The 60,948-nt window shown below is 44.9% G+C and overlaps 1 long non-coding RNA gene across 2 annotated transcripts; it reads right to left on the bottom strand.

Annotated features, from left to right (window-relative positions):
• Positions 1-14,731: 14,731 nt before the first annotated feature.
• On the bottom strand, positions 14,732-51,173 carry LOC135191868 (uncharacterized). Of its 2 annotated transcripts, none has more exons than XR_010308874.1 (5): positions 51,068-51,173; positions 19,504-19,752; positions 16,997-17,085; positions 16,716-16,837; positions 14,732-14,977 (listed from the first exon to the last, which is right to left on the bottom strand). It is a non-coding gene; the product is annotated as an uncharacterized LOC135191868 (long non-coding RNA). The 2 variants fall into 2 exon arrangements; XR_010308875.1 differs by lacking the exon at positions 51,068-51,173 and adding an exon at positions 47,013-47,044.
• Between the last annotated feature and the right edge of the window lie 9,775 nt (positions 51,174-60,948).

Here is a 60,948-nt window from a genome sequence, read left to right on the forward strand (position 1 = left end):
GGCCAAAAAAAAACCCCATGTCTCTGGCTCTTGCATCAGTCACAAGTTGCATGCTGTGGTTGTGGAGCACATAGGCATAAGCATTGAAATCACTCCAGAGGCACTCCAACCTGATTTTCAGTCATCTTTGATTCTGTGTTAGAAGCAGCACCAGTACAGAGACTACAGCAAGCAGGAGCTCTAGGGAAAGAAACTATCTACTGTAACCTTCAGAACAGGATTCCCAAGGGTGAGATGCATGTGCCAAGAAGTCCAGAAACAGGATTTATTTGACCGGGTCTAGAGATCTGCCACAGATGTCTCAGCAATTGAACTAAGGCTTCTGTTGCAGTCAATGAAGTTAAAGATATTTTCAGGGTGTGGTAGTTTGGAAAGTTTGGTACTTTGGACAGTCATTTCTGTCTTTCAGTCCTGGGTAGCTCATGGCCTCAAACTGGAACACAGAAGGAACTTCTGAGCTCACAACAAAAAGCAGACATTTCATGCTCAAGTCAGTGGCAGGCATCTAGTGCCATTTCAGGTGTCCTAGGGTACCAGTAGTATTTGTGTGGCATTGCCAGATACAACAAAAGACCTATGCCTGCCTGGAATATAAGCTAGTAGCCAAGTGGGAGACCAAAAGCATCTCATAGAATCATAGAATCAACCAGGTTGGAAGAGACCTCCAAGATCAGCCAGTCCAACCTAGCACCCAGCCCTAGCCACTCAACTAGACCATGGCACTAAGTGCCTCAGCCAGGCTTTGCTTCAACACCTCCAGAGACAGTGCCTCCACCACCTCCCTGGGCAGCCCATTCCAATGCCAATCACTCTCTCTGCCAACAACTTCCTCCTAACATCCAGGCTAGACTTTCCCTGGCACAACTTGCGACTGTGTCCCCTTGTTCTATTGCTGGTTGTCTGGCAGAAGAGCCCAACCCCCAGTTGGTCAAACTGCAGTAGGTACCACATTAACATGAATTGGACTTTTATATAGGAAGGACAGAATTCAGGTCCAGAGCACAGAGGCATATTAGACAGCTGGAATCAGCTGGTCACACATAGGTGTTTCTTTCAGAACAAGACTATCAGACTCCACTGCATTGACTAGATATTCATCAGCCACAATGGACACTCAGACACTTTGCTTGCATGCAGACAAATAGATTTCCACATCTGAACATGCATTAAATGTCATTCAGCTGCCTAAAAAGTGCCATTAAAGTTGCTATAGGACCTCCAGCTGCTCCAAAAGAACATGTACCTTCCCTAAACTATTAATCCTGTCCCATATGATTCCTTTGGGTGCCTCAGATTACATTACCTGCTGCTGTTTTGACAATTGATCTGAACTTGTTGCAAGCTAATAGGATGGTCTCCAACCAGGAGGTTCACACAAGGAGAATGCTAGTACTGTTTTACATTCCTCAGCAAGTGATACATGCAGACAAACAGCCTGGCACTTCCTCCTGCACATGCAGACAGGTGAGCTGCTGCTATGATGAGCTGCAGTAGCAACAGGCACTGTCCACTGGCAAAAATACCTTAGGTCTCTGCACTAGGTGTTCTCCACCCTTTCACATGCAGTGTAATCTGGCAAAGGAAGGATTTGTCTCCTCTCATTTCAGAAAAGATCAGTATCCATTTGATGCAAGTATGAGCTGGCCTCTGGAGAGAAATGGAGTTCTATTAAGACATGGTTCACCTGGCCTGCATTAAGTATATCTTTTAAAGTGGCATCTTTCTTGCTCTGTAAGTGCCAGCTTCCCTCTGCTGACTGCCAAGGCAGTCTATGTGACCAGTTCAAATGTTGATATCTCCACTGTGAACATCAAGGTCTGGTCACATAGAATCACAGAATCAACCAGGTTGGAAGAGACCTCCAAGATCCTCCAGTCCAACCTAGCACCCAGTCCTGTCCACTCAACTAGACAAAGGCACTAAGTGCCTCAGCCAGGCTTTGCTTGAACACCTCCAGGGATGGTGACTCCACCACCTCCCTGGGCAGCCCATTCCAATGCCAGTCACTCTCTCTGCCAACAACTGCCTCCTAACATCCAGCCTAGACTTCCCCTGGCACAACTTGAGATGGTGGCCTCTTGTTCTATTGCTGGTTGTCTGGCAGAAGAGACCAACCCCCACCTGACTACAACCTCCCTTCAAGTAGTTGTAGACAGCAATGAGGTCCCCCCTGAGCCTCCTCTTCCCCAGGCTGCACACCCCCAGCTCCCTCAGCCTCTCCTCGTAGGCTTTGTGTTCTTTCTGTGAGAACTGAAAATGTATCAAAACCCAACAGTAAAAAGGAGGAGAAAGAAAGAAAAAAGAAGGGAAAATGAGTAGAGGCATACAAGAAATAAAGAGCTTCTGGCATATGCATGAGCTTAAAACTTCAAGAAAAAGTGAAATTAATGAAAGGTAGTTCACAGTTTAAAACTAATTATTTTTGCACTTCTTTTTCTCAGAGGTTCCTCTTCCATATTCAAATCTAAACGGTGGTGGGATTATTTAGAAACCAAGTACATTATAACTAAGGCCTATAGCAACCTCACTCAGCAGTGAAATTTGTTGTCTCCCTCTGATCCTCAGATTATGGAGATGAGGGGATGAATGTACATCAGGAAGATTCCCTACCGAGATAGCTTTTCACTCTTTTCAGTAAGAAAAAAGATCAAAGGGAAAAGAGCTAATTAACATACCAAAGGAGACAAAACCCCTAGAGCTTTATCGTTGTTGCAATCCAATAATAAACAGCCAAGTACAAAAAAGATTATTTGATAGTGACACACAGCATTGAAAGCCTTTGAAATGTCAGCTTCTTCCCCCTCCCCTCCCCCCCAAAAATATATATTTTTGGAAGGAAAGAAAAAATATTCATAATTATACAGAATAATGCTTCAGCTTTGGGGAGCAACTGCAGTCCTGTGAGAGCTTGCTTCTAAAACTACTGTGCTTAAGAACAACAGCTTGGTTTGCCTTTATCTAACATAAAATGCAGTCCAAAAATAATACTAAAAGGCACAGAGGCTTCAAACCCTTTCTTGAGTAAACAGGCAGAGTTCTTTTGTAAATTAAAAATTAAATACAGCTGTTCTTATCCTCTTTACAAATGTCAGCAATCTCCATTCCCACCCTGGCTTCCAGTTTGTGCAGACCCCAGGGCAGTGGGACACCGAGGTTTCAAAAGAGGGTTGTCTAGGCTGGCTAACTGCTATGCTGTGCTGTCATTTCTGTGTGCTCTTATAAAGCCACAGGCGAAAGAGACAAGTTCATGGAGCGACAAATGATGTGAAACTTTTTTCCCTGGGGAAAGCCACTGCTCAGGGTGCATGGATACATCGATACCAGGGAAAGAGAGGACCAGGGCATGGGGCCAAGCATGTTAAATTGTTAGCGGTTTCTCTGGCACGCTTTTGGCTCAGGGCAGCTTTCTTTATGCAGCACACCTTGAGTACTGTGTTCAGTTCTGGGCCCCCCAGTTTAGGAGGGACATTGAGATGCTTGAGCGTGTCCAGAGAAGGGCGACGAGGCTGGGGAGAGGCCTTGAGCACAGCCCTACGAGGAGAGGCTGAGGGAGCTGGGATTGGTTAGCCTGGAGAAGAGGAGGCTCAGGGGAGACCTTATTGCTGTCTACAACTACCTGAGGGGAGGTTGTGGCCAGGAGGAGGTTGCTCTCTTCTCCCAGGTGGCCAGCACCAGAACAAGAGGACACAGCCTCAAGCTGCACCAGGGGAAATTTAGGCTGGAGGTGAGGAGAAAGTTCTTCACTGAGAGAGTCATTGGACACTGGAATGGGCTGCCCGGGGAGGTGGTGGAGTTGCCGTCCCTGGAGCTGTTCAAGGCAGGATTGGACGTGGCACTTGGTGCCATGGTCTGGCCTTGAGCTCTGTGGTAAAGGGTTGGACTTGATGATCTATGAGGCCTCTTCCAACCTTGGTGATACTGTGATAGAATTAGGAAATGAGCACTACTTTGAGGTGGTTCCCAACAGATAGCTGGATGGGGTCAGTCTAGTTGGGATAGTTTTAGCTGCGTGGTGTGAACCATTACATTCACAGGGCCAAAGGGTGATCACTTCTCTGGTCAAAATACAGATGCAGATGTAGCAAATCATAGAATCAAGCAGGTTGGAAGAGACCTCCAAGATCATCCAGTCCAACCCAGCACCCAGCCCTAATCAGTCAACTAGACCATGGCACTAAGTGCCTCATATATATAGAATCATAGAATCAACCAGCTTGGAAGAGACCTCCAAGATCATCCAGTCCAACCTAGCACCCAGCCCTAGCCAGTCAACTAGACCATGGCACTAAGTGCCTCATCCAGGCTTTTCTTCAACACCTCCAGGGATGGTGACTCCACCACCTCCCTGGGCAGCCCATTCCAATGGCAAATCACTCTTTCTGTGTAGAACTTCCTCCTAACATCCAGCCTATACTTCCCTCAGCACAACTTGAGACTGTTTTAGAGGAAAGGTTAGCTTCTGTGTGGATACTAGCAAAGAATATTGAGGAGTCTGCTTAAAAGGCTCCCATGGGATAAGATCTTGAAGGGAAAAGGGATCCAAGAAAGGTGATAGATATTTAAACATCCTCCAGTATTGAGATGTTGGATATCCTCCAATATCAAAAGAAATCCATTCTAACAAGTCCTGCATGGATGTCCAGGGGAACTCCTGCAAAAACTCAAACACAAAAATAAGTATGTATAAGGTGGAAGTAAGGACAGGCAACTCAAAAGGAATGCAGAAACACTTCCTGAGCATGCAGAGGTGCAGTTAGGTAAGCCAAAGTCCAACTTCAATTTAATCTAGCCAGAGATGTCAAAGGCAAAAAGAAGGGCTTCTTTAAGTACATAAGTAGCAAAAGGACATGGGAAACATGGGCCTGCTGATGAAGAGAGTCCTAGTGACACAGGACAATGAAAAGGTTGAAGTACTGAATGCCTTCTTTGCTGGCAAGACCAGCCATTAGGAGCCCCAGACTGCAGAGAGCAGAGGAAAAGCCTGGAATGAGGTAGAGGTACCCTTGGTGGAAGAGCATCAGGTCAGAAAACACCTGAGTAAAACTGGCAAACATAAATCCATGGAATGCACCTTCAAGTGCCAAGTGCCCTGGTCAATGTCATTATGAGACCATTTGATTACCTCTGAAAAATTGAAAAAAATAAAACCGAATTGCCTTTGCTTTTACTCCACCTACTCTGTGAATAAAGATAAGTTCCAGTCTCCTCTGGAAGTAGTCATTACAATAAAGAAGAATATTCTTAATTTCACACTGCAGTTTGTCATTTTATTTCTCATATTCATTACTGGATACTGAAATGCTAATCTGTACTCCTCATATGAACACAAAAGCAAGACACTCAGTTCTTGAACCCTGTTTGTGCAAGGCAGAGGTGCAAAGGAGAGGCAACACTCAGGCCCTGCTGCCTGACTCAGTGTTTGAAAGCATTATCCGTGGGTGTTAACATATAGTATTTGTTGTCTTTTACCTGTTAGGTCCTAAAACAAGATCACTCATAGTGCTAGTACTATAAGATCAGAAACTAAATGTGAATGGATGACCTTGACTTCACAATGCAGCCTTACTTAGCTTGGGCTGTTCCAAACCCAGATCTTCTAGTGAAGGGCTAGCCCTCACCCTCTGTGAAGATTAGCCACTTTGTGCTGTGCACATTTTGAACCATGGACTGACTTCTGACCATCTTTCCATAGCATGGTGACAATGGTCCTCTTCCTTAAAAATAGTGTCTTTCTTCTTAATTAAAACACAACAGTAACCAATTTCACTCAGAAGATACTCTGAATTAAACCAGCTGAGTCCAAAACCAAACAAAAAAGGCTTTTTTCACTTGCCCAGTCTTTCACTTCAACTGTGCCAAGCTTAATGCATCAGCTAATATATGTATAAACAGCTTTCCATTACAAAGACACGATTATGGCAAAGAAATCCCTGGAGAATGCTTACATTATGACATTTCCAGGGCTAAATGTGAATACATAGTGGTTTAGAAGTACATATCTGTTCCTAAGTGCAGGGCACAGTGACCTGAAGAGCCTGCAATAACCTGCTGTAGATACAGTCAGCAGGGCTGCCACTGTTAATATCCTGATGTACAGATCAAAAGCATTGTATTGCATTTAGCTGAGCTGGAGTTCATTTCCCTCAGAGCATCTTTTGATCCTGTCTGGGATCTAGATGCCCACTAAATCCACTCTATTACTCCACTTCTTACATGAACAGGGGAAAAGGAAAATACAACCAAAGGCCTGTGAGTCAAGACAGAAGTAATTTAATAGCATGAAACACAAAAGCAAAGGCAGAGCAAAAATAAACAAAGATGTTGTTCTCTACTTCATATCAGCAGATGATGTCCAGCCACTTCCTAGGAAGCAGAGCTTCAATGCTCATAGCGGTGGCTCCAAATGACAGATGCCATCAATTAATCCCCCTGCTTCCCTCTTTCACTTAGCTTTTGTATCTGAAACAGCATCATATAGTATGGAATATTCCTTTAATCAGTTTGGGTCAGCTGGCCCAGCTGTGTCCCCTCCCAAGATCTTGCACATCCCTCAGCCTACTGCTGGGGGTGGAAAACATTGGAAAAGCACAGCCTCAGTGTTTGGTTCTTTGCTGTCTACAACTACCTGAAGGGAGATTGTAGCCAGGTGGGGAGTGGCCTCTTCTCCCAGGCAACCAGCAACAGAACAAGGGGACACAGTCTCAAGCTGTGCTGGGGGAAGTCTAGGCTGGATGTTAGGAGGAAGTGATTGGCATTGGAATGGGCTGCCCAGGGAGGTGGTGGAGGCACCGTCCCTGGAGGTGTTCAAGCAAAGACTCGATGAGACACTTGGTGCCATGGTCTAGATGACTGGATAGGGCTGGGTGCTAGGTTGGACTGGATGATCTTGGAGGTCTCTTCCAACCTGCTTGATTCTATGATTCTGTGATTCAGCAGTAGGCACAACACTGGTGTGTTATCAACACTCAACTACATCACTGCATAACACAGCACTAGGAGACATGCTCTGGAGAGAATTAACCTCAGCTCAGACAAACCAAATACAAGCATCCAAAGCCCACACCTCTGAACCTTCTCTGACAAGCCTGGCAGCAAAAGGCTTCACTGCCCTTTTACCTGGTGTGTAACTATACAAGCCAGATCTCAGCAACTCCCTTCTAGTTATGGCTTCACAAAGTCAGTCTAGAAAGAACTGAGAAGAAACTTAGTACTCGACAGCTAATAAGCAAAATATGTCTACAGGTTCTTTGTAGGCTGTATGCCTTGGACAGGTTGTAAACCCATCTCTGCTCTTCCAGAGTAAGTCATTTCAGTGTAAGCAAGATAAAACAAGTACCCAGTTTTAGACTCTATCAGTCTTCCACTTTGAAAAGTCTCTGGTGAGGCTCAGAACTCCTGCAGGACAGCAAACATTCTAAAAGATATTTTGTTGGGTGTCTCAATTCACCCAAATGTCACATTTTAAAGTGCTTCTCCTAACACAAAAACCAGTGTACATTACAGACTGAAAGAAATACTGTGCCACAGTGACTCTTTGGCAAGCTACCAAAAGACAAAAAGCTTCCAAAAAATCAATATAAGAAGTGTTTTATATGGCCTAATATTTCCTTTAGCTATCTACAAGGCACAGTTTTTATATGTCCATTATCTTTTCACTATGAAACCATTAGAGAATTTAGTAATGTCATGGGGAGGGGGGTTTGTCTGACTATTCTCATGTGGTTTAATAAATGCAATCCTTTCCTTATCATTCATCACTAATACTACACAGATACTCTTATTGCTGTCTACAACTACCTGAAGGGAGGTTGTAGTCAGGTGGAGGTTGGTCTATTCTGCCAGGCAACCAGCAACAGAACAAGGGGACACAGTCTCAAGTTGTGCTGGGGGAAGTCTATGCTGGATGTTAGGAGGAAGTTCTTCACAGAGAGAGTGATTGGCATTGGAATGGGCTGCCCAGGGAGGTGGTGGAGTCACCATCCCTGGAGGTGTTCAAGAAAAGCCTGGATGAGGCACTTAGTGCCATGGTCTGGTTGACTGGATAGGTCTGGGTGCTAGGTTGGAGTGGATGATCTTGGAGGTCTCTTCCAACCTGGTTGATTCTATGATTCTGTGATTCCCTGCTGTTGCCCTCCAAATAAAAAATCATACATATTCTTTCAGGTGGTAAAATTAATTCACTTCAACTCTTATTGTGTTGATTATTTTAAGGAAAATATTTTCAGATGGGAAGGTGGAAGCTGTTGAGAAGGGCACCTTCCTATGAATAGCAGAAAACAATCACAGAGATTAAATTATAGCAGAATATTTGTGCTAGAAGCCTAGTTCAGTGTCTTGTGACACACTGTAACATGCCACATTACTTACAAGATCAGGCAAAACCATTCACATTCTGAATGACAAACACACACAAAGAGTTGCTTATGAAATGGAGAATTATTCCCATAAATTAATTGGGAACAGATTTCCTCAAGTCTATTCGCACACAGCAGCAGCTTGTTCCATAGGCAGGTTTTTCTTGCTTCAATATGAGTAACCAGGAAAAAATCTGACCCCTGACAAATGATTTTGAATAATTAGTATGTTTTTTTAAAGTATTCCAATCTGCTCATGGGCAAATCCATCAGAGCAGGCTGAGTTTGCCATCTTCTTTGCTTTTGATTATTCAGGCATTTGTTCTAACTGTCTCTTTGAAACCTCACCCTTTAAATACTCCTGCCCTCTCCCCTCTTTAACTTCAGCTAAAGCAGCAGAGGGTTTGTTTTTTTTTTTGTTAAAACCTCCTGTTGGTAGCATTCATGACATGTTAGCCTGCAAAGTTATGAAGTAGAGAATTCTTGGAATGAAAATGAGGAAAATTAATCCTACAGAGGGAACGCAGTGCTAATAATTATCTCCTATACTAAGTTGTCACTGTTTGTGATTCTCAGCCAGCTACTATAATTTCTCATTCAGAAGCTATTGTGGCAGAGGAAAAAGAAAAAAAAAAAAGAATAGTCCTTTTAAGGCTTTGTGAGGCTCCCTCAGTTCCTTTTTTTTTGTGCCAAGCATATCTATCCACACAAAAAAAGATACACTAAAAGAATATTGCTCAGATTGCAAAGTCGAGCACTCCAGTGCTAGTAAATGCCAAAATTAAGATTTCCTGAAAACATTAATTCAGTCCCTTATACATATGCATTGTACCACAGTCTTTAATTACTTGATGACATACTATTTTTTTCCACACAGCTTTTGCCTCGTTCTGTACTCAGGCTGGATGGTGTTCACTAAATGAGTAAGCTATTCAACATCTTCTTTTATCCTCCCGGATTTGGTGTGTGGTCCCAGTGCTTTATTTACAGCATACTATTCAAACCCTGTTATGAAGACAGAATTCATTTTCTCAAGGGCTTTTCTATGGTTGTCATCACTATCATATCTTAAATATTCATTAGAGAGATCATAGAATCATAGAATCAACCAGGTTGGAAGAGACCTCCAAGATCATCCAGTCCAACCTAGCATCCAGCCCTATTCAGTCAACTAGACCATGGTACTAAGTGTCTCATATATATAGAATCATAGAATCAACCAGGTTGGAGGAGACCTCCAAGATCATCCAGTCCAACCTAGCACCCAGCCCTATCCAATCAACTAGACCATGGTACTAAGTGCCTCATATATATAGAATCATAGAATCAACCAGGTTGGAGGAGACCTCCAAGATCATCCACTCCAACCTAGCACCCAGTCCTGTCCAGTCATCTAGACCATGGCACTAAGTGTCTTATATATATAGAATCATAGAATCAACCAGGTTGGAAGAGACCTCCAAGATCATCCAGTCCAACCTAGCACCCAGTCCTGTCCAGTCATCTAGACCATGGAACTAAGTGCCTCATATACACACACATATATATTTTACACTATGGTCTTTATGAGAGGAAAAGGGCATGAGCTGAGTGCTGGGCACAAGTACTCTCTCACTTGTGAAGAGCAAGTATGTGTAATTTGTATAGTTACAGGTATCCTGTGGGAAGCTACCCCCAGACCACAGATTAGTGATGCAATGCAAAGTGTAAATCAAGAGACAGAAATGGTGTTGGCCACTTTGAATAGCTGCTATAGATGATCTGTTTGTTGGCCTGCAAATTACTCGAGTGTCTCTAAGGGAAGTCATCTACACCATGGCACTAAGTGCCTCAATCCAGGCTTTTCTTGAACACCTCCAGGGATGGTGACTCCACCACCTTCCTGGGCAGCCCATTCCAATGCCAATCACTCTCTCTGCCAACAACTTCCTCCTAACATCCAGCCTGTACTTCCCCCAGCACAATCTACTGCTGTGAAGCACATAAGGCTCTGAATCAAAACCAGATCCAAGATTAGTCCCAACAAAGGTTCTAAGGGAAGGATCTAAGCAGTCCTTCTAGTCCATAAGGAACCTAGAATAGGCCAATTCTTCTTTAGCGTCACCCTTACCAGTATTCAGTGTAGATGGTGCTACACAGTTGCATGCAGCACAGAGGCTCTCCTCCAAGCAACTTGGCACTTCTCTTTCTCCATTAAGTATTTAACAAACAAGTGCTTAATGTGTTAAATATCTTTATAGTGTGGACAGAAGCTGGAGGTTGAAACTCACTGCTCTCTTCATAAGGGAAGGAACCGTATGAGGTTTCAGCACCTCAATGTTCTCCTCCTCCATTGCTCAACCACATCCCTGCTGAATCAGTAGAAGTTGCAAAAGCAGGGGAGAAAAACACTACACTGAAACATTTACAGCCTCTTGACTAAAATAACTTTCTACTAAGTGTAGTACTGGCTAAAATAGAATCATAGAATCAACCAGGTTGGAAGAGACCTCCAAGATCATCCAGTCTAACCTAGCACCCAGCCCTATCCAATCAACTAGACCATGGCACCGAGTGTCTCATCCAGTCTTTTCTTGAACATAAGCAGCTTTATAGCTGGGAGATATATTAGCAGCCTGTTAGGCTGATTGGAGTTGAATGCAGCTGTCTTTTGATTTTGAAATTTATTCTCAGCTCTGACAGCAGTAAACATCAGTGTTTGCAAAGTGAGAGTCAACATTTACCCACTTTAATTTGCTTTTTCTTTCTAACTTAGATAAAACTTGATAGTGTAATGCCTGCCTCCTTCACAATTTCTTTGTTCAAGGGCTTGGTTTTTTCTTTCAATTACTGAGAGTTCAAATATTTCAAGTATTTTTCTTCTGTTGCCAAAGATTTCTTACAAGCAGGTTTCAGTTTTTCTTTTACACTTCCATGTTTGTCTGTGCTCCATACAAAACATTCATGTGGATTTCAGATAGGCTTTATGGGTTGTTTGGTTTGGTTTTGTTTCTTCATTTCCCCTGAATTCCATTTTGGAATCTGAATTTCTGTTTTAATCCTAAAAAACACATATATAATTTGTCATGGAACCACAAGCTTTCCCACGGCTATCACAACACAATTTAGATATAAATGGAGACTGATGGAGACAAAATTTTTGTCTTTCTGCTGAGGACCTATTGCAAAGATTAGAAGAATCTGAAAAACTCTTCTCTAAAACTACCCTTGAACACAAAAGCAATCCCTTATGCATTTCACTTCAGTCTCCAGGGTAGCAGTCAGCTGGTAGCAATATCTAATCACCATTAACAAGAGTCAGATTTTAACTGGTGTCCTTAACCCTTCAGTCTTTTATCTGAAGATAAGTAATTCTTTGAACTGCCCAGATGGTTTCATAAGCCTTTTCATTTTCTCACATCTAATTACTTGTCTCTTGTAAATATTTGGTTCTGCTTCATTGGAACACTTGCTGTGCACTCGTGAAGCACTAGTCAGTTCATAAACCCTTACTGAAGATTGCAATCATTAGACAGCCTATGGCAACCTCACTCTGTTTTTCATTCATGGGCCCAGATTCCCATAGCAAGCCAAGTGGCAGCATCATTGAAGGGTAAAATCATAGACCAGACAGACCTGAAAACCAGTAAGCCCAGTACTTGCAACTCAGCCACTAAAGGGTACCTGAGAATTGCAACTGGTTAGCAGCTAGACAATAATTTAACAAGCAGTATGTCTGCATTGCATCAAATGGCTCCACAAAATGTGTGTCACATTGTATAAATAGTGCATAAGCAACAGAAAACAACCAAACATAGCACTCAGATATATAGAATTATAGAATCAACCAGGTTCGAAGAGGCCTCCAAGATCATCCACTCCAACCTAGCACCCAGCCCTAGCCACTCAACTAGACCATGGCACTAAGTGCCTCAGCCAGGCTTTGCTTGAACACCTCCAGGAATGGTGACTCCACCACCTCCCTGGGCAGCCCATTCCAATGCAAATCACTCTCTCTGCCAACAACTTCCTCCTAACATCCAGCCCAGACTTCCCCCAGCACAACTTGAGACTGTGTCCCCTTGTTCCGTTGCTGGTTGCCTGGGAGAAGACACCAACCCCCACCTGGCTACAACCTCCCTTCAGGTAGTTGTAGACAGCATTGAGGTCCCCCCTGAGCCTCCTCTTCTCCAGGCTGTGAACATCAAGGTCTGGTCACACAGAATCATAGAATAAACCAGGTTGGAAGAGACCTCCAAGATCCTCCAGTCCAACCTAGCACCCAGCCCTAGCCACTCAACTAGACCATGGCACTAAGTGCCTCATCCAGGCCTTTCTTGAAAACCTCCAGGGATGGTGACTCCACCACCTCCCTGGGCAGCCCATTCCAATGCCAATCACTCTCTCTGGCAAGAACTTCAGTTTGAACTGAATGTGTGGTGCTGGTAATGATTGGCATTCACGTGCATGGTGAGAACAGGGCTGAAGCGAAGGAGCAATTACACAATTGAAGCATGAGAGAAGAACATTAGGAGAACACATGACACAAAGTAATTACTTCCCTAGGAAGGTGAGTCGTGTCTGACTCTGTGGAACCCACTGTGTTCACCAAAAGGAGACAATGCCATGTCTCTTACTTGCCCTGTGGCCTAAATAAAGGAACCTACTTACCATTCTAGTGCTAAGTTGAGATGTGACAGAATCCTCACAACATCTGCAGGAGAAAACCAAGCTTGGAGCAGGTGAATGTGGCCACTGTGAATGTGGCATTTGCTCTAGAAAGCTTCACTGGCCAGGAAGTCCTTGGATTTGAATGTTTGAGGCACTGGAGAGCCTGCACAAAAAACAAAGGAGATGTCCTAAATCCAGAATATGAACTTGTGAGAACCTTGGATGGGTATGTTAGGGAGTGGAGTATCTTCACTTTGTCTAGTTCAAAAGAAGAAATGAAGCCTTTATGGAAGGTGGAGCAGAGGAAGAGGAAAGATAATGAGACATAAACTTAATAACCCAACTGGTAGGCAACTTACCTGTGTTCAGAAGGAGTGCTGAGCTGTAGCACAATCTCAGGCCTACTTTCTTCTTCATTTACACCCAGGGTGTGCTTAAATGATGTTTATGTACTGATGGTGACTTCACAAACAGTGTTGGACGCAACTTATCATAATCAGGTTGCACTCCAAAATGATGGAAAGTGTGGGAAGGGCTCTGAAAAAAATCACTCACTCCAGAGTGAGTGCTCTGACCACTATTATGTAGATGTGATGGTTTGGGTGTTCCCTGCCCCCCCACACTTTAGAAATCAGTAAGCCTATGAGAGAAGTAGACATCACCATTGTTTTCCTTTCACAGCCTGTAATCTAGTTCTTCTCACCAAAACATCCCAGCCTGCTTCAAACTAGCACAGTAGAATATACTTCAGAGTGAGTGCTCTGACCACTGCTACACAGAATATACTCCAGAGTGAGTGCTCTGACCACTGCTATGCAGAATATACTCCAGAGTGAGTGCTCTGACCACTGCTACGCAGAATATACTCCAGAGTGAGTGCTCTGACCACTGCTATGCAGAATATACTCCAGAGTGAGTGCTCTGACCACTGTTATGCAGAATATACTCCAGAGTGAGTGCTCTGACCACTGTTATGCAGAATATACTCCAGAGTGAGTGCTCTGACCACTGCTATGCAGAATATACTCCAGAGTGAGTGCTCTGACCACTGCTACGCAGAATATACTCCAGAGTGAGTGCTCTGACCACTGCTATGCAGAATATACTCCAGAGTGAGTGCTCTGACTACTGCTACGCAGAATATACTCCAGAGTGAGTGCTCTGACCACTGTTATGCAGAATATACTCCAGAGTGAGTGCTCTGACCACTGTTATGCAGAATATACTCCAGAGTGAGTGCTCTGACCACTGCTATGCAGAATATACTCCAGAGTGAGTGCTCTGACCACTGTTATGCAGAATATACTCCAGAGTGAGTGCTCTGACCACTGTTATGCAGAATATACTCCAGAGTGAGTGCTCTGACCACTGTTATGCAGAATATACTCCAGAGTGAGTGCTCTGACCACTGCTATGCAGAATATACTCCAGAGTGAGTGCTCTGACCACTGCTATGCAGAATATACTCCAGAGTGCTCTGACCACTGTTAGGCAGAATATACTCCAGAGTGAGTGCTCTGACCACTGTTAGGCAGAATATACTCCAGAGTGAGTGCTCTGACCACTGTTAGGCAGAATATACTCCAGAGTGAGTGCTCTGACCACTGTTAGGCAGAATATACTCCAGAGTGAGTGCTCTGACCACTGTTAGGCAGAATATACTCCAGAGTGCTCTGACCACTGCTATGTAGAAAACTGGCAGAGAGAGTACATCTTTGACTGTGGAGTTTTTTTCTTCCCAAGACAAGAATAAGGTTTTTACAGCTGTAGGGATTCCAGTTCAGTTCACTGCAAAGTGAGCAGAGGGTAATCCCCTGAAATCTGCAGCTCTGCTGTATGCACATGGAGAAGGGCAGGAGTTCATTAATCTCTTTCTGTGCAGCGTTCCCCAACTCAGTCCATGAGACAGTTTGGATTCCAGCCCAGGGCACTTTGCTTCTCTCACACGTGGAAAAAGGAGTTTATGTGTCCACCTGGGGACTGTGGATTATAAAACAACAGCCAAATATTTAATACCTAACAACACCTGGTTTCTCCTGTTTAAGCTTTAGTCTTTCACCCTCTCATACTAACACATCATCCAGACTGCCTGAGTATGAAAAAGAATTATGATCAGATATGTCTGGTTTTTTTCTGAATCATGATAAGCAATGCTGCTATTTTTATTTCTTTGCTGCTGTGCATCTAGATCTTTCACAAACATCCTTAATTTAGTTTGTCATTTGTCTGAATGTTCCCTTTGCTAATTTATATCTCTGGCTATGAACTTCTCTATTTCTCATTCATTTTGATAATAACTAAAATATATTGATGTCTTTTGGGTTTTTTTTTTCCCCTATCTGGCAGAACATCTTGATTTTAGAGGGGGAAGTGACACCTCTACAGAAGCATTCCCTAAGAAATTGCAATTGTCATACATATATTTCCATTAAAATGTTTTCTTCCAGTCACTTCATTAATAGTTATTTTCAGCCTTGGTAAATTTGCCATCTTGGGGACCCAGATCACTGATGGTCATAAATTTTGTTCACAAAAAGAAGGTCTACCGTGACATAGAGCTGCTTCAGGACTTCAGGGCCATCAGTGCACAAGTGGCCCTGGACTGCCCTGAGCAGATTGGGTTGATTTCAGATCTGCCTTGTCACTGAAGACATGTTTGGTGGTGACCAGGCTCTTGGACAACCCTCTGTCCCTGCTCTGTTGGCCTGGCTGGGGCACCATCACAGAATCACAGAGTTAACCAGCCTGGAAAAGACTTTTGAGATCACTGAGTCCAACTTATCACCCAATACCTTCTAATTAACTAAGCCATGGCATTAAGTGCCTCATCCAGTCTCCTTTTACAGACCACCAGGCATGGTGACTCCACCACCCTCTTGGGCAGACCATTCCAAAGGCAAATCACTCTCTCTGTGAAGAACTTCTTCCTAACATCCAGCCTATACCTACCCTGGCACAACTTGAGACTGTGTCCCCTTGTTCTATTGCTGGTTGCCTGGCAGAAGAGGCCACCCCCCACCTGGCTACAATGCCTCTTCAGGTAGTTGTAGACAGTAATAAGATCATCCCTGAGCCTCCTCTTCTCCAGGCTAAACAGGCCCAGCTCCCTCAACCTCTCCTCATAGGATTTGTGCTCCAGGCCCCTCACCAGCTTTGTTGCCCTTCTCTGGACATGTTCCAGCACCTCAACATCTTTCTTGAATTGAGATTCCTTGAAACCAATCACAGTCTCAAGTTGTGTTGGGGTAGGTCTAGGCTGGATGTTAGGAGGAAGTTGTTGGCAGAGAGAGTGATTGGCATTGGAATGGGCTGCCCAGGGAGGTGGTGGAGTCACCATCCCTGGAGGTGTTCAAGAAAAGCCTGGATGAGGCACTTAGTGCCATGGTCTAGTTGACTGGCTAGGGCTGGGTGCTAGGTTGGAGTGGATGATCTTGGAGGTCTCTTCCAACCTGGTTGATTCTATGATTCTATGATCTACCACCCCACATCCTCTGCCTGAATTCAAAACCAGTGCTAAATGTTAATAATCTCATGTAACAACATTTCGCAGCCGGTTCCTACTGGCAATATGGATTGTAAGAGAAAGAGGTTGTAGGCTTTACTTATGTCTGTAAAGCTGTCTGAATGAAAAAGTGCTCACTGCCTTCTTCTCTTTTTCTTGTCATCTCTCTCAGTCATCATCCTAATCATAAGCCATCCCTTCAGATTTACCTTGTAGAGTGATCTATACATCGATCTGTCATCCAGTCTTGAGTGAAGTGGCTGTTTCACTCATCTGACAGCAGCAGAGTGGGTTTGCCAAATTTCCATCACTATCATCCCATGGCACAACTCTGGCATATGAATAAATATGTTGTTACCTAGGGCCACCCAGCATGGATCACTCTGGAAGCATCTCTTATCTTAATACAACAATTATAGCATTAAAAAAGTTAAGGGATATAGAGTATGTAAGACTTCAGGAAATCCTTTCTCAAGGTTTTCATCCTTACTTGAGATGCAGGGCACAACTATTTAAGGATTAGCTCTTCCCTCTCCCAACACATGCTTCTTTGATGATACCACAACCTTCCAGCTTCCTCTGTGGAACAGAAAGAGAGAATAGGCATGCAGGGGGAATTATTAGTCTCAGCCTCCTTTATGCCTCGAAGGCAATTACATTCCAAGACAAGAGGATCTAATGTGCAGCACTTTCAGCATGTGTAACAGGTATTTTTATGAAGTCATGAAAACCTCCAGATATAGCCCTCTTTTAAAGACTGTCATATGGTGTAAACCCTAAGCCAGGTTTAATGCAAGTGTTCATGTTTTTAATGTTTTCAAGGTGGAAAATGTTTTCTCATAAAATATACGGGCATTTTTTGCTCTGTAAAGAACTCTGTGGGCATTTTTTGCTCTGCAAAGAACTCTGTCAACATTTTTTCCCCCTGGTGGAGAACTAAAGGCAGAATTTTATAATAGCCAAGAATAATTAATTTGCTCATTTGGGTGTTTTCACTTGACAGGCAGCACCATACTGTCTGAACATGATATTGCTGCAATGGAGGAGCATACAAAATAGTGTAGTATATGGAGAGTGCAAACATCCAGAGCAGGGCTTCAAAGAATGGGTATTATAAACAAGCATCTCTTGCCTAGTACCCGGGACTCACTGGAACACTAGTCCACGCAGAATACTGCCTCAGCAATACCCTGGTTGCCCACTGCAAGCCACAGTTCTGGGCCCCTCAATTTAAGAAGGACATTGAGATGCTTGAATGTGTCCAGAGAAGGGCAATGTGGCTGGTGAGAGGCCTTGAGCACAGCCTTATGAGGAGAGGCTGAGGGAGCTGGGATTGGCTAGCCTGGAGAGGAGGAGGCTCAGGGGAGACCTTACTGCTGTCTACAACTACCTGAGGGGTGGTTGTAGCCAGGAGGAGGTTGCTCTCTTCTCTCAGGTGGCCAGCACCAGAACGAGAGGACACAGCCTCAAGCTACACCAGGGGAAATTTAGGCTGGAGGTGAGGAGAAAGTTCTTCACTGAGAGAGTCATTGGACACTGGAATGGGCTGCCCGGGGAGGTGGTGGAGTCGCTGTCCCTGGAGCTACTCAAGGCAGGACTGGACGTGGCACTTGGTGCCATGGTCTAGCCTCAAGCTCTGTGTTAACAGGTTGGACTTGATGATCTATGAGTTCTCTTCCAACCTTGGTGATACTGTGACACTGTGATCTTTCTGCTTGGCAAAGGGCACTGCCTTCTGTTTGGCCACATTTTCTTACTGCGTCTGTCTGATTACCTATCTGTAGCTGCTCTTGCTTTGGTTATCTACTTTTACATGTCATGTTTTGATGGAGCTATCACTATGTTTTGCTTCTCCTAGAAGGAAGTTCTTCCCAGAGAGAGTGATTGGCATTGGAATGGGCTGCCCAGGGAGGTGGTGGAGTCGCCGTCCCTGGAGATGTTCAAGAAAAGCCTGGATGAGACACTTAGTGCCATGGTCTAGTTGAGTGGCTAGGGCTGGGTGCTAGGTTGGACTGGATGATCTTGGAGGTCTCTTCCAACCTGGTTGATTCTATGATTCTATGACTGGGCAGATGATGTGTGTGTCATAAGGAGAATAATTTCTCTCAGAGATGTGTTTCAGTAAAATAATCCCAAATGCATCATTCATAGCCAAGATATATGGGGAATACAGTGCGTATAATTCTGAGCATGCATCACTATCATTGTCACTTAAATTGGTAGACAGCTAGGCAGAATAACAGGCACAGAAGATGTCAAAATTCTTCTCCTCTCTGGGAGAAGAGACCAACCTCCACCTGGCTACAGCCTCCCTTCAGGTAGTTGTAGACAGCACTGAAGTGGCCAGTAGGACGAGGGAGGTTATTCTTCCCCTGTACTCAACACTGGTCAGGCCACACCTTGAGTCCTGTGTCCAGTTCTGGGCCCCTCAATTCAAGAGAGATGTTGAGGTGCTGGAAGGTGTCCAGAGAAGGGCGATGAAGCTGCTGAGGGGCCTGGAACACAAAGCCTATGAGGAGAGGCTGAGGGAGCTGGGTGTGTTTAGCCTGGAGAAGAGGAGTCTCAGGGGGGACCTCATTGCTGTCTACAACTACCTGAAGGGAGGTTGTAGCCAGGTAGGGGTTGGCCTCTTCTGCCACAGAACAAGGGGACACAGTCTCAAGTTGTGCTGGGGGAGGTCTAGGCTGGATGTTAGGAGGAAGTTGTTGGCAGAGAGTGATTGGCATTGGAATGGGCTGCCCAGGGAGGTGGTGGAGTCATCCCAGTCAGTCAGGCTCAGGAAAACATTAAATTCAACAAAGAAATAAAAAACAAAGCAGCATTTCCATTAGCAGTGCTGGCATCCCTGATGGTTCACTGCCTAATCTGATGGACCAGCTAAATCTCTGATGGGAATGAAACACATCTGATCTCCCAAAGTCTAAGCAGTAAAACATACCCTTTTCAGTGAAGCAGGCAACCCAGGTGAAACACCTGTACACAAACATGCACACCTACCTTGGCAAACTTTTGTGAGGCTACAGCCACCTCCACTTCGCCTGGAACACAGAGAGGATTCAATGGAACACAGACATCCCAAGCCTGCTTGGAATCCAGCATGACTGTACCCAGCAGCACAGCACTGTCCTTGTTCTCTGTGGGACACTGAGGGTATTTCTTCAACAGGCACTCCAGAACTGTTCAGGTCTATAAATCCTGTAGCATATCTGTTATACTTCTGCAGATGTCAGGAGCAGCCTTGAGTATCTAACATAGAAGAAAATCTGTGTTACAGGCACTCATAACTCTCCCTAGGGGTAAGACTCAATCTGAGAATAAGGCATCTAAATTTAGAAGTAAGATTCAGTTGGCTAAACAAAAACATGCAGAGCCATTTCAGGCAGTTTGCAGTATCTGGGACAGTCAGGTGGGGCATCTTAAGTCACCTCTAATGACAGAAGACTCTAATATTTAGGTACCTCAGACATGTTTGTATAAGATCCTGTTACAGTGCATGGATACCTTGACACAACTTGGTTTTGCACCATACACATGGCAGTTACATTTATGATGCCCTATACTATGGAATAGATCCATGTGGAAATGACAGATGTGAGAGAGGGCCTAAAGTAGAGCAACAATTTTCCACACTGGCAAGTGAAAAACAGGGAGGATATTTCAGGGAATCTGGAACATCACTGAGCCAAAGTGTGGGCATCTGAAGTTGCCAGTCGATACATTCAGCAGTGCCTAGGAAGTGACTCAGATAATGCTGAAAAGCTGCAAGAGGGCTTTAGTAAAGTTATAGCTGATACTTGCATTTAGACACCTACATTTAGGTATCTTTAGCTAGAGCTGAATCCCTCTTTACTGATCAGACACATGCAGTCAAAGCAGATACAGGACCAAATGCACCCACCATTTAACAGCAAGTCTGCAGACCTAAGTGCAGAATGGCAAGAGAAATTCTGGGTTACTGCACCACTCAGCACACTTGGCCAGCTAGGAAGTAATGTGGCCTTGTAAAGTGGAAAATGGGATGACATGCTTCTGGGGCCAGCTCTGTCAGAGTGGCATGGAGGTACATACTGAAGTCCCAGTCAGTTAAATAGCTCTATACAGAGCTAGCAATGAGTCTTGCACTGGTGACTGACTGCACAGTGCACCACTTACCTCAGCTGACCATATAGCAAGGGTAACTAGTAAAGCAAATTATCACAATGTTCTCTAACAGTGTCTCTTTCATTTGAACTCTTAAAGATAGTCAGTTTATGACCCAGGTATCAAGAGGACATAATTTTCTTTCCTCTTCTTATTTTATCATTAAAGTGCTTAAATTAGAAGTCACTGCATAGGGCATAAATACCTCAACTCTACAACAGGTCCCACTGTGACTGCGTTTGTTCATTTAAGGTTTGAGAGACGGAAGAGACTAATCAGAGAGGATGTTCAGTCTGCTTACAGATTCCATGGAGGTTCAGGTCAAATAAAAATATGTCAAATAATTATTCTGACCTCTGGGAGAGGAGAAGCCAGAGAATTCCACTTTTTTGTCAATAAGGGATTACTGCTTCCATTATGGCAGTGAATATTATCAGTGGTTTGGATAGGAGAGCGCTGTAGTTGCACTAGAGGTCTTACATTATTAACATAACTTCCCATGGCCATGTAGACACAGAGAACTACCATCATAACATCAAATCAACAGTATCATAGAATCATAGAATGTCAGGGGCTGGAAGGGACCTCGAAAGATCATCTGGTCCAGCCCCCCTGCCAGAGCAGGATCACCTAGAGCAGATCACACCCGAACGCATCCAGATGGCTGTTGAATATCTCCAGAGGGGGAGACTCCACAACCTCTCTGGGTAGCCTGTTCCAGTGCTCTGTCACCCTCACAGTGAAAAAATTCTTCCTCAAGTTCACATGGAACCTCCTGTGCCTCAACTTCCACCCATTGCCCCTTGTCCTGTCACTGGCTATCACCGAGAAGAGGCTGGCTCCATCATCCTAGCACTCACCCCTTACGTATTTATAACCGTTAATGAGGTCACCCCTTAGTCTCTTCCTCTCCAAGCTAAAAAGCCCCAGCTCCCTCAGTCTCTCCTTAATCATTTGAGCATCCTCTGTTTATTCATAAGTTTCTTGTTTTCTTGTTTGTGACCTAAATGAACAAGAAGGCTGAAGTTGCTTTTCTATCTTGCTTCGCTTCTGAGGGAAATTTGGTCCTGCAAACTCTACTGTTGTTCTGTCATCGCTGCCTCTGCTCCATCCCTTTTGGTGATGGATAGATCTATAATCTATTATGTTCTGCAAATAACACTGCCAGCATGCTGTCACTTGCTAGTCCACTTTAGAAACCTTTCTTTCAACAGTAGCTGACAAGGACTGGGCAACTAGTCAAAGCCATTCCACTTTGGAGATCAGGAAGTCTGTGCCTGGGAGATGTGAAAGGAAAAGCCAAATGGTGTTTAGTATTAAGAGAGCTAGGAGACCAAGGAGGAGGAATTTGCTTCAGTGCAATATCCATTTGTATTATTATTAAACAATATATATCCCCAAAATCATAAGCATGAAGAAGAAACATGCATATATCCAGATTAGACCTTTTTTAAGTAGCTAAGATGTGCATATTATCAGAAAGGAAATTATAGGGGAGGGGTGGGGGGAAGCAAACTTAAATTTCATTGAATCTTCTGAAAAACCTGAAATGGGTAGTGTTGTGATAGTAAATATTTTTTATTCTATATTCACTATGAAATTAATATATATATTATTTATTAAAAGAGAAGATTATCTACCTTACCACCTAGGCACTTTAGGATCTTCAAATCTAACTGACTGCCTTCCAGGGCCAGCTTTGATAAAGGATGCTAATTTTTTTAACCTACAAAACATTGTGTGTTTGCCATCGCTGACAAAGGCCTTTAGAAATACACAGACAAACACAAATTAACGAAAGGGGACACTGGAAGTTAACATCCAAGGTAGACAAGGAGTGCTTTGCATAAAATCACAGTTTAGCTTCAATTAGCTGGCACACTTCTAAACGCAGCAGTTGTCTGAGCATTACATTGTACAGCAGGAGAACAAAAAAAGGAAACCATACTGGAGCCAAAGACCTGCTAAAAGGACTTGTTAGCTGCCATCCCTCCATCCCTAATAAGCTTTTTGGTCAGATTGCCAAGAAGATAGAAGCCACTGTGCTGTGAAGGAATCCAGGTGCCCGGTTGCTGCACAGAGGATCGCAAACAGCCAGTAGATGGTAGCAACTGTCGGTCACTAGTAACCTGAGCTGGATTCCTGCTCACAACCTAAAGATGCAAAAAAAAAAACCCCTCTGCTTTCATTATCAACCGCATTCAACCTCCCGGAGAGAAGAAAATTGTATTAGCCTTTTGTTGTGGCTATTTAACCCCAGCCAGCAACTAAGCACCACGCAGCCACTTGCTCATTCCCCCACCCCGGTCACTGCCCAGGCAATATGCAGTGGAAAAGTGACATCAGGGCAGAACTGCATGGGCAGGGTGAGTGAAAATGGCTCCAAGTGCAGGGTGCTGCACTTTGGCCACAACAACCCCATGCAGAGATACAGGCTGGGCACAGAGTGGCTGGAGAGCAGCCAGACAGAGAGGGATCTGGGGGTGCTGATTGATACCCACCTGAACATGAGCCAGCAGTGTGCCCAGGTGGCCAAGAGAGCCAGTGGCATCCTGGCCTGCATCAGGAATGGTGTGGCCAGCAGGAGCAGGGAGGTCATTCTGCCCCTGTACTCTGCACTGCTTAGACCACACCTTGAGTACTGTGTTCAGTTCTGGGCCCCCCAGTTTAGGAGGGACATTGAGATGCTTGAGCATGTCCAGAGAAGGGCGACGAGGCTGGGGAGAGGCCTTGAGCACAGCCCTACGAGGAGAGGCTGAGGGAGCTGGGATTGGTTAGCCTGGAGAAGAGGAGGCTCAGGGGAGACCTTATTGATGTCTACAACTACCTGAGGGGTGGTTGTGGCCAGGAGGAGGTTGCTCTCTTCTCTCAGGTGGCCAGCACCAGAACAAGAGGACACAGCCTCAGGCTGTGCCAGGGGAAATTTAGGCTGGAGGTGAGGAGAAAGTTCTTCCCTGAGAGAGTCATTGGACACTGGAATGGGCTGCCCGGGGAGGTGGTGGAGTCGCCGTCCCTGGAGCTGTTCAAGGCAGGACTGGACGTGGCACTTGGTGCCATGGTCTAGCCTTGAGCTCTGTGGTAAAGGGTTGGACAGGATGATCTGTGAGGTCTCTTCCAACCCTGATGATACTGTGGTCTGAACAGATGGAAGCCGAGGAGAAAATAAGACTTGTCTCTCCGTGGGTTTGGAAGAAGGAAAGCTAATAGAACATGAACAGAAAAAAAAATGTTGCTACTTATATGCAGAACTTTCAAAACTGAATTCTGTTTCCTCCTTGTTTTCAGAACCCTGTCAAACGTCTTAAACGTTAAGTATCTTTATATGGAGGCTATAAAAAATTCAATCATTATGCTAGGAGGAATACATGAAAGAAGCAAATGCCTCACTGCTGGGGGAAAAAAAGAACCCAACAATGCCAAGATTTCTTTTTAGAGGAATACTCTCTGGCCCGTGATAACTATTACTGACAGCAAATGATCAGCTCGAAACTATAGGATGTGTCTTATAAAAAAAAGAATTTGTAAATTTAATAACCTAATTTCTGCATAAATTAAAATATTTTAATAGAATACACTTGCTAAATAGTTGGGTGAATGCTAATTGAGGGAAACATCTGCTCCGAACGAGAGCATTTACCACAGGCAAAGTGCTTGTCTGCAGCGGCAGTTTGCATGAGGAATAACAGGATGCAAAGCCTCAAAGTGTGTGGTTTGATTCTGACAGGGAGTTGTAAGGATATGGCATGCTGAGTTTGATGCTCATTGTGTCCCTGATTTCTATACTGTACCTTCTTAGTTTTCACGGGGAAGAACTGCAAGAGGTAGGAGGAGGTGGGAAGGAGACGTTGCAGATGATAAGAGATGACATTGAAAAGCTTAAACTGTGACATGCAAATCAAGCTATACTTTTCTGGGTCTTTTTTTTTTCCTCCCCCCTTTATTATCACAGCATCACACAGTATCACCAAGGTTGGAAGAGACCTCATGGATCATCAAGTCCAACCCTTTACCACAGAGCTCAAGGCTAGACCATGGCACCAAGCACCACATCCAATCTTGCCTTGAACAGTATGCTGGTACTACCCTCCAAAGGCTGGAGAAGCCTTCAGGAAAGCTAAGGCACTATTCCCAAAAGGAGAAATGGCTGAAGAGGGATTTGCCTGCTCAGAAACATCGTGTTCTGCAGAATGCATGTGCAGGGCTAGGAGATTAAGTGCCCACAAAGTTAGTAATTCGGTGGGTGAAGGGAGAACACAGGCACTGTGTAGAGGAACAAGGGAGCAATCTGACACCAAGAGGAGATATCACAGTATCACCACTAATAAAGGCTCTCAGGCATCTGTGTGTCTCAGCTCGTCTCAGAAATACCAGTGTCATGCTCACCTACTCACTGTGAGGAAGGTACAATCTGCTTAGTGTTTCTACAAACAGCTTTCCAGCCCCCCAAAAAATGGCATGCGATGCAAATGCAATCTAGAAAGCTTCCCAGGCTGCGGTGCTTTTTCACAACTACCCAGTTACATTGGTTTGGGACCTTTCTCTTCCCTCTCCCCCACCCCCTTCCTTTTAGAAAAGCAGCACCTCTGTCCCTGAATAGACCCAGAGACTGCCGAGTAAGAGGGCTGAGAGCTGGTGCAGATAATAGCAAAGCCCTGCCTGCCATTTTCACATCCCTGCTAAGCTGCCTTTAATAAGCATTACAATTAGCTTCTGATAGCTGCTTGGAGGCCTGCACAGAGAAGGCTGCTTGTCTGAGTATGGCTCTTATTAGTGAGTTGTCTCTTCACAAAACTGCCTTCACAAGTGACACCCTTCTCAGCAGTCTCCACGGAAGCAAAGGCTTGAACCCATTCAGAGACTGAACAGCCCTTAAAGCCTGTTCCCTAAAGCACACAATAACAAGAAAATAATATAAAGGAGAATAAAGGAGCAAGGACAGGATGGTATAGAAGAACCTGCACTGATGCTAAATGGAGCATAATTGTCATAAGGGTGTTTTTTTCCCCGACCTCTGAGCTATCGGCCTGATTGTTTTCTCTCAGAGCAAACATACTTACAGCTAGTTTTGGCAACAAGCAATTCTCATGCCAGCATCTGCAGCTTTCAGATACCCAAAAAAAAAAAATATATATAGCCTCCCTTTAAAACTTTGATTTATCCTCCACAATAAAATAAAATTACAGTGCAGCTGCAAATAACAGCAGCCCACAGTTCTCAAATACCCAGTAGAAACAATCTGGCTGGCTGACCTCTTGCCTGTGTTTCCTGATTATAGTGTCACCAAAATCTAGTTATGATGATATTTTCTTGATTAAATTATGTGCTCCTGGCAGGTATGCTGTCTTTTGTAAAGGACAAAGAGTGTAATGTGTGATCTCAGTGCAGTTAAACATCTTCAAGATACACTTTATGTAGAGCAAAACCAATGCCAGCATAAAAAATGTACAATCGAATCAACTAAGTTTAAAGCAGAAGCTTGGGTTGGGTTCTTTTTGTTTTCTCTTTTCATTATGATGTTATGCCACCATGTTATGTTATTCCAGACATTTGTCAAGGACTTCTCACAAAATTCTGCATTTAGGGAGCCACTTTCTTCTAACCTCCAGCTGAGAAAATGTCTTTTAGTTTCATTTAAATCTGATCATTATTTTGCTTCCCCTTCTGCATACATGCTCCCTGACACAAAGTCTCTCAACAGAAAAAGAAGTAGATAGGTAATTCTGTTGTTTTGTTTGCAGGCTTATGGTACATAATTCAAAGTTTAATTGTGCTGTAATGCAAAACTGACCAATTTCTCTTCTTAGTCTGAAAAATCAAACTTGTTCTCCATTCTATAATCTCTATCATAGAAGCATCAGACTGAATTTAAAGCAGGATTTTTCCTAGCAATGTCACTTTACCTTGTAACATCTACATGAACAGATATGTGCATATAGATAGCCATTTCCACACATCACAGTATCACAGTATCACCAAGGTTGGAAGAGACCTCACAGATCATCAAGTCCAGCCCTTTACCACACAGCTCAAGGCTAGACCATGGCACCAAGTGCCACGTCCAATCCTGCCTTGAACAGCCCCAGGGACGGCGACTCCACCACCTCCCCGGGCAGCCCATTCCAGTGTCCAATGACTCTCTCAGTGAAGAACTTTCTCCTCACCTCAAGCCTAAATCTCCCCTGGCGTAGCTTGAGGCTGTGTCCTCTCGTTCTGGTGCTGGCCACCTGAGAGAAGAGAGCAACCTCCTCCTGGCCACAACCTCCCCTCAGGTAGTTGTAGACAGCAATAAGGTCACCCCTGAGCCTCCTCTTCTCCAGGCTAAACACTCCCAGCTCCCTCAGCCATACATGCTACAAGTGCTTTCAGCAAAACGATGAGGGATGCATCAGCTAAGATCTTGACCTATAGTTTTGTGTAATTCAAACTCAATACTCTGAAACATCAATGATGCAGGCACTTCTAATGGGAAATAATTACATTGGCAAGCCTACTCTGGTAATATAATAATGGTCTCATTCTGAACATTGTAGAAATAGTCCTCAAGGGAAGATCAAGAATTTGCAGCAGCATAGGCAAAATCAAATTTTATCATCCCAGGAACAAGGACAAATTCTTACAGTTTCAGTACTGGATAATGAAATGGAGTTTTCATAGAATCATAGAATCAACCATGTTGGAAGAGACCTCCAAGATCAGCCAGTCCAACCTAGCACCCAGCCCTAGCCACTCAACTAGACCATGGCACTAAGTGCCTCAGCCAGGCTTTGCTTGAACACCTCCAGGGATGGTGCCTCCACCACCTCCCTGGGCAGCCCATTCCAATGCCAATCACTCTCTCTGCCAACAACTTCCTCCTAACATCCAGCCTAGATCTCCCCCAGCACAACTTGAGACTGTGTCCCCTTGTTCTGTTGCTGGTTGCCTGGCAGAAGAGACCAACCCTCACCTGGCTACAACCTCCCTTCAGGTAGTTGTAGACAGCAATGAGGTCCCCCCTGAGCCTCCTCTTCTCCAGGCTAAACACCCCCAGCTCCACTCCCTCAGCCTCTCCTCATAGGATTTGTGTTCCAGGCCCCTCACCAGCCTTGTTGCCCTTCTCTGGACACCTTCCAGCACCTCAACATCTCTCTTGAATTGAGGAGCCCAGAACTGGACACAGCACTCAAGGTGTGGCCTGACCAGTGTTGAGTACAGGGGAAGAATAATCTCCCTTGTCCAACTGGCCACACTGTTCCTGATGCAGACCAGTATGCCATTTTGTGGTAGCTCTGACACTCCACACTGCCACAGCTGCTTGCTGAGGATGCAAAGTTGTTGGCAAGATAGCAGGTTGATAGAGGTGACCATGCAGGCAATGGGGATCATGACTACCCACTGATGGGGGCATGGAGGTTCATCAGTCGCAGCGCCTCCAGCTGCTGAGGAAGGACTGCACTGACAGCAGCAATTTGTCCTCCCTTGGGTGAGCCAGTAGAAGCCAAACTGGGACATGCAGCAGCCACTGTAGCACTAACAACATCCTTCTTGTGCTTTCTGGGCATGTTTTTTCAACTTCCATCACATTCCTGGACTTGGCTGATCATGCTGAAAAGTGCCCCAGAGCAGATCTGTAGAACAGCTCTCTAGCAAACTGAAGTATCTTGATTTTAGCAAACTGAAGTAACTTGATTAAGAACAGAATAAATGTCATTTCACATGCAAGCAAAAATGTGTAAGTAGCAAACTTTACCAGCCAAGACAACCAGGCAGTGCCATTTGACAGAAGTGGCCAAAACCAAAGCACACAGCAGCCCTGGAGAGATTTGTTTCTGTACTGAATCATCTCACTTCTTATCTCCAACAATGGCATAAACCAGAGCCACGAGAAAAAAAAAACCCAAGCCTTCTCATGCCTTCTGAAATATTTGAATCTCAGGGCTCCAGCTCAGCCTGACCCTTCTTGAAATGCTGACATCTGTAAATACAGGCCTTTCACATGCAAATAGAAGGGTGTAAATAGGGAGAGCAAGCATTTTGGAAATGCTTTGACATACTGGGCCGTTAGAGCAACATTTTCTTTGCCTGCTTCTTTCTCTGCAGCTAAGAAATGTTAAGACATGCCATGCAACGTTGTCAGGACTTCTTACCCTCACTACCCATGTGCCTAATGATTTAGATGAAAACATATTCAAGAGAGTCATTCACCAGTCTCGTTGCAGACTCATTTTCAACTCGGTGTCAAAGGACACTAGAATGGGAGTGATGCTCTGCCCAGTCCTTTTCACAATACAAATCATCCAAACAGAGGGTGTGTGAGAAAAACATGGACCTGCCTGATGTGATTGTAAGGCTTCAGTGTTAGCATCTTGTGCTGGGAAAGGGATCTGCTTAAATTCTCTTGTGGTAATAAGATTGGCCTGTGCATACAGCACATCTCCTGTAGCCTTTGTAAAGGCAACTTCATGCCCTCACCAAATAGCACACATTTTCCCCACATAAAATCCTCTGCTACCATGATCACACCTCACTCTCTCTTCAGGTGAAAGTGCGAGTGCCAGAATGAGTCCAAGCTCTTTGTATAATCCTTTAATAGCTACCATTTTAAACAAGTATAGAATCATAGAAGCAACCAGGTCGGAAGAGACCTCCAAGATCAGCCAGTCCAACCTAGCACCCAGCCCTAGCCACTCAACTAGACCATGGCACCAAGTGCCTCATCCAGTCTTTTCTCGAACACCTCCAGTGATAGTGACTCCACCACCTCCCTGGGCAGCCCAGTAATTTCCAAAGAGCAGTTTTCAGACACTTTTGGGCCCTTGCTAAAGGCTCAGGATCAATTATGGTCAGTCCAAACAACCTTGGTCACTTTTAAGTAGCTAGCTTTCCCCTGGGCTGCTAGCTTAAGTTACTGTTCATCTCACCCCCAGCTGGCTTCCTTGGTAACAGACGGATCCTGATTAGTAACTCTGAACTTTTAGTTATTTGGATATTATTGAAATAGAATCATAGAATCAAGCAGGTTGGAAGAGACTGCCAAGATCAGCCAGTCCAACCTAGCACCCAGCCCTAGCCACTCAACTAGACCATGGCACTAAGTGCCTCAGCCAGGCTTTGCTTGAACACCTCCAGGGACAGCAACTCCACCACCTCCCTGGGCAGCCCATTCCAATGCCAATCACTCTCTCTGGCAAGAACTTCCTCCTAACATCCAGCCTAGACTTACCCCTGCACAACTTGAGACTGTGTCCCCTTGTTCTGTTGCTGGTTGTCTGGCAGAAGAGACCAACCCCCACCTGGCTACAGCCTCCCTTCAGGTAATTGTAGACAGCAATGAGGTCCCCCCTGAGCCTCCTCTTCTCTAGGCTAAACAACCCCAGCTCCCTCAGCCTCTCCTCATAGGGTTTGTGTTCCAGGCCTTTGTGCTCCTGATTTTAGATAGGTTCTTGTTTCCTCTTTCCAACAACTTGCAGCAACTTACAGTTGAAGATGCTTAGGCAAGTCAGCTTGGTTTTGTGCTTTTGATGTTACCAGATTTATAGTTACGTCACTAAAGACTTAAACGACTACAAGAAGGTCTTCTCTGGGGCAAGTCTATCACTAAGAAAGATATTCTTGGAAGAGTTTTAACTGTTCCTAACCACAACAGCATTGTAAAATTCCATCTTAAGGCAGTGTGTGACTGATAGTTTTTCCATTTTATTGCAATAATCTTCCAATCCTGCTTTACTATACATCTTAATCTTCCTCTCTCTTCTGCGGTATTGAATCGAGATCGTCGGCACCAATAAAGAAGCAGAAACAGCATCTACTTGTATTTATCAGGAGGAAAGAATTTCAGTTGACAGTGATGAAGAAAGATTAAATTCTTGTTCACTTTCAGTCTGGTTCCTGGGGATTTTCTGAGCTATTTTAATCTGATGGATTTTCTAGGACCTATAAACAAACTTAACAAAGAATCAAAATAAATGGACAGTATAAAAAACCCTAGCACACACCTGTGGCCATCCCCTGCACCACCACCACCAGCAGCTGATCTAAATGAAGGCAAAGTTTTATAACACCTGAGTTCAAAAGATGCCAGCAAGAATTATTACTAATGTTTTCTTTGTTTGTTTGGTTTTTTTTTACTTTTCTTCTTTCTTTCTTACTCCATTTGGCCACTTTTTAATTTCCTATGGAAAGTTTCTGCAGTTTGTTGCAAGTTGTTTTTCATAGAATCGTAGAATTAACCAGGTTGGAAGAGACCTCCAAGATCAGCCAGGCCAACCTAGCACCCAGCCCTAGCCAGTCATCTAGACCATGGCACTGAGTGCCTCATCTAGGCTTTTCTTCAACACCTCCAGGGATGGTGACTCCACCACCTCCCTGGGCAGCCCATTCCAATGCCAATCACTCTCTCTGACAACAACTTCCTCCTAACATCCAGCCTAGACTTCCCCTGGCACAACTTGAGAATGTGTCCCCTTGTTCTGTTGCTGGTTGCCTGGCAGAAGACACCAACCCACACCTGGCTACAAACTCCCTTCAGGTAGTTGTAGACAGCAATGAGGTCCCCCCTGAGCCTCCTCTTCTCCAGGCTGCACACCCCCAGCAGTCAGGCATTCTGTCAAACTCTGGATGTATCCCCAGTCCCATACTATCTCCCTGATGCATATAGTCCCCAAAGGGATGATTTGCCCAATAATTCTGTGCTATAGAGCACTTACCACTGAGGCAGAGAGGGCAAAGTACAAGGGAAATATAATTTTACTGTTTCAATTTTGAAGAAGTGAATTTCAGGGCAACATTAGAGGCCCTCTTGGAATACCATGCTGTCAAAATAGCCTGTGCAATACTTGGCTTCACAGTCAAGTCCTAACAGACAACAAGACTTCTCTTGGTTTCACTGGTGCAATGAGCAACAGATCCAACTGAAGTCAGAAGCTGACAAAGTCAGGGGAAAACTGAACCTAGAGACTCAGTGAAAAAATGGGAGTTTGGCTCAACAGGACTTGCTACTGCATGCAATCATTTTCATCTCTACAGGACATTGTGCAAAAAGGAACATGTGACAGTAGAATATTCTGATCTGGAAACAGTTTGCACTCACATTATGTCAATGCCAGACAGATGAGATCATGGTTCCCTCACGGCCAAAGTTTGTGTTTGGGGCCTCCAAGTGTTTTAGCAAGGAATCTGGAGCACTTGAAGTGGATCTAGAGACTAAGGAATTATGGAGAGGATCTGGTACCCCAACAAACAGATTTCTCAGTATTTCACTTCATGACAGTTCTAGTATGGTTCTGTGGATTGAATGTCCATCTTCAAGTGACCTCCTAGGCAATTGCCTCCAGTTTAGGTTCAATCCAAAAGACTCCCATTCATGACTGTTAAGACCACTTCATGACCCATGACAAAGCAAAGCATACCAACTGGAGAAGAGTCTTCTCGTAAGGTTAAAGAGGATTATTGTAACTTCATCAGCAGTAGAAACACATCCAGTTTAGTAACTCCAACAATGCACTTACAGTAAGTAATGCCTATCACACCGATGACTGCTTCAGTACTATTAATTGCAATTTATTATGCATGCATTCATTAGGCCTGTTCCTCCAGATCTGGCTGTGCTCTGCTTGATTCAGTGCCCAAGTGCAGCTCAATTTTCCTTGCACTTTTTGGTCCTTGTACTTATCATTTCAGCCTCTGGCATAATTAGATTCCCTGTTGGGAATTACTGATTCAGTCAGAGATTGCTGAAAGCAACAATGATCCACGAATGTTCTTTCCTCTAGGAAAAGCTATTTTGGGGTAAGCTTGGTTCTGCACCAGCCAAAGACCACTCTTAGCTGAGGCAGCCTCACTGCAGCATGAGGAGAACAGGATCTGTTCTGAAGCATATCTCCAGATTATCACACTAATAGGTCACTTGCTGTCATTCTACTTCGCTAATAGCCAGGTGGGGGTTGGTCTCTTCTCCCAGGCAACCAGCAACAGAACAAGGGGACACAGCCTCAAGGTGTGCCAGGGAAAGCCTAGGCTGGATGTTAGGAGGAAGCTGTTGGCAGAGAGAGTGATTGGCATTGGAATGGGCTGCCCTGGGAGGTGGTGGAGTCACCATCCCTGGAGGTGTTGAAGAAAAGCCTGGCTGAGGCACTTAGTGCCATGGTCTAGTTGAGTGGCTAGGGCTGGGTGCTAGGTTGGACTGGCTGATCTTGGAGGTGTCTTACAACCTGGTTGATTCTATGATTCTATGATCAATAGCAGCTGTTAGCTTCTTGTTCATCATCCCAGCTGAAATCTCTCAAAAGACTCCAAGTTCCAGCTCTAACCTTTTTCCTCCCACTTTATGAGCAGCACAACTCCAAGTGCAATTCTCTCCTCCCACTTTTGGGCTGGGTTTATTTTTTTTTGCCTTTGTTTTCGTTTCTGCTTTATGCATAAGCTGATTTCTATGAGAATGCAAAGCTCCAACAGGGAAAAAAAAAATTGCTTAGGAAGTTTAGACCATCTGAAATCAGCAGATGAGAAAAGAAACCATTCTGCAGACTTAATTAAGGCTTTTGCTAGCAGCAAAAAACTATAATGCAACATGACAGTTATTTGAATGATTTTTTTTTTCCTTAAGATGACTATTGCCTTTCATTATCTAATTTGACATTAAGGTTGGTGCTGGGCTTCTAGCCTGCAAAACAAAAACTTGAAAGTTAATAAAACACATGCTAGAAATAGAATACAAGTTCAGAGGGAATGCTCTGGGGGCCAGGCCTTTCTCATGCTCTGGGGAGAAATATACTACCATACCCTTGTCCTAATTTTTTGCAGTGTAGTTTAGAAAAGGCCTCATGGCTAATATGTCACATCTAATATAATTTGCTGTTTCTGCCTTGTGTTTTATTGAACCTTATACTTTTTTTCCATATTATAACCACTCTGCTAGAAGGGTTAGAGATAAAGTTGTGTCAGCATTTTGTTATTAATGCTGGGTTGGGTTTTTTTGGTGTTTTTCAGATCAGACTTTAACACAGTTCTCAGCTCTGGCTTTAGACTAGTAAATGTTTGTAACATCGAATCGTAGAGTCAGGCAGGGTTGGAAGGGACCACAAGGATCAGTCAGTTCCAACTCCACTGCCATGCCCAGGGACACCCTACCCTACATCAGGCTGGCCACAGCCTCATCCAGTCTGACCTTAAACACCTCCAGGGATGGGGTCTCAATTACCTCTCTGGGCAACCCATTCCAGGCTCTCACCAACTCTCATGCTGAACAACTTCCTCCTCACATCTAGGCTGAATCTCCTCACCTCCAGCTTTGCTCCATTCCCCCCAGTCCTGTCACTCCCCGAGAGACTAAAAAACACCTCCCCAACTCTTTTGTAGGTCCTCTTCAGATACTGGAAGGCCACAAGAAGGTCACCTGGGAGCCTCCTTTTCTCCAGACTGAACAGCCCAAACTCTTTCAGTCTGTCCTCATAGGAGAGGGGGACACAGTCTCAAGTTGTGCTGGGGGAAGTATAGGCTGGATGTTAGGAGGAAGTTGTTGGCAGAGAGAGTGATTGGCATTGGAATGGGCTGCCCAGGGAGGTGGTGGAGTCACCATCCCTGGAGGTGTTCAGGAAAAGACTGGATACTTATCCATGACCACTCAGTGCCATGGTCTAGTTGAGTGGCTAGGGCTGGGTGCTAGGTTGGCCTGGATGATCTTGGAGGTCTCTTCCAACCTGCTTGATTCTATGATCATCCTCATGGCCCTGCTCTGGACACGCTCCAGCACGTTGACATCCCTCTTGCAATAAGGGCTCCAGAAGATAGGTGTGGATACTTTGCAATAACTTCTAAAAAAATAGAAGTTATTGCAAAGGATCTTTTTACCCAAAGATCCACTTTTTTTGCTCCTGAGCATGAAAATATATCAGGTTTTCTACTGAATGCTGAAGCTTAAGCCAAGCCATTTCTCCTGATGGTGTAATCTTCCTGAAAAATCTCTCCTTCCCAGTCCTCCTTCAATATATGACAAAGACTAATGAATGAAGAAGTCCAACAGGTTTTGCAGGTGTTGATTACTTCCACCTTACACAACCTGAGGAGCTAGTGAACAACTCAAAACAGAAGAGTCAGGAGCAAGGAGTTAGGACAAGGAGCAATGGGTGTAAGTTGCAGCACAAGAGATCCCACTTCAACACAAGGAGGAACATCTTTACTGTAAGGGTCACAGAATGCTGGAACAGGCTCCCCAGAGAGGCTGTGGGGTCTCCTTCTCTGGAGACTTTCAAGGCCTGTCTGGATGTGTTCCTCTGTGATCTGTGTTAGATAGAATCATAGAATCAACCAGGTTGGAAGAGACCTCCAAGATCATCCAGGCCAACCTAGCACCCAGCCCTAGCCAGTCAACTAGACCATGGCACTAAGTTCCTCAGCCAGATAGTATTGTCCTGCTCTGGCAGGGGGGTTGGACTCAATGATCTCCTTGAGTCCCTTCAACCCCTAACATCCTGTGATCCTGTGAGTGTGCCTTTCTTAGACAGGGAGCTGTACAAAATCAATGAACTGCAGAGTTGCCAGCACAGGCCAGTCAATGCAGGCTTGAAACCAGAGATTAAATACAGTGCTGTCTTTTTGATAATAGCTTAAAACAAAACTGCAGCTACTTCCACAGTCTTGACAAATAACACACAAAATAAAGAAACACAAACAACCAAAAAAAAACCTCTCACCAAACACAAAAAACTCCCTACCAAACCAGAAACAAGCAAACAAAAAACCCTAGCCACCTTAGCATAGGTTTTCACTGCATAGAAACATAGAATCAAGCAGGTTGGAAGAGACCTCCAAGGTCACCCAGTCCAACCTAGCACCCAGCCCTAGCCACTCAACTAGACCATGCATACCCAAACCTCCTGAGAACTTTACAATGCTACAAATAAACAAGTACAGTAATTCCCCTTGGAATTATTGAATTAGTTAATACCCTCAGTGCCAGCTGCACAAAGGGAAAGTGTTTAATGCAAAAAGCTCCTGTCTCAGCTGTGCGCCCTTCTCGTCATCAATGTAGATGCTCAACTGGAATATTGATTGATAGGCAATTAACAAAACATATCTAATTTATCTGATGATTAAAGATCTAAGTATCTCTTTCAAGTGGATTAAAAGGGATTCAAACATAAGTATTCCAGTTTTGAAACTCCATATTAATTACTTGCAAATGAGGTATTTTTGTTTCATATGTCTTAAACCTCAACAAATACCCTTAATGAATTAACTGATAATGAGTGTCTTTTTAAAGCAGATCAGATACTAATTTGGAGTAACTTAATCGGTTCTTACTGCTGATACTGTCATTACCTATAGCAAGCATCAGCAAAATACAACATTCTCCTTCTTTTTTTAACTCTCTTCTTTCTTTTACTGCTTTCTGCTGATGTGTGGTAGTGTTAATCCTATAGTATGGAAGAGGATTGCCTTAGCCCATATCTTCTATATGAAATAATAACAGAGAGACATTTTGCACTTAATGACACTGGAAAGAATTTCTGTCTCTTATTGATGTACAAAGTAAAAGAAAATGCCATGTTCCTGTGGCTGAAGTTTGGAAAATTATAGAAGCTGGCTTATTCTTGACATGCAAGCAGGTCACAAATCTGAAGAGCAAGACAATATTAGCTGCGTGATAATTAAGGGATGTCTGCTTCCAACCAGCTGAGGTTGGAAGGCATCTCCAGAATCATCTCATGACACTCTGCTAAAAGCTTGGTCAGTTTAGCTCAGGGCTTTGCCTACTTAAGACTGGAACACCTCCAGAGACAGAGTCATAGAATCATAGAATCAACCAGGTTGGAAGAGACCTCCAAGATCAGCCAGTCCAACCTAGCACCCAGCCCTAGCCAGTCATCTAGACCATGGCACTAAGTGCCTCATCCAGGCTTTTCTTCAACACCTCCAGGGACGGTGACTCCACCACCTCCCTGGGCAGCCCATTCCAATGCCAATCACTCTCTCTGGCAACAACTTCCTCCTAACATCCAGCCTAGACTTCCCCCAGCACAACTTGAGGCTGTGTCCCCTTGTTCTGTTGCTGGTTGCCTGGCAGAAGAGACCAACCCCCACCTGGCTACAGCCTCCCTTCAAGTAGTTGTAGACAGCAATGAGGTCTCCCCTGAGCCTCCTCTTCTGCAGGCTGCACACCCCCAGCTCCCTCAGCCTCTCCTCATAGGCTTTGTGTTCCAGGCCCCTCACCAGCTTTGTTGCCCTTCTCTGGACACCTTCCAGCACCTCAACATCTCTCTTGAATTGAGTGGCCCAGAATGGGACACAGCACTCAAGGTGTGGCCTGACCAGTGCTGGTATAGGTGATCCTGCTCTGGCAGGGGGAGGTGGACTAGATAATGTTTTGATGTCCCTTCAGCCCCTGACATTCTGTGATTCTGTGAAATATCCACTTTAAGACAATCATTTAGTCAGCTTTGATAGTAGAAAGGTAACTGCCTTAGAGATTCAGCCACATTGCCATGATGCCTGCCATAAATAGGATGAACTGCCTACTAGATGTACTTCTCTCTCTCTCTCTCTCTCTGTGTCTCCAGAGATAGGAATTTTGATTCTCTTTAAGACCCTACAGTCTGCCTCCACACATAGAGCTTTAGAGGGTATTTCTGACAGGAATTATTTTGTATCACCGAGTCTCTAGGACTGTGCTTTTGGCTATTGTACCTATACACAGCAAATGTATTCTGTGAAAGTGGCTCAGCAGAGCAAATATGGATGAATGAAGATTGAAAATTCATTATGTGCACTTAGTGAAACACAGAGAAGGCAGAAACAAGGCCAAAACAGGAGGGAAAAGTAAGGTGAAAATGCTGAGATAGCCAGGTGGGGGTTGGTCTCTTCTGCCAGGCAACCAGCAACAGAACAAGGGGACACAGCCTCAAGTTGTGCTGGGGAAGGTATAGGCTGGATGTTAGGAGGAAGTTGTTGGCAGAGAGAGTGATTGGCATTGGAATGGGCTGCCCAGGGAGGTGCTGGAGGCACCGTCCCTGGAGGTGTTGAAGAAAAGCCTGGCTGAGGCACTTAGTGCCATGGTCTGGTTGACTGGCTAGGGCTGGGTGCTAGGTTGGACTGGATGATCTTGGAGGTCTCTTCCAACCTGGTTGATTCTATGATTATATGATTCTATGATTGCAGCTTTCTCTTTTATTCTATAAATATCTGACATCCTTGGACCCCCTGTCCAAAATTTCACCACAGGCTGGCAGCTGAAAAACATCTAGGTCATGTTTTTTAGATATATTTCATATGTGAAAAAAATTATATCCATGACCTGTATTTTAGACACCAAAAATTATATCCATGACCTGCCTGTGAGTTATAGAAGTCCCCATGCTGGAAGCTGAAGCTATGCACTAAGATCGATACTCCCATACAAAGAGATAGAGAGGTCTCTTTCAACCTGATTGATTCTATGATTCTATGAAAAACAACCTGAAACAAAATGCAGAAACTTTCCAGAGGAAACTAAAAGGTGGTCAAATGGAGAAAGAAAGAAGAAATGTAAAAAAAAAAACTAAACAAAATATTAGTAATAATTCTTGATGGCATCTTTTGGTGCCATGGTCTAGTTGATTGGATAGGGCTGGGTGCTAGGTTGGACTGGATGATCTTGGAGGTCTCTTCCAACCTGGTTGATTCTATGATTCAAAGAAGAACATGATAGCAAACAAGTCAAGGTATGCATAGTGGCTTTAGATACAGAGAATAAAGCAAAGCTCACCCATCTGTGGGTGACATAGCAACTGTAAATAGAGGGAAGGGTGGGTAGTCAGAGCAATTAAATAACTCAGCTGAATATGTCTATAAATTATTGCTAATTATCAGTATGTGACTCCTAAGAGCACCACCAGGATTATACAGAAAGTTGTGATAAAATGTTCAGCACAAAGGAGAAGGGGATGAGGCAAAACTGTTCATAATTGATCCTATAAACATAAGCTCAGCATATCTCAATCTGTGTCCGCCAACAGACTCAGTCAGAAGCTGCAGTCAGAGCAGAGAGTCTCTGACTGCAGTTAGTCAAGCAAGATGTTCTGGTGATCCTGAGGGTCTTTTCCAACTGAAATGTTTCTGTGATTCTGTGAAAAATGAGGCCACCTGTCCAAGACCATTGCCTGGTACAATGTGCATCTACCTTCTCTCCACAAGAAAGGTATTATAAATCTGCTGACAATAGATTGTTTTTCTTACTCAACTTTTGGAAGATGCTTTTCCTTCCATTACAGACAGGGTACAGACTTCCAGGGGTTTGGGACACAAAGCTACTGATTAGAGAGAATGCCCTTATTAGGTGGCTCACAGCCATGAGAGTGGCATCTGAGTGGATGGTGCAAGAGAAAGAGAACAGGACTGACCACCAACTAATTTTGGAGCCTGTCTTTGCCCTCACATTCAATGTCAATGTGATTGACAAGGGAACCTCCCCACTGCCATGGGGTCCACATTCTAAACAAGACTCTGCTGTGACATTACACAACTCACTGAAAGCTGAGCTACATTGAAATAACAGGGTAGAAGCGAAACAGACTATCCAATTTCCCCCCTTACCTCCCCATTTAATAAAATTAATTTAATGAACATGCTCTGTTTACTATCTGTGACCTTATTCTGGAGAAGATTCATTTCCAGAGAACTGTCAAGCTACAAATGTGACACTTTTATAGGGGAGACTTTAACTGCACTTCTGACAAGAGCATACACAAGAACCCCCCTGAGATTGATCCTCCTATGCTTTCCTTGGTGCCTCGAGTGGTTTTATCTGAAGTGTTAGACATTCCTTAAACAGAACTATAAGGCTTAGCTTTTAGCAAGACAATCAAGGTTTAATGTTTTTTAATCACCATCTGTTGTTCAATAAATGTCAAATCGTTCCTAATGCTACGTTGCAACATGCGGGATCTTAATTTGGCTTTGTATTCTGCGTTCATTACAGGCAATCGAGGGTTTGTCATAAAGACTTTAATTTCTTGCACTGTCTTGATTCCAGTTGGAAATAAATATACATATGCATTCAGACACAGACAGTCACAACAGAAGAGCATGTTTTTCAAAGCTGTAGAGGAACAGAGAAAGCACATGAGAGAGAGAAAGCGCGTGAAGTTGTTCTTCAGTGGTCACGGAGGCTGCAGTCACAGGACAAAGACATGAAAAGACAAAGAACATAAAAAGAACAATGCAACAGATCTCAGAAAACTGCCGAGAAACATCAGCATTGGCAGACTGCAGCCTCCAATCTGAAGGATCAAAAGATGTAACTGAAAGTACTCTGTGTGTTACAGTGAGGTTCGGGGTTGGACCAGGAGGGCTCTGTCTGAATCCCTAAAAGAACATTAACCAGCTGTTGACTGAGAAGGTGGTTTGGGTGTCACAGCAAAGAGTCACAGGATCACAGCATGTTAGTGGTTGGAAGGGACCTTCACACAGAATCATAGAATGATAGAATCAAGCAGGTTGGAATCATAGAATCAAACAGGTTGGAAGAGACCTCCAAGATCATCCAGTCCAACCTAGCACCCAGCCCTAGCCACTCAACTAGACCATGGCACTAAGTGCCTCAGCCAGGCTTTGCTTCAACACCTCCAGGGATGGTGACTCCACCACCTCCCTGGGCAGCCCATTCCAATGCCAATCACTCTCTCTGCCAACAACTTCCTCCTAACATCCAGCCTAGACTTCCCCTGGCACAACTTGAGACTGTGTCCCCTTGTTCTGGTGCTGGTTGCCTGGCAGAAGAGGCCAACCCCACCTGGCTACAGCCTCCCTTCAGGTAGTTGTAGACTACTAAATTTATTAGATCCTCTCAGTCTTCTGAGCCTCCTCTCCAGGCTAAACTCAATCCACCCTGAAATACCATGTAAATCCAGGCTGGTTGGACTGAGATATTAGATCTGTGAAGATTTTCTTCTGATCACAACAGGGAAAGCAGATGAGAAAATGAACTGCCTTTGATGAGCTTCTGCAAATGTCAGCAAAGGAAGCAGCCATTCTATCCAGCTTTCTGATCCAGCCTACCAGGTCACCTGCCAGCAGCTGCTTAAATAACAGGGACACACTGCTTTCCTGAAGAGTTTTACAAATACTTCAGGACTCTTTTTCTGAAGAATTCTCTTTGCAGTCATCAAGGAGAGATAAAATACCTTTCAACTCTCAGTGTGCTGTTAACAATCGGCGCTTTGCACGGCACGTCTGATTGCTTGGGTCAGTTCTGAGATACTCTCTGAAGCCTTGGGAAACCGTTTGTAAAGCTAATTGAGGCAGAGTCAAGGTTAGAAATACAGAAAACCAAGGTAGGTCACTGTAAAAAAGTATCCTAACTAGTCAGGCTGCTACTGTTTAGATCCTCAAGAGGTATAAACTGATGTGAAAACAAAGCAAGATGCTTCGTAAACATAGATAACAAGACAGTAAGCGGCCGCAAGCAAAATTCAGGAGTGAAGCTGGAGATCAGTATTGAGTCTAATCCCAGAGTTTAAAAGCATTTCTCTAAGTCAGAATAGGCAAAACCTTGTTGCTGAGCTAACAAACAGAAGATACACTCACAAACACGACCTCTGGTGTCACAAGAGGCTGCCCAGAGTAGTCCCAACACCCCAGTATGAACAACCAGGTTCGTGTTATTCCTCACAGATATTTGTCCAGCCTTAAAAAAACCTCCAAGACACTTGAACATCCCTAGGCAGTTTCTTCCATGTTTGAATGCCCTTCCAGTTAAAAAACTTCCCAAACCTTGACCATACTGCTCTCTTCTTGTAGGTTCAGTTTGTCACCCCTTGTCCTATGTCCTGCAGACATATAACAACTCATTGCTTTCCCAGCTAACACAATCTTTTGCCTGTTATTTCTCCCTCCATTTCTCTTGCTTCTCCCAGGCAACCAGCAACAGAACAAGGGGACACAGTCTCAAGTTGTGCCAGGGGAAGTCTAGGCTGGATGTTAGGAGGAAGTTGTTGTCAGAGAGAGTGGTTGGCATTGGAATGGGCTGCCCAGGGAGTTGGTGGAGTCACCATCCCTGGAAGTGTTGAAGAAAAGCCTGGATGAGGCATTTAGTGCCATGGTCTAGATGATTGGATAGGGCTGGGTGCTAGGTTGGAGTGGATGATCTTGGAGGTCTCTTCCAACCTGGTTGATTATATGATTCTGTGATTCTTCTCAGCACCATCCATTACCAGAGAGGAAAGTGGTGGAATTGGAATTTTTTCATTCATTTTCACAGTTGTAGTGAATTTATCCATGATAAGTAACACCTGTGCATGGTGAAGCAGAAGAAGCACAAAGAGTAGAGCTAAGAAATTAAAAGCAGTGAAGTTTCTCAAATGCAGCCAAGCATCCCAGCTATTTCACACAGTATCACAGTATCATCAAGGTTGGAAGAGACCTCACAGATCATCAAGTCCAACCCTTTACTACAGAGCTCAAGGCTAGACCATGGCACCAAGTGCCACGTCCAACCTTGCCTTAAACTGCCCCAGGGACGGCGATTCCACCACCTCCCCAGGCAGCCCATTCCAGTGTCCAATGACTCTCTCAGTGAAGAACTTTCTCCTCACCTCTTTGCCAAGCATATGACAGGTCATCAGACCAGGAAAAAAAAGAGGGAGGTGATAGCCAGGTGACAATAGCCTTAATCAGGTGACAAGTGTATTACAGAATCACAGAAATACCCTGGTTGGGAAAAACCCTCATCAAGTCAAACTGATATCCCTACTCTTCAAGGTTCACCTTAAACCATATCCCAAATAATCACATCCAATTGTCCTTTAAACACATAGAATCAACCAGGTTGGAAGAGACCTCCAAGATCAGCCAGGCCAACCTAGCACCCAGCCCTAGCCACTCAACTAGACCATGGCACTAAGTGCCTCAGCCAGGCTTTGCTTGAACACCTCCAGGGATGGTGACTCCACCACTTCCCAGGGCAGCCCATTCCAATGCCAATCACTCTCTCTGCCAACAACTTCCTCCTAACATCCAGCCTAGACTTCCCCTGGCAAAACTTGAGACTGTGTCCCCTTGTTCTATTGCCTGGGAGAAGAGACCAACCCCCACCTGGCTACAACCTCCCTCCAGGTAGTTGTAGACAGCAATGAGTTGATGACTCAACGACGTCCCTGAGCAGCCCTTTCCAATGCCTGACTACTCTTTCCATGATTTTTTTTATTCCTGATGTCCAGTCTAAACCTGTCCAGTTGCACCTTGAGGCCATTCCCTCTTGTTCTACCACAATTTACCTGTGAGAAGAGATCAGCAGCAGCCTCTCCAGAGCATCCTTTCAGGTAGCTGTAGAAAGCTATGAGGTCACATAGAGTATAGTGTCACCAGATCAGACTTTAATCTTTACACTGTCTTTCTAGCCAAGCCAAAGCCACAAACTAGACCAGGCTCCATTTTTACTGTTCCAAAGGACCTTGTTAGTACAACCAGGATGTATCAATGTCCAACCTCTCTGTAGCCACAAGCAGTTGGTGGCTGTAATTAACGTCTGTTGGTGGGCAGAAGCCAAGTTTTGAGAGGTTCCACCAGTGTTGCTATTTGACCTGCACAGCTGCAGCCTGGAACCACAGCTAAGTTTGTGCTGAAAATTCCAACCCAGCACCTATTTTATATTACCTATATTACTATTTTCTGACACCTTCTAGAGGGGGGCTAAACACAGCAAATTTGGTTGTTTTTTCAATGAGAGGTGCTAAGGACCTAGATGGGAAATAACTGTGGGTACAGGTGGAGGGGAAAAGATCAATATTGTTCACAGTATCACAGTATCACCAAGGTCGGAAGAGACCTCACAGATCATCAAGTCCAACCCTTTACCACAGAGCTCAAGGCTAAACCATGGCACCAAGTGCCACGTCCAATCCTGCCTTGAACAGCCCCAGGGACGGCGACTCCACCACCTCCCCGGGCAGCCCATTCCAGTGTCCAATGACTCTCTCAGTGAAGAACTTTCTCCTCACCTCAAGCCTAAATTTCCCCTGGCGTAGCTTGAGGCTGTGTCCTCTCATTCTGGTGCTGGCTACCTGAGAGAAGAGAGCAACCTCCTCCTGGCCACAACCACCCCTCAGGTAGTTGTAGACAGCAATAAGGTCACCCCTGAGCCTCCTCTTCTCCAGGCTAACCAATCCCAGCTCCCTCAGCCTCTCCTCGTAGGGCTGTGCTCAAGGCCTCTCCCCAGCCTCGTTGCCCTTCTCTGGACACGCTCAAGCATCTCAATGTCCCTCCTAAACTGGGGGGCCCAGAACTGAACACAGTACTCAAGGTGTGGTCTAACCAGTGCAGAGTACAGGGGCAGAATGACCTCCCTGCTCCTGCTGACCACACCATTCCTGATGCAGGCCAGGATGCCACTGGCTCTCTTGGCCACCTGGGCACACTGCTGGCTCATGTTCAGGTGGGTATCAATCAGCACCCCCAGATCCCTTTCTGTTTGGCTGCTCTCAGCCACTCCGACCCCAGCCTGTATCTGTGCATGGGGTTGTTGTGGCCAAAGTGCACTTGGAGCTATTGAACGCCATCCCCTTGGACTCTGCCCATCTGTCCAGGTGGTCAAGGTCCCGCTGCAGAGATGTTATATGGGAAGAAACATCCATATGGGATGTTATATGGGAAGAGACTGCAAGAATTTAACATGACCTGTATACTGGGATTTGGAGAAAGGATTCAGGTGAGGAGAAAAAAAGGTTATGTGATGCCCAGTGGCAGAGGAAAGGAAGAGGGCTTCAGGGAGGGTACTAAGAGCTCCATTTTGTCTGCATTAAGCTTATGCTGATGGTTTCAAAAGCGTAATTGCTTCTAAAATAGTCAAATTATGCATTATGAATACATTATCTCACACATTTAGACCTCCTCTTTTTTTTCCTGCTGACAAAGTAATTCACAAAACAATCCTGATTTCTGCAAATGCATCCACTTGAAGTTCAGACATTGGTCTAAAAACAGATCTTTGCAGCACTGAGACAAACACCTCAGCTAGGTCAGCTACATTAGGAGGTCAGCTAGATCTTTCCATTAGACAGTCTTTCTCTCTCTTCTGCACATACACACACACACACACGAGCCTGTACATACTACACAGTGTCTATATTATGGCAGTCTCCTGGACGTTTCTCAGCTTACAAGAGCAATTGCCATGGAAATGTTGTGACAATCCCCTTGAGGCACATGAGTGGTCTACACAACAGCATTTCTGAGCTCAAGAGGTTCCTTTTCAAGGCTACATTGAATTGAGTAAGTCACACCATTACCGAGGCAGTCTCAAGACTGGCAGTGCAAAACTATGCAGTGATTTGCCAGCCCTAATCGCTTTTCAGCTCTATGCAGCAGCGCTCTGGAAGTCCTGAGACATGCTTTTCCAACTCTTGCACAGTAGAACTGAAGCATCCATTGTTAAGGGGATGTTTTCAGTTTTTCCTAGCAGTCCCTTTTGTAAGAGGGTAAGCTTTTTAAGGAGGGCTAACACTTTTTTTCAGTGTCAAAAGGACTTCGGTTTCCAAGGAAAAGATCCCACAAAGTAAAAGTAATTAAAGAGGTGATTGAAATGAAGGAATATTGTGTTACCACACCTCAGCTTATTTCTGCTCTCATTCTTCAGTATAGCTAACCCTCTCTCCATAGAACTTTAAGGTATGAGCATTTTAGAGCTTCAGGATTCATTTCTTCCTTTCCATTCTTTACCTTTTCGCATCTTTTCTCCTCCTGGGTTTTTTCTCTCTCCTATCATTTGTGATACATAGGTACTAAAAAATCAGTGCATATCATGACCTGCTGTGTACCACTGTTCTCCCTCTGCACTGGAGTTGATATAACCTACTCAACTTCTCAGTATCATTTTATGTATTTTATATAGGAGATACTTAAGCTTTCAGTTACTTATCAGCAGATCAAATTTGATCTAGCAGATCAAAGGAAGGGGAGCTTTTAGTTATATAGACCCAGCTGCAATCTCTGTTATACTCCTATCCACCTTCCAGAATGGAGGATAGACTACATCTGGAGGCTGATTCAATGCCATGTCTCTCTCTAAGGGGATTAACAGCTTATTAGAAGTGTGAGAATGACAATCTGGGAATTTAGGAGACTTGCTCAGGGACAGAAATGACACAGAATAAGTAGGAACATGACAAGGACTTCAGTTCATTGTATGTGTCAGTGCTGAGTTTGAGGGAACATGCCCATAGGAATGATACACACTCACCCTGCCCTGACATGTTTACTGATGTGACCAGCAGTGCAGGGTGTTATGGTGACAACACAGACGTGAGGATAATCATTCCTCTAAGAGCCAAGCTGAAACAGAATTAATTTCCCAGAAGCTGCCAAATGACCATTTCCACGATCACAGCCTGCTGCCTTCATATTAAAAATGCTCTAACAAGCAAAGACCCTGCTCATCCCTGTAGAGAAATCAAATATACCTGCTTTGTTTTAAAGAGAAGAACAGCAACGACAACAAGCATAAAGAAGCTGCACACAGGAGCTGGTTCTCATCATTCACACTCAGGACCTACTTCCTGCCTTGTCACCAGACCTCTCCCTCCTTACCAAGTTGCAATGACTTCCCTAGCCTCGTCCCAAGCAAGAGCTGCCTCCCCCTTCCCATTCAGCAGAGCTCTGCTCACTTCTCCAGTGTCTACAAAGCCCATGCTTACCTCTCTGAGGTGGGCAAAACTAAGATGGTGATGACAGATTCCATAATCCATATGCCTTCCACTCACACTGGGAAGGGTGGCCTCAGCTGAAAACGTCCACTCTGTTCTTAGCTGACACCAATTCCTACCACCCCTTCCTCCTCTGAGTTGTCTTATGCCTGGTCCCACGGTATGCAGACTCATGAGGAAAGTGTAAGATTGTTTTCAAGCCATGAAAACAAGCTCAGCTGTTCCTCCCCAGAGAAATGAAGGGAGAAGTGGAAACCAGTTTGGACTTCTGTTACCAAGCCTGGACTTGCACTTTTTTGATGTTTCAAATTTGCCTTGCCTACCCAAATCCAATATTGTTCTTTTTGAGAGACCCATTGCTAATATTATAATCCACACTGGCAAATAAATGTACACATCTCATTGACTACTAGAATAACTGCAATGAAATTGCTTCCTCACATCTTTTTGTCATCTTTCTTAGCTCTGCTCAAGTAATTTTCCACTCTATTGTACTTGCTCTGAACTCCACTTTGAAGAGCTTTTCCATTTACTGAAATACTAAACAGTCACAACAATTTGTTTGCACTTCTATTGTGCCTGCCTTCCCTCAGAGAATATCAACACAAATTACAAACATCAGTGATTTTAGCCTCTATTCATTCCAGCAATATAATCTCCAGCCTACAGATGAGACAACTAAAGCGTGACTTGTCCAAAGTCATATAGGAAACTCACTCCAGAAATCAGTGGTGTCTTAAGGATGCTGGAGGCCATGGGTGCTGTGAGCATGTGCAGCAGAGGCACCCTCTATATACATGCAGTGGGACCAGCTCCCTGAGCAGGAGCTGTGGATTTACTCCACCTGAGTCTCCAGGCTCGCAGAACCAATGCCAGGAGAGTGTGATCTATTAGGCTGCAGGGCAGCTCTTTAAAGAAAAGGCCCAGAAGCTGAGCCTAATTGTGACACAGTTTAAGACATCACTACCACAACAAGAAGCCAACTCCCTGCCTGCAGAATTTTTAGGACAAAGTCAAGAAAGTGGTGTGAACACCAACAGAAGCTTCCCATTCTAGTTTCTTAACCTCCTGTGGAAGTCTATAACCTTTCTACCCCTAACTCTCACCAGCTGGCTGGAAGCAATGTCACCAGGCTACTTGCTTAACTTGGCCCATCATTTAAACTGTAAATATTTGGCTTTGGATGAGACAGTCTTCCTGAATTAAATGCTTCAGTCCCTATGAAGCAAATATGGAAAAGTGAAGGCTTTGGCAGGGAGATTATGCATCCCATTCAAGTGATCAAAGATAGATGGACTACATAACTTCATGGAGTCTTTTACACTTAGCATTGCCAAACATCTGCACAGAGAGCACCCACACATAAAAACTTAGGTAATTACTTAATTGTTGTTTTCCAGGTTGGAAGAGACCTCCAAGATCAGCCAGTCCAACCTAGCACTCAGCCCTAGCCACTCAACTAGACCATGGCACCAAGTGCCTCAGCCAGGCTTTTCTTCAACACCTCCAGGGATGGTGCCTCCACCACCTCCCTGGGCAGCCCATTCCAATGCCAATCACTCTCTCTGACAACAACTTCCTCCTAACATCCAGCCTAGACTTCCCCTGGCACAACTTGAGACTGTGTCCCCTTGTCCTATTGCTGGTTGCCTGGGAGAAGAGACCAACCCCCACCTAGCTACAACCTCCCTTCAGGTAGTTGTAGACAGCAATGAGGTCCCCCCTGAGCCTCCTCTTCTCCAGGCTAAACAACCCCAGCTCCCTCAGCCTCTCCTCATAGGGTTTACTATAGATTCACTATGGAATTGATCTAGAAGGATCATTTAACCGGCAGCTTACAATCTGAATTAAGTTTAAATATATAAAGTAGGAAGACCTTATCTTTAACTTTCAGTTTCTTTCTGTTCAAATCGAGGAGAAGCATAGCTCAAAATGATTTCTTTAGAAGTGAGAATAAGTTTCCCTTCATAGTCTGTTGAGTAACAGTCATTACATAGCCAACCTTTTTAACACAAATATTATGGGACCTGAATTTTCAGATGTTCTTTTGCAGTGTTGAGTCACAGCAAATGAATTGCCATCTCCTCACAAGTGAATTTATAGTGTGCTAGTTTTATCACAGTATCACCAAGGTTGGAAGAGACCTCACAGATCATCAAGTCCAACCCTTTACCACAGAGCTCAAGGCTAGACCATGGCACCAAGTGCCACGTCCAATCCTGCCTTGAACAGCTCCAGGGACGGCGACTCCACCACCTCCCCGGGCAGCCCATTCCAGTGTCCAATGACTCTCTCAGTGAAGAACTTTCTCCTCACCTCCAGCCTAAATCTCCCCTGGCACAGCCTGAGGCTGTGTCCTCTTGTTCTGGTGCTGGCCACCTGAGAGAAGACAGCAACCTCCTCCTGGCCACAACCACCCCTCAGGTAGTTGTAGACAGCAATAAGGTCTCCCTTGAGCCTCCTCTTCTCCAGGCTAACCAATCCCAGCTCCCTCAGCCTCTCCTCGTAGGGCTGTGCTCAAGGCCTCTCCCCAGCCTCGTCGCCCTTCTCTGGACACACTCAAGCATCTCAATGTCCCTCCTAAACTGGGGGGCCCAGAACTGAACACAGTACTCAAGGTGTGGTCTAACCAGTGCAGAGTACAGGGGCAGAATGACCTCCCTGCTCCTGCTGACCACACCATTCCTGATGCAGGCCAGTTTTATAAGTTACCTGCTCTCACATCAGGCACAGAATTGTCCTGAAAATGCAGGTGAATAATAGATTTGATAAACCATGTTGCTTTCACCTGGTAGAAACTGTGCAGGTTTGATTTGCATTTATTTGACATATCATTTGGGGGTGGGGGGTAAAAAAAATGAAAGGAAACCTTTAAAATGGCACAACATTTCATTTCAACATTTTCAAAAGGAATCTTTTGCATTTTTTATTTTGAAATGGCTTTTTTTTTTCCCATATCAAAATTGACCTCATTTGAAAATAAAGAGGATTCAAATGTATATAGAACATGTGGCTCTAGATGAGTACACACTTCAGTTATGCCAGTATGGAGCAAATCATAATAAAATAGGCACTCAGGTTGGGTGTAAGTTGAGCTAGAATTTTTTCCTCACATTTTTTTTTTACCCCAAATAGTAATATATTCTCATGAAAAACACAGCCCTTGAGTTGCACTGATCTCATCCAGCTTAATTTCACCCAAATGCAACAGTGGAATTAAGATACTTATATGCGAATATTCAAGACAAAGGTCTCTATAGGTGAGGTGAGCTTCCTCCAGCAGATTAAATGAATGCAGCCAACAGAATCTAGTAAGGTACTGAACACAACCTTGAATACACAGATACAGCTGATAGGACAAAAGACATCTCTAGTTCCATTGACCATGATGCCTGAGGAACACGTTCAAGGATTCAGCTGTAACCACACAGTAAGCACATAGAGCCATGTGAGATCATAGAATCATAGAATCAACCAGGTTGGAAGAGACCTCCAGCATCATCCAGTCCAACCTAGCACCCAGCCCTGGCCAGTCAACTAGACCATGAAACTAAGTGCCTCATCCAGACTTTTCTTGAAGACCTCCATGGATGTTGCCTCCACCACCTCCCTGGGCAGCCCATTCCAATGCCAATCACTCTCTCTGCCAGGAACTTCCTCCTAACATCCAGCCTAGACTTACCCCTGCACAACTTGAGACTGTGTCCCCTTGTTCTGTTGCTGGTTGCCTGACAGAAGAGACCAACCCCCACCTGGCTAAAGCCTCCCTTCAGGTAGCTGTAGCAATGAGGTTCCCCCTGAGCCTCCTCTTCTCCAGGCTAAACACCCCCAGCTCCCTCAGCCTCTACTCATAGGCTTTGTGTTCCAGGCCCCTCACCAGCTTTGTCACCCTTCTCTGGACACCTTCCAGCACCTCAACATCTCTCTTGAATTGAGTGGCCCAGAACTGCACACAGCACTCAAGGTGTGGCCTGAGCAGTGCTGAGTACAGGGGCAGAATAACCTCCCTTGTCCTACTGGCCACACTGTTCCTGATGCAGGCCAGGATGCCATTGGCTCTCTTGGCCACCTGGGCACACTGCTGCCTCATCTTCAGCCTACTCTACCAATACCCCCAGGTCCCTTTCTTCCCGGCTGCTCTCCAGCCACTCTGTCCCCAGCCTGTAGCACTGCTTGGGGTTGTTGTGGCCAAAGTGCAGAACCCTGCACTTGGCCTTGTTAAGTCTCATCCCATTGGCCTCTGCCCACCCATCCAGCCTGTCCAGGTCCCTCTGCAGGGCTCTCCTACCTTCCAACAGATCAACACCTGCTCCTAGCTTGGTGTCATCTGCAAACTTGCTGATGCTGGACTCAATCCCCTCATCCAGATCACCAATAAAGATATTGAACAGGACTGTGCCCAGCACTGATCCTTGGGGCACACCACTGGTGACAGCTGCCAACTGGATGTGGCACCATTCACCACCACTCTCTGGGCTCTGCTATCCAGCCAGTTCTTGACCCAGCACAGAGTGAATCTGCCCAAGCCATGAGCTGCCAGCTTGGCTAGGAGCTTCTTGTGGCAGACATTGTCAAAGGCTTTGCTGAAGTCCAGGTAGACTACATCCACAGCCTTCCCCACATTCACCAGGCAGGTAACCTGATCATAAAAGGAGATCAGGTTGGTGAGGCAGGACCTGCCCTTCCTAAACCCATGCTGGCTGGGCCTGATCCCTTGGCCATCCTGTAGGTGCTTTGTGATGGCACTCACATGACCTGTTCCATCACCTTACCTGGCACTGATGTCAGACTGACAGGACTGTAGTTTTCTGGTTCCTCCTTTTGACCCTTCTTGTGGATGGGGTTCCTCCTTTCCACCCTTCTTGTGAGCTACTTGCTAATTGTCTGCAAATAGGAAGAGAGAAGTGGGTTCACTTCTATAGTTAAAGCATCTATGCCAAATAACTTGCTCACTTAAAATAAAACTATTGTTTATAATGTCACTGGAAACAATTTCACTTGAGGAAGCCCAGGGAGTGTTCTAACTGGCACTTGGGGGATTCATGTTGCCAGCTCCAGGCATTCCAGTGAGATTCCTAAATTAGGAAGACTGTTTCCCTGGGCTGGTTGCATATTCCACAGAGAGAGAGCAAAAGGAACCAATCTCCCCAAACACTACCTAAATTTCAAACAGCAATCTATTCTGCAGGCTTTAGAGCCCTCTCATCCCCACAGATGATTAAAATCATTATTAAATTAGTTTTTGGTTGCTCTCATGTGGGTATTTAGGACCATATGAGATACCCTAGGGTACAGTGGCTATCAGATAGGAAGAACAGACCCTTCTGGAATGGCTGTGGGAGCCAGGCACAGCACCTCAGCTCCACACCTCAACTACACTAAGGTTTAAGCATCTTCCTACTTCACCTCACAATTAAGTTTATCTTTAATCACTCATGCATGTTGCAAACCACCTGGTTTAGCTCAGGTGTTGTAGAACCCTGATTAGCTTGCCATGGGAACGTGGTCAAGGCCCTCACATAGATCAGTGTGATCAAGGCAATGCCACATGGACTCCAGACGATTCAATGTGAACTACGCCAGAGACCCTTATTGATCATTCAAATACCCTCAGGGCCACAAGGTACATGCCTACACATTAGCATAATTAGTCAAGGACAACCCACTCCATCAGCATAAACCACGCCTTGTTGTCCTCATTAACCAGGTGTCCATTATCTATCCCTTCTGAGGTAAGTTAGCCAGCAGCTGGTGGGAATCAAGGTCAGCATCCATCTGTTATTATCCTTCTTCACTCCCTTCCCACATCCTTCTTCACTCTGCATTCCCACACATGCACACTGAAAAGGACCTCAGTTTTGAGACTAAGCATTTATTGAGTGTCTAAAGCTCTGTAGCAACTGAGGATTAGGCAGACAGGTGATGCTCAGGAGACAGCCTCTTGGAAAAGCTCAGCTTATTCTGGTCTGGCAGAAATTCTATGGGAAGCCAAATGTCTCTCTTGCCAGAAAGGCTTTCTGGTGGCAGCCAAGAAAAAAAGGCAATGCAACGATTTAATGGTAATATCTGAAATTCACTTCACTGTGTTTGGACCTGTTAACCTCCACAATTGCCTCTCCCTTGTCTGGACTGAACAATCCCCCTGATGTGACTTCGGAGGTCCTTGAGATGTGCACCATATTTGGGACAAAAAAATGCTATTGTCATACAAATGATGCTGTGCAGGCTACACTAAAAAATAATGAATGAAAAAAAAAAAAACAGATTAGATTCTGTGAGATCCCTTCCTTGCAGGAACAATGTATTGTAAAGGAGATTTGCTTCATTTCCTTCAAAATCCCTCAGATAATGCAGGACAACTCTTTTCAATGGTTCCCACTCTAAGCACTGCGTGTCTAAGTAAATGGGAACATGGTACACTTCAGAAACCACTGTAAAGAATTACTGTTTATCAGGGTAAGGAAGGGTAGTCTTGAGACCTGATTATGCCTACCCATCCAAATGCATTGAAATCTCTCTTTGGTTTCACATTCCTCACGTAGCACAACTTGACATCTGTGCAAAAACTGTCCCTCTGAACAAAAAAATATGGCTCCCACTGCAGCTAAAAGGGCCTGGGCTTGTTGCTAATGGAACTTTGGCCACATATTTATCTGTCCTTCAGGGCAGTTTGCAGTTATTGTTGTTTTTAAAGTTCCCACAGGAAATCTCAGCGGTTGTATCTGCAGTTGGAGGGTCCTGTAAAAGGTGGGGGGCGTGTTTCAAGGCCAAGGGAGTTATTCAGAATGCAGACTTGTAAACGAGAGCAGTTATTTGCTCAGAACAATGGAGCACAGGCAACAAAAGCCAGGAAGCACATGGGCAGCGAGAGGGCGAGGTGCCAGCTCTGTGTGCTCGCTGCCTGTCTCTCTCAGTCAGTGACACTAATGGGCAATGAGGACAGTTAGCATCACACAGTGTACAGGGTTAACACTCACAGTATCACAGTACCACAGTATCACCAAGGTTGGAAGAGACCTCATAGATCATCAAGTCCAACCCTTTACCACAGAGCTCAAGGCCAGACCATGGCACCAAGTGCCATGTCCAATCCTGTCTTGAACAGCTCCAGGGACGGCGACTCCACCACCTCCCCAGGCAGCCCATTCCAGTAGCCAATGACTCTCCCAGTGAAGAACTTTCTCCTCACCTCAAGCCTAAATTTCCCTGAACCTGACCCTAGGTGGTCTTGACCACTCCCCAGGTGATGGTTAGCCCAGTCCCCCTTCCTGCCCTATAAAAGCAGGAGGACTTCCTGCTCCTCTCTCTCTGCATCCCACTATTACCACCTGTTCCTGCTCTCTCTTTGTTCTACCACCATGTTCACCCATGAGGGGGACCAAGCCATCACAATTGGGTTGTAGTTGTACATTTTGCATTTGCTATTTTCCCCTTCCCTACCCTTTCTAACTTCCCTACCTCAGATACCTCTTTTAAGTTATTGTTAAACTTCTCTCTTTTTAACTTCCAAATTGAGTGAGATTGGTTTATTTGGGTGTGCTTACTTCTCTCTCTCTCCATCTAATCCCTTTCTTTTGGGAAAGAAGGGGAAGAGGGAAGGGCACTTTATAAAGCTGTTATTGGTTCTATCAAATTTAGCTGAGTCTCTGGAAATTTAACTTAGACCCAAGACACACAGGCCCTGAGTGCTGCAGAGCTCTTTGCGTGGACCATCCTGGGGTTTGTCTGCTTGCCATAGCTCATAGAAATATGACAGTGTGGATATGTGGAATGCTGTGTCCAGTTTTGGGTTCCCCAGTTCCAGAGAGACAGAGACCTGCTGAAAAAGGTCCAGTGGAGAGCCATGAGCATGATTTGGGGACTTGAGCATCTCTCACAGGATCACAGGATGTTAGGGGTTGGAAGGGACCCAAGGAGATTATCGAGTCCAACCCCCCTGCCAGAGCAGGACAATACTACCTAACACAGATCACAGAGGAACACATCCAGACAGGCCTTGAAAGTCGCTCCATCATTTTTCCAGGGATGGAAGTGAGGCTGACTGGTCTACAGTTTCCTGGAACCTCTTTCTTGCCCTTGCCTTTCTTGCCCTCTCCTACAAAGAGAGACTGAGAAACCTGGAGCTGTTTAGTCTAGAGAAAAGAAGGCTGAGAGGAGATCTGATCGATGTATACACATATCTGAGGGGTGGATGGGGACAATTTTTTTCCAATGGTCAGCAGCAATAAACAAGGAGCAAGAGCTACAAACTGGAACAGAGAAGGTTTCACCCCAACATGAGGAGAATCTTCTTTACAGTGAGGGTGACAGAGCACTGGAACAGGCTGCCCAGAGAGGTTGTGGAGTCTCCTTCCCTGGAGACTTTCAAAACCAGCCTGGATGCGTTCCTGTGCAAACTACACTAGGTGGTCCTGCTGTGGCAGGGAGGTTAGACCTGATGATCCCTGCAGGTCCCTTCCAACCTCTGAAATTCTGTGATGCTGTGACATGTCACCTTGCACTTGGACCTCTGCTCTAGCCTTAAGTATGTGGCACAGATTCTGACTGTTGTTATTTATTCACAGAATCACAGGATGTCAGGGGCTGGAAAGCACCTTGGAAGATCATCTAGGAGAAGGATCACCTATACCATCATCTCTTCAACATTAGAACTACCATTGGAATGGGCTGCCCAGGCAGGTGGTGGAGTCACCATCCCTGGAGGTGTTCAAGGAAAAGTCTGGATGAGGCACTTAGTGCCATGGTCTAGTTGAGTGGCTAGGGCTGGGTGCTAGGTTGGACTGGCTGATCTTGGCAGTCTCTTCCAACCTGGTTGATTCTATGATTCTACCACAGTCACAACAATTTCCATTAAAGGATGACAACAATGGATTTTCCTAAACAGCTTTTCCATCCTGTGAAACCTCACAAACATTCACAGAACACAGCCTTGAGAGATTTGCATCTGTTTCAGGTAGAGAAATATGCTGGTGACAATTCCCTGGTCAGTTGTGTGGTGAAATCAGTTGTTCACCATGCTAAGGAGCAGGCTGCAAACACTGCTGATCTCCTTACACACAAAAAGCAGGTATTGAAATGATGAATTCAGCTCTGCTTCCTAAAGATTCCCCACCACACAAAGCAGAGCAATGTAATTGTTAAGAATGGAGGGGTACATCCTCAGAACGCTTTGCTCAGCAGTTTATTCTCCTGACTCTGATTAAAGTTAATGGGAGTCGAGCAGCTGAAACCCCATGGATTGCACATGGTTTGATGACACAATACAGCTGCAAACCGAGGCAGGATTGTGAAAAATCAGGTACAAAATGGCAATTTTTGCTCCATTTAACCATCATCTCTTTTCCAGCTCTCAGCACATTAACACTTTTCTGCTGAGCATGTCTCCAGTGTCTAAAACACACACAGTATCACAGTATCACAATATCACAGTATCATCAGGGTTGGAAGAGACCTCACAGATCACCAAGTCCAACCCTTTACCACAGAGCTCAAGGCCAGACCATGGCACCAAGTGCCACGTCCAATCCTGCCTTGAACAGCTCCAGGGACGGCGACTCCACCACCTCCCCGGGCAGCCCATTCCAGTGTCCAATGACTCTCTCAGTGAAGAACTTTCTCCTCACCTCCAGCCTAAATCTCCCCTGGCACAGCCTGAGGCTGTGTCCTCTTGTTCTGGTGCTGGCCACCTGAGAGAAGAGAGCAACCTCCTCCTGGCCACAACCACCCCTCAGGTAGTTGTAGACAGCAATAAGGTCTCTCCTGAGCCTCCTCTTCTCCAGGCTAACCAATCCCAGCTCCCTCAGCCTCTCCTCGTAGGGCTGTGCTCAAGGCCTCTCACCAGCCTCGTCGCCCTTCTCTGGACACGCTCAAGCATCTCAATGTCCCTCCTAAACTGGGGGGCCCAGAACTGAACACAGCACTCAAGGTGTGGTCTAACCAGTGCAGAGTACAGGGGCAGAATGACCTCCCTGCTCCTGCTGACCACACCATTCCTGATGCAGGCCAGGATGCCACTGGCTCTCTTGGCCACCTGGGCACACTGCTGGCTCATGTTCAGGTGGGTATCAATCAGCACCCCCAGATCCCTCTCTGTCTGGCTGCTCTCCAGCCACCTCGACCCCAGCCTGTGTCTCTGCATGGGGTTGTTGTGGCCAAAGTGCAGCACCCTGCACTTCGAGCTATTGAAACTAACCCTGTCCCAGCTGTAAAACCAAGACCCTTGTCAATACAACCACTACTACCTATGGCAACACCTGTCTTGTGCCTAAAAGTAAGGGTTTTCACAACGTTTTCACCATGTTGCAGGCTTCTAATAATTCCTCACCCAGATACATGAAGGATTAACCCCTTGGGAATGCTCCACAGGTGCAACTGCTAAACCCTGCCCAGTGCATTGTTCAATGCACAGCATTTTGAATCATGTGAAATAACCTTGTGCAATTTACGGGTACAAAATCATTCTTGACCAAAAGTACATTGTGAACATAGTTTTACAAGCTGTCAACACATGATAAAAGCTTACTTGATGCAGTATTTTAATGCCAGGAAATTTTGATTAGGATTTGTCTCTCTTGAAAACGGTAGGTCCAGAAACTTTTTGGATTGTCCTTGTCATTTGTTCATCCCCCAAATCCTTTCAAAGTCACACCTTCAAAAGCCTGGTTTGTCTCATAGGGATGTTTTGGTAACATGCTTATGATTGCAGCTTTCTCTTTTATTCTATTCATATCTGCAGACTACCCTGGACATCCTTGGACCCCCTGTCCAAAATTTCACCACAGGTTGGCAGCAGAAAAACTTCTAGGTCATGTTTTTCAGATATATTTCATATGTAAAAAAAATTCTACCCAAGATCTGTATTTTAGATGCCAAAAATTATATCCATGACCTGCCTGTGAGTTATATAATTCCCCATGCTGGAAGCTGAAGCTATGCACTAAGATCAATACTCCCATGCGAAGAGAGACTGAGAAACCTGGGGCTATGTAGTCTGGAGGAGAGAGGCCTGAGAGGAGATCTGATCAATGTATACAAATATCTGAGGGGTGGATGGGATCACGTTGCTCTGATCAGCAGCAATAAGACAAGGAGCAACAGCTACAAACTGGAATATAGAAGGCTTCACAGTATCACAGTATCACCAAGGTTGGAAGAGACCGCATATATCATCAAGTCCAACCCTTTACCACAGAGCTCACCTCAACATGAGGAGAATCTTTGTTACAGTGAGGGTGAGAGGGTGACAGAGCACTGGAACAGGCTGCCCAGAGTGGTTGTGGAGTCTCCTTCCCTGGAGACTTTCAAAACCTGCCTGGATGCATTCCTGTGCAAACTACCCTAGGGGATCCTGCCTTGGCAGGGGGGTTGGAATAGATGATCTCTGCAGGTCCCTTCCAACCTCTGAAATTCTGTGATTCTGTGATAAGTTATGATGATAGGGGACTGAGCTGCACTAGTGATCATCTGCATGGTGCTTCCTCACTTCCTAGTTCTGCTCTGAACATCTCTACCCAGATTTATTCAGGACTTAGCTGTGAAAGAATGGTGAGCTCTCACCAGTATGGACTAGTGTCGGACTGTGGCACTTGAACTCAGCTCTATTTCAGATATAATCATAGAATCAACAAGGTTGGAAGAGACCTCCAAGATCATCCAGTCCAACCTAGCACCCAGCCCTAGCTAAGCAACCAGACCATGGCACTAAGTGCCTCATCCAGTTTTTTTCTTGAACACCTCCAGGGATGGTGACTCCACCAACTCCCTGGGCAGCCCATTCCAATGCCAATCACTCTCTCTGACAACAACTTCCTCCTAACATCCAGCCTAGACTTCCCCCAGCACAACTGAGACTGTGTCCCCTTGTTCTATTGGTGGTTGCCTGGGAGAAGAGATCAACCCCCACCTGGCTACAACCTCCCTTCAGGTAGTTGTAGACTTGCTATGTAGACAGTGACAGTTGTTTTCCTGAGGGTCACAAAAAATGGATTTCTGTGATCTGCTTATGAATCCACAATTCTGTTCCCAGGAGACGAATCTGTGCACTTAGAAATGAATGTAACTGTGTTAAAATGCTTTCAGGAAAGCCACTTAGCAACAGAAAGAAGCCCTTGCTCGTATTTCTCCATATGGATACATGAAGATTCAACACTGGATAAAACTAAAAATGAACAGGCCATTCTTGTGTCTTGAAGTTCTTATGCTGTCACCACTACCCCCAATTCTGGATATCTCTTTAGAATAAGATAAAAAAAATTCCATCTTCCTCAAGCCTGACTCCATGCCTATAGCTACACCTCTGAATCTCCCTAGTCCACTCCTCTTACTGCCAATAAAAAGGGAAAGGCAGAAATTAGTCTGAGCTAGGGAAAAAATACTTCCCGTTTTCCACAGAGAACAGACACACAGTTAAAGCCCTCAGGCTCTCAATAAGAAGACTTCAAAGAATCACTTCCAAAACATAATCCAGTTCCCAAAGATTTGAACTAAGAAACCCCTGTAGGAGCTGGCAACGCTAGAAGCAGTACCAATCCCCATCCCTCTTCCTGTCCTGCATGGCAGGGCACAGTGCAAAGCTGCACAGACTGCACCTCGAAGTTTTCAAGGCAGCCAGGTTGCTAGAAGGGGAAAGATGCCAGAAGTCAGCAGAGAGACAAAAGCCCAGATGTATGCACTTCTCCTGACTTACAGCAACCTGACTGTACCCCAGTCTGCAAAGCTGCAGATTCCTCAAGGGTAAGGAAGCTATAAAAGGAAAGCTTTGCAGATAAAGAGATCTTTCACAACTTCCAGCTGACTTTTTCTCCTTCTTCTTCATTTATAAAGGCATAGAATGCAGCACAAATATGAGGAGTGTTATTATATTTCTTCACATCGAGGTTTCCATGCTAAATTACCGTTAGTGAAAGGCTCTATGGGCCTCCAGATAAAAGTCACTATATGAGGAGCTAAACATTATTATTCCCCCTTAAAAAGCCAAACGAATCTCTCCCTGCTTTGAGACACACCAAGAAGGGAGATGCAGAAAATGTTCAATCAAGGTGCATTTGATCATTCCAAACTTTCCTGAGTTGCATCTTTAACGTCACGATTTCTTGGGGGTGTTTTTCATCACAATAAAACGATTCAGCAGAGGATGTTTCCATTCAAAATGCTTCAAATTGCTTTCCTGTCAAATGTATAAAGCGTCCTGCATTATGCATAAGAAGGATTTGTACCTCAGCTTTGCTAACATAAACAGTATTTCCAGCATAGGCAACTCATAGAACAGGTTGATGCTTCGGGGGGGGCTGTTCATAATACAGATGGTAACGATCTGTGCGGTTTGTGTAGGTGCCTCCTGCACAAGCATCGAGAGCCTCAGCTCTTTTATGCCAGTCTTACAAACATTGATATTTCATTGCCAGGGCAGTGGCAGCAAGCCTACAGCAACTCAGCCTTTCCAGTCTTCTTTGACCCACCCTGATTACAGACCAGGAGACAACTAAGGTGCACAGATGCACATCAAATTGCTCAAGAAACCGGTAGATTAACAAATCCAATGCTCACTAACTAAAGGCACAAAAGCCATGCCCACACCCACCACAGTGCAGAAGGAGGTTTGTTAGGTACTTCTGAACAAGCTGGGTCATTTCTGTGGCACGGTGCTTGCACTGTGGAAGCGAGTCAGTCACGTTAGCATAGCCTGCTAGTCAAGTGCTCGTGTTAGCATCATGCTAAAACAGCTATCCTGTTTTTCAGCTAAAGGAAGCTGTCTATACTGCCAAATGAAAGATGGAAAGAAGATTTTTGTTTGTGCTCCAATGGGCACTTGCAACTTGACATCATCTCAGCTTAGTGACTCAAGTGTAGCTGTAAGGAATTGTACTGCAGGGCACAGACACATATCCTTGGTTCCCTCAAGTGATACAGTGAGAGACCTGAGCTTCTGAGAGGAGGATACAGAACAACTGACTCACTGAGCCAGCCAGAAGGAAATGCCAAAGACTGACAATCCCTAGTTAGTTGCCATTGCAATGCCAGGAGTCAGAGCCAAACCCTATGCAAATCCACCTAGCCCTCAATTCTCATTACAGCACCAGCAGGGAATATTGCACAAGCTGGGTTGTGGCATTTGGGGGCAAAGTCTCCATCCCTCCACTGAAAACTGTATTACCATGTAGGCAGGAATGTAATATCCTTGGAGCATGAGATAATAACAGCCCAACTTCTGTGCCTCTGGCAAAGAAGTCCCAGGACTGGCTCTTGTCCATTTGACAGCTTCTGCATCTCTCAGGCATGCTGTTCATGACCATTAGAGGCAGGAGGCAGGCCATGGGGCTCTCCATGTTCAGGGAATTCACTTGGGTTAAGATATTAGTGTTCTTGGTTGTTTTTTTTCCTCTTCCTGTTTTCTTAGTGTTTTCTTTTCAAAACAGATGGGGACCAAATTCATCAGCAACAGAGAAGGTGGTCCCAGTTCAAAGTGTTCTATGTGCGTCTTCTCAATGATGGTGAAAGGAGAGAGGAACACAAATTTGATAAGACTGAGAAAATATGAAGTAGGAGGGAAGGAGGTTTTCTTTAGCTAGAAGAGACACTGTAGATATATAAGAAGCATTTTCCAATAGGCAAATGGTTCTTACACAGATGAGAATTAACTGCATTTTGAACCAGG

Source organism: Pogoniulus pusillus, chromosome 3 (assembly GCF_015220805.1).
Source record: "Pogoniulus pusillus isolate bPogPus1 chromosome 3, bPogPus1.pri, whole genome shotgun sequence".
Classification (NCBI taxonomy): Eukaryota; Metazoa; Chordata; class Aves; order Piciformes; family Lybiidae; genus Pogoniulus; species Pogoniulus pusillus.